The 72,089-nt window shown below is 35.9% G+C and overlaps 1 long non-coding RNA gene across 1 annotated transcript; it reads left to right on the plus strand.

Moving 5' to 3' along the window:
* The first annotated feature begins 34,565 nt into the window (after positions 1-34,565).
* Positions 34,566-49,429, plus strand: LOC149917566 (uncharacterized). The gene is made up of 3 exons (XR_016467580.1): positions 34,566-34,632; positions 41,575-41,764; positions 49,378-49,429. It is a non-coding gene; the product is annotated as an uncharacterized LOC149917566 (long non-coding RNA).
* The last annotated feature ends 22,660 nt before the right edge of the window (positions 49,430-72,089 follow it).

The raw sequence follows: 72,089 nt of genomic DNA on the forward strand, positions 1-72,089 counted from the left end.
TGGGAGTGGGGGGGGGGGGGGGGGCGGGAGAGGGGAAGGGGACGAGGTGGTGGGAAGCTGTTCTTAGAGCATTGGTAGGAGTAGAGAATGGAGGCAAATCTTACCTTGTCCTATTCCTATGAAGATTGTTGACAAAGTATTTCCAAGGGTCCTAGGTAGCCTATTTGCTTGAAGGGATATTTAATTCATATCTGACTAGACTTATGGACTGTGTTGTTGGCCATTGAAGAGGGATTATTTTATGGCTCAGCAAGAAAAATTCATTTCTGTTTAAAGCATTTTGTTAGCTGACTGTCTCTCCTCCATCTCCCTACTGCTGTTTCCAACTTGCAAATATTATTTTTTCTTTCAGCTGATGTCGCTGTTTGAAAGAAATGACTGCAGTCTTATCTGAAAGTTTTATGCAGATGCAAGCAAAATAGCTTTCTCATTTCTGCTAGGAATATCCCAAATAGTTACAATGAGCTGTTAGAATGGACTCTGTAATAACTTTCTGGAACTTAGGAAGTGCTATCCCCTCTTCTCTTTGGGGAATGACCAATTAAACAGCTGAAAACCTTTTTAGTCACCATGCAAATTTTGGAAGAGCTCTAGCATGGTCCCATGACCTCCCACTATATGGAACAAATCAGGAGCACATCTGGATCATATCTTCTCGTTTAATTTTGTATGCAAGGGATCCAGTTCAAACACCTGGAGATTGCTCTGCAGAGAGTGCTAACATGAGACCAGAGAAAGAGGGAGAGATTTGCTTCCATTAAACTGTTCCATATCTGAATTAAAAGCCAGGGGAGAGACACCTGTAGACACCCATGCATTAATTCACGTTGGGCAAAATCTGTTAGTACTTGGGATGTAGTTACAGTGCAAAATAAAATTAAAACTTGAAACTGAATGTTGAAGTGTTTAAATGCTAAATGGGTAGTCTAATGCTTAATTCTACTTCAGTTATCGCACAGTATTCTCTGCTTTGTTCATTTGTGTTGATATCTTCTGAGACTGATTCTCTCCTTGTTGCCAGTAAATGTCTAGTAATGCCACCTGTATGAGATACTTAAGATAGAACAGTATTTCAGAACATTTTCCATGATGAAATGCACCAGTTCTGTAGAAATCCCTTCATACAATCAGAAGTACTTCGTATTTTGGATGCTTCAGAAAGGAATGAAATCAGATTATTATTATATCAGCCAGAATGAGTTCAGATGCAAAAGGAATCAGTATCCAAAGATCCAGACTTCTCACTTTTGAGCTAGTCACTTTGGAGCTAATTCAGATAAACTACACAGATCACAGTGGCTTCCAAGGCTGAGTGAAAAACATGTACATTCACTTATATATCTGTGTAGGCACTCTATACAAAATAAATCACTAAGAAAAATTACTGTGGCTCAGAGAATCAGATAATATCTACTCAAAAAACACAGGAAAATATAAACATTGTCTTACTAAATTGAATCCTTTTTTCCTTTCTTAAAAATTACTTTAAATTTCTCTCCCTACATTTCAAAACTCAAAAAATCTTGCTCTATTGGCAAAATTTAAATTGACTTAATCTCAGCATAAATGTATTGTTAACACTGCAGCAAAAATCCTTTCAGATAATCATTTGAAATGGTGAAGAATGATTTAATGTCAACAAATTGAAGTTCCTTTCAAGTTGCTGTAGCTTTTATGAATCTGAATGAAGCATTTTTCAGGTCATTGAGACTTGTATCTGAAATTGTAATATACGTCCTCTTTCACTGTGACCTTTAAGGTTTTATTTGTTTGAGAGGTTGCTGTTCATAGCAGGAAAAAGTGGCAGGAGAAGATTTCTTCATGGCAGAATAAAAATGTGTTTACATAAAGGGGGGGAAAAAAAGCAATATCGAGTATAAACCTTCATTTATTTTAAAATGACAAGAAATAAGGAAAGTCTTCTCAAAGAGCCTTTGTGGAACTTGGATCACAACTTGTATCAGAACTCATTCACTTTTGGGTATAATTTCCTCATAATTCCCTCTAGGAATGCTATGGAGCAGATCATCTTGAAGGAGATCACACAGCATATGCAGGACAGCTGGGGGATCAGACCTAGCCAGCATGGGTTCATGAAAGGCGGGTCCTGCTTGACCAGCCTGATCTCCTTCTATGACCTAGTGACCCACGTGTTAGATGAGGGAAAGGCTGTTGATGCGGTCTACCCTGACTTCAGCAAAGCCTTTGACACTGTCTCCCACAGTATTCTCCTAGAGAAGAGGGAAATATTGGTGATAGATGAATGGCTGGACTAATGATCTTGTAAGGTCTTTTCCAACCTTGATGATTCTATGATTCTATGGTTTTATTTCATTAATATAAATTCGTAAAGCTGTGAGGCACAGGGTTGTTGGAACTGTAATTTTTTTTTTCCTTTTGTGGTGACAATACTAGCAGTTCCAATTTTTTAAGGGGCAACTTACATACTTAGGTTGCTTCAAAAGCAAAGTCTCCTATTTACTTGCATGGAAACTACAGCAGATACAAAGAGCACAATAATGTGGTTTGATATAGCAAATTCCCAGCTAAAAAAAAAAAAGCTATTTTTCAGCATGGCCACCATCATTAGCTATGCATTTTTGTGAGTGATGAGCAAGAGCTTGCATGACATTCTTGTAAAAATCTGCACCAGAGGAGGTGACCCACTGTTACGCAGCTGCTGTGATGGTGTCATTTCTAGGAAAATGTTGTCCATGCAGTCCATCTTTCATCAGCCCAAATAGATGGAAGTCAGAAGTCACCAAATCCAGACTATACAGTGAGCGTGGTAGGACTCAGTGCTCCACTGTCTTCAAACTGTTATTGTGCCTGATGTTATCATGTTGCTGGAGAAAGACTGTCTTCTTCTCTGGACTTCAGAAGTTTGAGCTTTCAGCTTAGTAAGCATCATGATGTAGCAGTCAGACTTGATGCTATGTCTGAGTTCCAGGAAATCCAGAGATTTCACCTCTTTCCTGTCCCAAACAATAGTGCACATCACTTTACCCACTGAGAGCTGAGACTTGAACGTTTTCTTCAGTGGAAGAATTCATGTGTCATCGTTCCATGCACTGTCATTTTGAATCTGGCTCATAGTAATAATACCCCATCTCATCACCAGTAATGATGTGATACAGGAAACTGTCACTTTCGGCCTTGTATTGGTTTAATGGATCATGACAAACTTCATACTGTGTTCTTTCTGGTCCTGTTTGAGTACTCATGGGATTCACCTGGTGCAAGCTTTGCAGTCAGTCTTGCCACCATCATTTCCAATGAATTGAAGCCAATTTTCAGCTTTGTACACAGCTCTCTTGTTGTTATCCAGCAATTTGTGTGAATGAGCTGATCGAGACATTCTTCATTTTGTGGTGTAACAGTTGTGCATGGCAACAACAACAACAAAATAATGAAGAAGGAAGAGTTAATAGAGTTAATATGGACTGCTCTGAGTTTAATCCTTATTTTGGCCAAGGAGGACTAGTGGTAACACCTGATGGTCATTCTATAACCACATTACATTCAAAGTGGGAATTACAGTGTTACTACGTGTCTTGATTTTCAGAGAAAAGCTGAGGGACTGAGATAAGAGATACACAGTTTCTTAGGAGAATTCTTCAGGCCTGTGATCCTGTGATACTGGTGGAGTTCAGGCATACGAAGCAGGGTTCAACTCTCAAGTGGAGCTCATTATCTATACTTGTTGATCTGGTCAATGATGTGCCAAGAAAGACTCAGAGGATGCAAACCTAATTCCCAGATCTGTCTTCGATTTTCTGCATTACTTTTTCTCCGATTTATTTCATTGATTACATTTAGAATGTAAATAATGATGCACAATCACCTGTGTTTTGAAGTCTTTATATTAAAATAAGCTCAATGATAATAAACAGATTTTGAATGTTGCGTTTCAGTTCCAGCCAGTATTTTTCTCAAGTTATATGTTTCAACATCCACCTGATATGAAAAGTCACTAACCACCTCCTCTGTTTTTAGGCTGAAATAGGCAACATGTGAAAGAGTATTTCAGTACAGCACATGTCAAAAGGAGGGTCATAAGCAGGAATGTCAGCAAATTTGCATTCATGCAAAATTATAACCGCTATGTGTGTCAAAAGCCACCATCTATTAAAGTCAGAACAAATAGAATTAGTGAGGTCACAGAGGGAAAAATAACGTGCAGCTCATAATTCAGCCCAAAATTCATATGAAAACAGGCAAGAAAGATTTATTATGGCTTTTCAAAAACTCATATGACAGCCCATTGGTGGTATTTTTAGTAAGGTAGAATTATATCTATTATCTATGAAAATCCACAAAACACAACTTTCAGTAAATGAGTTTCAAATACCTCACACTCAGCAGGAAAAGAATAACTTCAAAGTAGTTATTTAAAGTTACTGAAAACAGAGTGTGTGTGGATAAATACAACAAGATGATGTACATTTTTAATATTCCCTGTTCTACTCTTCGGTGCCTGTTTTAATTTATTAACTTAATTCAGCTATGTTCAATATCATATGAACTTTAAAAATATAGCTTGTACGTTTACAGACTACTGTAGTGTGTTTACAGCTTTCCTTACAAATTCCAGGAATATCTCAAATTACAATGACTTTATGGCAGTTCAGCTGTCTCTATCCCCACTCTTCTGTGAAATTTCCAACCATGTAACTCTACCATGTCTAAATTTTTAATGTCTTTTTTTCTGATGGAAAATCCCTTAGCGTTCTATTTGTTCCATTCATTGTGTAGAGCAATTTGTTAATGACCAAGTAACACACACACAAAAGTCTCCAATATGAAAGTAGAATGGATTTCAACTAATCTTAATATAAATGACAACATACCACTAGTGCTGTGACTTTTGGGGTTCGATTCTACACTGAGAAGTACAGAAAAGTGCATGGACTGGTGGTTCTCACTGAATTCAGAAATGATTCAGAAATATCAAGGGGTAACTATGAAATCAATATCCACTACAGTTAACATTCAGGTAAAGCAATTTCAGTTTCATCATTTCTATGGAGGTTTTATACAGAAATAGTGTTACTATTTAAAGGTACTATATAGAGACGTGTAAATGGATTAAAAGATTCATCTCTAGAGAAATTTAAACCCAGGTTGCAAACATTCAAAATATTCCGTAGAGGGAAGATGTACCACATATACAGGATTCAAATGTACTTTACCTTCACAGTGGGCAGCGCTACTTACCTTCATGTTCACACTTCATAAAATTCTCAAATGAAATGATGTTACATATATAGAGACTTAGGATGTATATGCAAACCCTGATTTAAATTATCCATTCATACATGAGAGTTCTTTCAAAAAATGTTGATTATGAATGAGAGATAGAATGAATAGAGATAGTGGGAGAATATACATAAGAACGAGGTATCACATCTGAAATTATTTCACCTATATTTTGTTACTCAAAAATTGTTCACAACCAGGGAGCCTACAGGGGTTTGTTATACTTGGTGTGTAAATTTTAAATTTAAATGTTCTGCATAACATAAATCTCCACATGTCATAACTCCTCTGCCCCTCCTGCCCTGCCTGTCTCTTCTAAAAAGCTTTTAGCTCACAATCATACTATTCCAGTTGTGCAGTTCATCCCAGATGTGCATTTCTGTGATAGCAGCTTGTCAGAATTTTTTAACTTCTCCATGGCTTCCAGCTCTTCTTGCTATTTCTCACGCTGTGTGCACTGGTATAGAGCCACTACACCTAGGCTATCAGCTTCATTACCTTATTTGACAAACCATCCTGAATTCCTAGGGGACAAATCTGAAATGCTGCTTCCTAAAGTTACAGTTTTCCTTGGTCCTTTTCTCTCACATCCTAAAGGTTATGGATATGATTCTGCTAGCTGAAAAGCAGGCTTACAGTGTCATAGTGCTACATATTTCATAGTTATTTGACTAATGAGATGTAGATTGGCTGCTACTACAACTTTGTATTTGCGCTGTTTCTTATTTCCTGGCTACTAAATATAAGGCATGTGACTTGTTATTGAAACAGAGACAAAGACTAACCACCAAGCTATAGTACCATGTTCCACATGCCTGTCCTCTCCCTGATGCATGACTCAGTTTCAACTGCAATATAAAGAATTAGTATATATTTCATTTCTTCATGGTTGATAATTGGAGATTTCCCTTATAAGCCGGAGAGATCTGGGATGTAGGAGACAGAAGTTCTGCTCCTTCTCTGAGAAGGCAGAGCTATTAGTCATGGTTGTCCCATATGGCTTAACCTATAGACCAAAATCAAGTAGGTAGCCCAGCCTTCTGGTCTACTCTTCTCTCATTCAAACTTGGTGGTGTCTTTACACCTACCAAATCAGGGATTGCAGGGATATCGTTCATTCTTAACCCATCAGATCATTACGTTACAGAATCAGAGTTGTGTCTTCTATAAAAAAAAGCAGTAGCAGAAACAGAGATGTCTTAATGTGTGTGAGCAGCGTCTCAAGGCCTAAAGTGGGCCAGGGTGAATGATTTGGGATGTCTCTATTTACTGAATGAAGACATATAAATTCCAGCAGCTTTGCTTTTTTGATCATTATGTATAATTTTGGATCTTTCCCTGAGTATCAGCTTTCTTTAATAGGAGGAGTCTTTCAACAAAAGCCTTCAGTTACAAAAGCTTCTAAAAGATATGGCTTTCTACATCTCACAGTGTTTCCAGTAGAATGAATAATATGAAGGTAAAATAATGAATAAATGTATAAAGCATTGTTTTGTAATTCTGTTTTGAAGTACTTTCGTTTTCTGTTTTTAAACCCGGAACCCACCCCAACCTTCTGAAATATTTCAATACTTTTTTTGTAATTGTGTATGGTTTCATTTTCTCTCTTTTCATTCTAAGTACTGGCTGAGAAATGAACAGCAGCAAATGTGAATGTCTTTAGAATGTATTAATCCTTGGGACATAGATTGCCCTTGTTACATCTGTATTACCGACATGATTCAAGCATAAGTGGAATCTGGCTTTTTATAATCATGTAGTATCAAACAGATGTCTTTTGGAAAAACATATGTGTTTCCTCCCTAACAAAACTATTAATTATCAGAATAGTATAGTCTATATTAATCCTCCACAGTCTTACAAATAATAAATGCCATGTATATGTCACATAAGACTTACTGTGGAATTTCCTAATATGTTATAATGTACTACAGAACGCATAACTTAGAATAACTGGAATAAGTACTGGCTCTTGTAAATTCAATAGCAAAACTTTTCCTCATTTCTGTGACTCAGAAGCCCTGGAATTTTCCAATTCATTTATCTGTTCTGGAACTTTAATTTGTTTTTAAAAATATGAAGGAAGGTGAAGAATCTTTTCTGAGATTCTTGACCTGCTTTGAGATTAGTTATTCTAGATGACAACAACTACTTGAGATCCCATTCTTGTTAGGAAACAGGGACTGTTTGGGGATTTCTTCACGATCCTCAGCTCTATATAGTAGATTAACAATTCTCAGAAAACATGAACATCAAACTTTTTATTTGTACATTAGTTTATGTGGAGAAGAATAATATTTCAGAACTTACTCATCCATAAAACACAGTTGTGGTTAGCTAGACGCTGTGAAAAATCTCAACAATTTAGCTCACAAAGAGAACGTTTTATGTACATCCCTTTGGCTGTGTTTGTGCATGTGTGAGTGTGTGTTTGTGTTTGCTTTCGGTTCGCTTGGATACCATAAGTTTAAAATTAGTAATGATTTTTTCATAAGTACTGTTCAAATCCCACTAAGGAGCTGCAAAGTATGTTGAATTAAACATATGGCAATTTCTTTGAAATTTGTTTTTTTTTTCTTTTTTTCTTTCTTTCTTTATTTTTTTGTTGTTGTTGTTCTCACTGTAATATTATCATCTCGTGAAAAAAAAAAATTGCTTCTTTGCTCTTTGCTTCTTTTTCTTTTCTTTCTTCTTTCTTCTTTTTCTTTCTTCTTTCCTTTTTTTTTTCTTTTTTTTTCTTTTTTTCTTTCTCCTTCTGTGGAAACAAAACAAATCTCTTGGCAAGGCAGCCTGTACTTACAGCCCTCTTCCTTCTCCTTTATGCAGTGTGATGTCACCACTTGGCACAGAGAAAGCCATTGTTTCAGTGAGCCTCCCATAAATGGCCTTTCTGTGCTCCTGATTTACATGGTAAGAAATCGGATGGGAATTGCTTGCTGTGGTGACTCCCACTTTCCTTTCAGTTAAACATCATTTCGTAGTAAATATCCACAGGATACATTGTTATTCATGGTACATCCTGTCTACTACCAAAGCACTCTTTTTCCGTTGTTTTTCTGGAACTCTCAATTTGAACGGTTTGCAAAATAAAGCTCTTCTTTTCTTCTCTCCTTTCTCCTCTCTCTCTTTCCAAACATTACAAATGTTGGCTCTGACATTTGAACATTTAAATCCTAGAACAAAGACAACTTGTTTCTTTATTTCAGAAGTAAACTCATAATGGTGGCATGATTCCAGAGTGCTGTACTCTTCCTTACAGAAGCATTTTTATGCTTCATGCTCTAGACAAGTTATGACAAAGTTATCCTATTTTGAAACTGGTCAGGATTTATTTATTTTTTAATGAAGTGTTCCCTTCTGGATTGAAAATCAAAACATACATATAAACAGCAACAACGAAAACAATAACAAAAATAATATTAGGGTTAAATCAGAAAGTGAAAGAGTTTTTGTGATTAAAGAACTGGACAAAACTTGTGGAAGACATTGAAGTCCAACAGATTTCTTCTAGGCTTCTGGTAAATATCACTTCTCCTTCCTTCCCTTCTTCCCTTCCTTTCCTTCCCTTCCTTCCCTTCTCCTTTCTGTTGATTCCAAGCTCTTAGGAACTGAGAGCTCTATTTGTGTACAAGAAGTACCACAGGGGACTTCAGCTGAGATCTCCATGAGCCACTGCAGTAAAATATAACCAGTAATAATTAAATCCATAGTCTCAAGAGTCTTGGATTTATTGGATGTTCAACTACGATCTGAATAATTTTCCTCTGACAGGATAAGCACAGTATAACCAGAGGTAAATTTTCCTCCAGCTTCCAAAATGTCAATATACCTCACTAGTGAGTTACATCATCTGAAGCTCTACTTAGATCTTTGGTTTTTATGGTTGTATGAAGATGCTTGAAGACGTGATTGCTTCTGTTTTGTTTTTTTTTTTAAATATGCCTATGATGAGCAGTTGCCATCTGCATTTGTTCAAATGTGATAGGCAGAATCCCTGGTTGCTGTAAGTCAATGTTACTCTGATTTGCATTGTATATGGTTTGGCTCTCTGCCTTTTAAATAAAAAGGGAGCTCAAATACTGTTGTTAGTACTGCTGTGAGCTATTTTTACTTAGTCAACCAAGAAAAAATATCACCACCCTAAATAAAGTGAATTTTAACAAGTCCTGAGTAGATACTCTGGGGCTGTGAAAAATCTGTTTCTTTTCAGTGAGCATCTGGAACCCCCAGTGGAGCTCTGGCCTTTTCCCATACACTTCTCTTCCAGCAATAACACTGGAGAGTGGCAGTTTCCCATCAGTTCTGCGGAGCAGAACTGTAACCTCAGGAAGAATCGTATAAACATCACTGCCAAGCAGCAGCTCCCAAGGAGAAGGGTGAAACTTCACGTGTTTAGTTCATGTGGAGAAAGGAATGTTGACCAAGTTCATCTGAATGTTTGGAAAAATATCATGGGCTTCATTAAAACGACTTTCTCCTTCTAAGAGCTTGACAGCCACTTTCTTTTTCATGACAAGCAACATTTTCCAACAATAAAATTGCCAAATTATGCTGCAGCAGACTTAAGGAAAGATTTATTAAGCAACTGGCTTATAATTAAACAGACAAAGGAAACATGTATTTTTTGACACACTTCACATTGTGAATAGTAGATAAGATTATAATTTGGGTTTTATCAGAGAGTAAGTGTGCCGAAATGCAGTGCCAATTTAATATTCAAAAGCTTATTTATTGTTGAAGATGATATCCTTTAGAATTGTTAAAATCCAGCTAACACAAGTAAATATTATTATTTAATTAAGAACTTCACAAAGGAAGAAATATTGGTGTGTGCAACAATATAGCTTCTAGCAGATAATGTGTGTTTCCAAGCAGGACCTCCAAAAGAATACAAATGAACTCATCTGGAACTTAGAGTTAATGAAAATATTAAGACAATGAGGCTAAAAGATAGGGAAACAGAAAATAAAGAAAGAAGGGGAGAGAGAACAGATACGGTAGAAAATGTTTTACATAGTATGGAAAATAAGTTACAAGGATTTGAAAACATCTGGAATACATTTCTGGAATGTCTCTGAAAAAGAAAACAAACCACAGGAGGAAAGTCAGACTAAGCGTTACTCAATTCCTTTCTTCCTTTCCTTTTTATAAAGGGGAATGCAAAAAAATGTTTGATGTTAATGGAAAAATTCCTTCCAGTATATGTGTTCTGCCTTCATAGACCTCAACTAAGTAAGCACAAGGCTAATTTTAAACATTTCAACAACTCCTTCACAACCAGTGGTATTATGCATGTATTAGAATTAGATGCATAAAAAAGCTTGGGTAAAAAACCCTTTCCAGTGATAATGATGAGCTTCGGACTAGGCTGGCTCTGTCTTGTCTCCAGTATTGTACACATTGAAAGTCACAGAACCAAAAATGGCATTTTTCAAGTCTACAAAAAAAGCTCTAGAAATATTCATATTGCCTTGAAGTCCAATGAAGTACTGTTGAATTCCAGGTTCAGCCTAAGTATGCAAAATGTATTAAGGGGAGAGAGACTATTTAAAAAAAGGTTTGAAAGACTGTAAAGCACCCCTGAAAACTGCAAACTTTTACTATGAACGGAGGAATCACTCAAAAGTAAAGATTTTCAGATTTGTGTATGTGATGTATACAAGAAGTGTAATGTATTTCATTTTATATATATGCTTTCTGTTCGTAAAAACTTTTACATTCTCTTTCTGAGACATGCATACATTCTTAAGAAAACGTAGAAATTCTGTCAAGGTTTTTTATCTGAAATATTGATTTAAATCTCCTTTATCTGTGTTACTCACACAGAGGTTGTGATTAGGATCATTAGAGCTGGTGTCATGAGAAAGGAATCAGTCTCAAAGTTTCTGAGGGTTTCCAAGCTGGAAACTTTGCAAGATAGTTTGAATTCTGGATATGAATCAATCTGATATATTCAAAAGAAAGTCAGTTTACTCTGAAAAGAAAGGGAAAAAAAAAAAAAAAAAGACAATATTCTAGAGAATTTTGGATCTTCTTACTTCCCAAACTCTTTTATTCCCAACTGCCTGTCCCTCACATAAATGCTTGGGGCTCTGCAGGCCTTGGAAATACTCCATTTACCTGCACCGAGGAAAGGTTATCTCTGCGGTCATACTCGCTAAGACTATATTCTGTTTTAGCCAACAGGAAAATTTACAGATCTGAAGCATAAATAACGTAACTGTGTAAAGAATGGGAATTATATTTCATCATCTGTGGCCTAACCCTGAGTACTGACACTTTTTGAAAAGAGATGTTTTTCAATGCATGTAAATTTTGTCTTCTTTCTCAGTAAGCTCCTTTCTTTTGCTATCCCATGCCTATCCCAAAATGTTTTTTCTTAGACTGTTAGATTATTCATCAAGATTTTGTGTTTGAAAATGTAAGGTCAAACTTAGTGTTATTGATGTATGATATGACATATATTGGACCCATGTATCAGTCCACTATGACAGGATTTTATATCAGATAGAGTTAACCACTCACAAATTGTATGCTTTATTTTGAAAGGTTTTCAGGCCCTGAAAGAAGGACTTAGGTTTATGTGGGTCCTCCATACGTAGAAAACTTCTGTGGTAGTGAAGAAGTCACTTTGATACAAAATCTGAGTAGCTGGAGTGTTCCTACAGAATAATGAAGATTATGTTTTCATTCCTTTTTCATTCTTTTTGTTGACAGCCAGAATGATGAAACAACAGTCTCTTTAGAAGGACTGAGGCTCACAAGCTAATTTATTGAGGTCTCAGACAACATGTAAAAGACAAGTCAGATTTTTCTGGCTCTAAAGAGACAAAAGACTTTGCTATCCTGTGGTTAGAGTTCTCACAGGAAAGTCTTAGTGCTCTAAAGATTGTTGTTGCCGTATATGTTAAACAAAGATTGTATAGGGGCTGCTCCAAAAGTAATACCCCCTATTATATTCTATGCCTATGATGCCAGAAGATGATGTTGGTGGTATGACAGAAGAGGTTGAACCTTCCCAGCAATATTCCATTACATTTTGTTGCCATGTGACAGATGGCAGCAGAGTTGTATTTTCATACATTGGTGTCTGATGTGGAAGTACATATGAGGCAAAGCTGTGGAACCAAATTCTTCCATGTGACATCCATTGATTCTTGCTGAATGTTTTTGAAGACCAAACAATAGATGTGAGGTGATGGGTGGTGTGTTTTAGCAGTGGTGACAGTAATAGTAGGTCACCTACTGTGCAGTTGTTGCAGATCTTTATGAATGCAGCATGTAGGCTCCTGTACATTACTGGCAAAAATGCATAGCTAATGGTGGAAACTATTGAAAAATAATGTTTTGTAGATGAACATTTGCTCTAACAAATCCTGTTATCGAGCTCTTTGTATCTATTATAGTTTCCATGAAAATAAATCAGAGGAATTTCTTTTGGAACTACCAACATACGAAAATAGTAAGGAAACATTTTGTGGTAAGCTATAATGCAAATAAAAATCTTTCTTATATGATATTTATTAACATCTTTTTCTAGGTCATTAGAATAAAAGCTGTTAGTGTAACATACACTTTCTATGAAATCTTATCTTGAAAATAGATCAGTATATATGCTAATATCTAGAAATAACAATGTATTATTTTAATTAAATATTTTCCTGCTGAAATAATCAATATGAATTCTACATAGTATCTGAGCCTAGATGTAACAAATAACTGCAATGTCATTTAATTTTATAATTCCAATTATAGTCATTTTCAGTTAGGACTTTGGTAAAGAGTCTTTAAAGGAAAGAAGTAGACAAAGTAGTATGCTTAGAAGACTTCATCTTAAAAAGCAAATCTAATTTGCATTATTGACAGACAGAGAAAACTGCAAAAGGTTTAATGGAGTTTAATGAGCAAGTCTTGTGATTACACCATATTCCCAATAGGTTGTTTCTATTATCTCAGTATTATAGAAATCCTTAGTAGATGTGTGGGAGAGTTTTCCTTCTATTGACACAGTCCCTCTAACTTTTTTCATCCAGTGCCTTTCTATTTCCTTTAGACGAAATAACAGTTTCTCAGCTTTCCTTCTGTTTGCTTACTCTCTGCTTCCTGCTTCAAACTACAAAACCTGATTGCAATGAGCAAGAAATTCTCTTTGTCATATATATATATATATATGTGTGTGTGTGTGTGTGTGTATTTTGCTATGTTGCAGTAATTGCACGATGAGCATGAAATATCAGGAGAATTAGGAAAGGAGGATATTAAACAAAGAGTAACCATAGATGGCAAAATTGTGGCTCTCTGATACTAATGTTCCCATCCTTTCTATGCATTAACAGTATTTCTTTTTCTGTACCTGCTACAGAATAACTAATTATGTGTTGCCATTAAATCAGTACTGAAACAATCTTTATGTCAGTTTACAATCAGTTAGGACAAATCCAGAATTTTGCTCATGTAGTTTTTGGCAAGCAATTCAGAAGAACTACTTCATCTTACAAAAAGTTGATCAATAGGTCAGTTCTGTGATAGAATCATAGAATGGTCTGGATTGGAAGGGACCTTTAAGATCATCTAGTTCCTACTCCCTGCTATAGGCAGGTACACCTCCCACTAGACCAGATTGCACAAAGCCCCATCCAGCCTGGCAAATCTACCCTCTTCCAATTTAAAACCATTTCCCCTAGTCCTATCACTACATACACTTATAAAATGTTTTCCCCATCTTTCCTGTAGCCTCCCTTCTGGTGCTGGGAAGCCTCTATATGGTCTCCCTGAAGCCTTTTTTTCTCCAGGCTGAAAAACCTCAACTCTCTCAGCCTGTCCTCTTAGGGGAGATGTTCCATGACCTTCCCCCTTGGTTACATATTATTTCTGCTACTGACACATATGTATGCAGAGGATTTCTATTTCTGTTGCCTTCATTTCCATTTTTTTTCATAAAAATCATACAGTTCAAATAGCATGTTTAGATGTATATCTGTGATGAACCTTAAGTTTATAAAATTAATATAAATGTACATAATGTACACCCACTGTACCTTCAATCACCAAAATAGAGAAGAACAGAATAGTACATCACTCTGTAAACAGTATTTCTGTGGGAAAAAAATGGCTTTTGAAGGGAATAGTGACTTCAGAAACATTTATTTATGTGGTAACACTTTGTTTTGTTTTGCTGTTTGATTTTTTTGTTTTCCCCTGAAATCTGCAAGTTCTGATAAACTAAATGATTTATTTATTTTTATTATGAAACAATTCAGAAATGCCACCATAGTTCTTTAGGGAACTGTAATGGTGTCAAGTGTCTATCTCCTTCTCTGAAATGTTCACTATAGCAGTATCTACTAACAATAGTTTCTCGGTAAAAGGAAAGTACTGATATATTTTAGAATATATATATATATATATATATATATATATATATATATATAAATTCAAAACCTCATTTAATTGAAAATGAAGATGCAGACACATTGTGAGTATCATGCAAATTGGTAATAATTCTGTAATATTACTGACAGTTTGTATTAGGCTGATAAGAAATTTTATATTAGAAATCTATCACTGAGACAATCTGAAGTCTTGTAACTTTTCCTTATTTGTAGGATTCATTTTGCTCAGTCATCCAGGTTTTACAATTATACAAAAAGCCTCAGCTCACCTTGATTTTCATAGGAGCAACCTCCTCGTATTGGAGAGAGAGCTGAGCCAACATCCTCTTGTATAATTGAATGTTTCCACAAACATTACAGCAAAAATTAGTGACATAAGCAGTGTTGAGTTATTAAAATCTTTGTCCTTACTGTCAGTTAAGCAACTTCTGCATCAAAATCCAATCTATGAGTTTGGCATCTTATTACTGGTGATGAATCATTTCCTTCTGCATTGGTTACTTTGACTGACCCTTGAAAAGGCAACTCATGTAGAAAATGTTCAGTATCTACATTATTTCTCAACAGGCAATATAGATTTGTTGATTGTCAGTCACAGATTCACTTATGCAGAACTAAGGAAAAAAGCACAGAGGCAGAAATTCTGTTGGCTGTTTAATTTCTTACTATTCCAGCCCTTTAAGTTGTTATTTATGAAGTGATAGAATTTAGTAGGACAATCTGAGCTAAAACATGCAATTCATTTTTATCCAGATTTCTTTATAACTTTATTCATTTTGAGGAAATTGCAGGAAGCACAAAATAATTCCCTTAGAAATGAAGTAGCTGACACTTTACATTTATTACAGCTGTGAAGCCTTCAAGGTAGATCACAGAATCACAGAATCACAGAATTGCCAGGGTTGGAAGGGACCTCAAGGATCATGAATCTCCAACCCCCCTGCCACATGCAGGGCCACCACCATTCCACCTAATGCTAGACCAGACTGCCCAGGGCCCCATCCAATCTGGCTTTGAACACCTCCAGGGACGGGGCATCCACAACCTCCCTGGGCAGCCTGTTCCAGTACCTCACCACTCTCTCCGTAAAGAATTTCCCCCTGACATCCAACCTAAATCTCCCTTCCCTCAGCTTAAAACCATTTCCCCTTGTCCTGCTGTCACTCACCCTTTCAAAGAGTTGATTCCCCTCCTCTTTGTAGGCTCCCTTTAGGTACTGAAAGGCTGCAATGAGGTCACCCCGCAGCCTTCTTTTCTCCAGGCTGAACAAGCCCAGCTCCCTCAGCCTGTCCTCATAGGGGAGGTGCTCCAGTCCCCTGATCATCTTTGTGGCCCTCCTCTGGACCCTCTCCAACAGCTCCCTGTCTTTCTTGTACTGGGGGCTCCAGACCTGGACGCAGTATTCCAGATGGGGCCTCACAAGAGCAGAGTAGAGGGGAACAATCACCTCTCTGTCCCTGCTGGCCACCCCTCTTCTGATGGAGCCCAGGATTACACCTCTTTTTCTAACTTTAATAAAAAGGGTAATTGCAGTTATATGTATTTAGTAGCTAAGTGTTAAGGTCGCATACTATAATTTAGAATAGAAGAAAAAAAGTAGTAATGGTGAGATGGGAAGATGGGTGACTGTGAAGATTAGTTGTACTTGAGAAGCTTGAGAAGAATGTTCTAATTCTCTCATTTCCCAGATGAATGTTTTTGCGGATTGTCAAAGAACAAGCAAGTAAATTAGTCTTGAAGATTATTTCAGATACAGTTTAAAAGGGTTATTGAAATAATCTGAGATATTACAGTGGCATTTGGGAAAGCTGCCACATTCTACCACAGACTCGCTGATTAGGTGACCAAACAAGTTCAGGTTGCGACAGCTTGAAGCCTGCAAGTGTTAATGTTGAGTGTGCGAAAATAAATTCCCTTCCAGAAGAATTTTTGTAGGAAGATCCTTGAATTTGAATATTAACTTTCCTTCCAAATTGTTAGATATTGATTAGCCCTTAGCAGGAATTGCTGTTTCTCAAAACATTGAGCTAGACATCAATCACTATAATCTTCAAGATGAACAACAAATGGAATCTACAGGGTTTTTGTTTATACCCAGGGCATTAATCAACATCCTCTGAAAGAAAGTTGTAGTCCACTACTGCATGCTCTATGTTTATTTGGGGATCTACAGGATTTATAGATGTGTGAAAGTCTTCTACCCTGAAGGGAATGGTCTGATTAAGAGTATTTACTACAGCTGGTAAATAAATCACAGAATCACAGAAATCATAGGAACACCAAGGTTGGAAAAGACCTACAAGATCATCCAGTCCATCTGCCTATCAGCAGTTCTAACTAAACCATATCCCTGAACAAAAATCCAAATGTTCCTTGAACACATCCAGTGTCAGTGACTCCACCACCTCTCTGGTCAGCCCATTCCAGTACCTGACCACTCTTTCAGAGAAGTAATATTTCCTAACATCCAGCCGAAATCTCCCCTGGTGCAGCTTTGAAGCCATTCCCCCTAGTCCTATCACCAGTTACACAAGGGAAGAGGCTGACCCCCAACTCATTAAGCCTCCCTTCAGGTAGTTACAGAGAGCAATAAGGTCTCCCCTGAGCCTCCTCTTCTCCAGACCGAACAATCCCAGCTCCTTCAGCTGTTCCTTATAAGGCCTGTGCTCCAGACCCCACACCAGCTTTACTGACCTTCTTTGAACCTGCTCCAGGACCTCAGTGTCTTTCTTGCAGTGAAGGATCCAAAACTGGACACAGTACTCGAGGTGTGGCCTCAGCAGTGCTGAGAATAGGGAGACAATCACTTCCCTGTTCCTGCTGGCAACACCATTTCTGATGCAAGCCAGGATGCCATTGGCCTTCTTGGCCACCTGGGCACACTGCTGGCTCATATTCAACCGAGCATGAATCAATACTCCTGGGTCCATTTCCTCTACACAGTCTTCCAGCCACTCTGCCCCAAACCTGTATCATTGCCTGGGGTTATTGTGCCCAAAGTGCAGGACCTGGCATTTGGCCTTGTTGAACCTCATCCCATTGGCTTCAGCCCAGCTATTCAGCCTGTCCAGATCCCTCTGTACGGCCTTACTACCCCCAGGCAGATCGACACTTCCAGTCTACTTGGTATCATCTGCAAACTTACTGAGGGTGCACTCAATACCCTCATCCAGGTCATCAATAAAGATACTGGAGAGGCTCCAGCACCAACCCCTGGGGAACGTCACTCGTGACCAGCCACCAGCTGGATTTAGCTCCATTCACTACTATTCTCTGATCCCCGTCTTCCAGCCACCTCCTTATTCAACCTGTCCAAGGCAAGGGCTGCCAGCTTCTACAGGAGAATACTGTGGGAAACAGTGTCAAAGGCCTTGCTGAAGTCTAAATAGACTACATCAACAGCCTTTCCCTCATCTTCCAGACTGGTCACTTGATCATAGAAGGAGATCAAGTTGGTCATGTAGGAACCCATGCTGGCTAAGCCTGATTCCCCAGTTGTCCCGCACATGCTGCTTGATCTCCCTCAAAACAATCTGCTCCATAACCTTCCCTGGCACTGAGGTCAGGCTAACAAGCCTGTAGTTCCCTGGACCCTCCTTACAAAACTTCTTGTAGATGGGAGTTACACTGGCAAGTCTCCAGTCTTCTGGGACCTCACCAGTCAACAAGGAGCACTAATAGGTAATGGAAAGCAGCTCAACTATCACTTCCGCCAGTTCCCTCAGCACTTTTGAGTGAATCTCATCCAACCCCATGGACTTATGACAGTCCAGTTGGAGTAGTAGGTCTCTGACTGTGTCCTCCTGAATCATGGGGGGTTTAGTCTGCTCCCCAGCCGAGACTACCAGGTCAGAGAGTGGAGTACCCTGAGGATAACTGGTCTGACCTTTAAAGACAGACGTAAAGAAGGCATTCAGAACCTCTGCCTTTTCCTTATCCTCAGTGGTCGTGTTACAGTAAAGAATGGAGATTCTCCTTAGTCCTCCTCTACTGATGTATTTGTAAAATAGTTTCTTGTTTCTTTTTAGCCCAGTGGCCAGGTTGAGTTCAAGCTGGCTTTTGCCTTTCTGATTTTCTTACTACACATCTTAACAACTTCTCTGTACTCTTTCTGAGTCGCCCGTCCCTTCTTCCACAGGAGGTAGATTCACTTTTTCTCCCAGAGCCTCAAAAATAGCTCCCTATTCATCCACACTGGTCTTCTTCCCCGCTGGGTCATTTTGCAGCTCAGGGGGACAGCCAGCTCCTGGGCCTTTAAGACTTCCTTCTTGAAGAGCGACCAGCCATCTTGGACCCCTTTACTCTCTAAGACTGAAACCCAGGAGACTTCCCATACTAGTCTTCTGAACAATTCAAAGTCCACCCTCCGGAAGCCCAAGGTAGCAGTTTTGCTGTTCCCCCTCCTGGCTCCACCAAGAATTGAGAACTCTACCATTTCATGGTCACAAATAATATAAAAAATAAAAAAATATAAAAAAAAATAAACTGCTCTTTTAGCAAATGCTTTTGATGCTGAATATGCAAAATTCTTAATGGTCCTAAGGTATTCATTACTGAAAGTAGTGTGTGAGCCTTTTGCTTAAATATTATTATACTGCATAAAGTCCAGTGGGACTCCTCTACGTTAGAGAAACACGTAACTTTCTGTAGAGATGTAGAGATCTTCTTTCCTCTGTAAAGGATAAGCCCCAGAAGCAGTGGATATATTCACTGTGACTTACTCTGAAAAGGAACTGGCATCCTCTTCTGCAGGCACTGCAACTATTTAAAAAACGGAGGGTATAAATACACTCATGCTCTCAAACACTTTCTTCTTTCCACAATAAGTCAGAAGAAAAATAAGTAGTATTCATTCCTAGCACACATTAAAATGATTCTCAGAGAAAAATAATGGACAAACTTCTCAGTGAATGTAATGAATTTACTTATCACAGATTTATCTACAATGAAATTGCATTTTTTTTTCTTCATTTTAATGAAACCGTGACAAGTTCTTTCGTTACTGTGGTAACAAGTAAAGCTTTCTCAGAAATACTTTATAGGACATTTATATATATATATATGTTAGACATGTATGTATGGGTTTGTTTGTACAGATTTTATATAAATCATGAAAAATTATTTGGAACTTCCAGTAGGAAACTGAGTATTAAGGAGAGAGATTTCTTCAAGGCTGCATCATCTGAGAGTCTTGCAAACTATTTTGGGTCTATCTGATATCTCTAGATATCAGGATACTTACATACTCATATTTACGTTTTTCTAAATTACTGTATTTCATATGTTTTTATGATTCATAAATTAAATTTATTTCATGTAAAATGTGAATGTGAAACATCATTTAACACAGTCCTTTCTCTTTGCATTTCCAAAAAAATTTCAATTATATTTTGGTAAGCTCAGGTAGGTAAAATCACCACCACAAATGAAAAATATTATATGTCAGTAGGAATCTGTATATTTACAGCCTTATGGATTGTAGAAACATTGTGACCTAGCTGTAGAAGACATTTAGTGAGTTAAGAACCTAAGGAAAACATTCTGATTTACTGAAATTGCCATTTATTTAGACATCTAACAAAATTATTAAAGAATTTAGAAGGCGGTCTTTAATAGACAAGTTGATTTTATAGCTTATTTTCTGTTCTCCTGTTTTCATTGTCCTGTAAAAATCACAGGATTAGATATATATTAGTGATTCAACTCAAAGCACAATTCAATAAAGTGGACCGTATGTATCATAGAGGTCTTAAATTCATATGATTTCTACAAGTGCCAGTCAGTTTTACTGCAATTTACAGTACATTTGGCTGTTTTTATTTTGTGGTATGTGTCTCTTTATTGTAAAGTGTTGCTGCAAACTGCACTAACTAAATTTTTAATCACCTGTTTATGTAGTCCAGCAGAATTTGTGTCCCTTTATATGTATATCATTTGTTTTCTTGCTTTTGTATTCTTTCTACCAAACACATTGCTTATGTCAATTTTCCCAAGGCAGCTTTGGGTCATAATCAGAGCTTTATCAACTGAGTTAATGTTTTCAATACAGTAAAGGAATTTGATTGCTTAGAAACTTCTTTGCTTGCACTCCAAAATGCTTTATGAAATCTTAAATAGTGTCAGAGTTAAAAATTGTGCTTGTTTGTTTGCATTTCCCCCCACAGAAGTACCATAGTCTTTTCAGTGAGCAAATGGAGAAGAGAGCGCAGTTCCCCCAGTTCTTATTAGCCACAGGATATGTGTGTTTCCATGTCACGTGTCACAACCCTAGGAAATATTTTATAACCCCCCTTACACTACATTAGGATCAATTTTGCATCTGTTATGAACAAATAATTGCAGCAAATGTATTTCACTTCTAATGATCATTTATTTAACTGTAGCTGGTACAGAAAACTGATAAGATAGCTTGGCCCTGATTTCAGCAGCTTATAACCTTATGAAATAAAAAAGGAGATTGATCACATTAGTTTTCTGCTAAAGACTGCATTTGTTGTGACATAAAAAGAAAAATACTTGCTTGGTTCACAGAAGCGAGTATTTCCATTAAGGAAAAAGACATTTTACTGATGTAAAGAAAAGATTTTTAGAAATGAAATTTTGCTGCAAGGCCCCTGTAGGGTGAGAATAGAAAATAGGCTAGTAGGTTACTTATCTTGCAGAGACTAGGTGGCAACTGAATGGCTGAAAGGAATCAACCCTTTGAACCTCCAAGGTCTCAGGAAGTGTATGCTTAAAATAAAAAATATTTTCTTCACCAGACAATATAGAATTCAGTCTACCAACAATTTCACTGAGCACTGATAATCTTTCTTCTATGGAATATTATCTCAGAAATAATATTTCTCTCACTGTTTTTTTTGGTTTTTTTTTTTTTTAATTTATTTATTAAGTATATCCACTTATTTACTTGAAACTAAGATTATCCAAAATTAAATCTTTACCATATTCTGTGTTACATAAACTCTTATTGAGCAATTATAGTGGGCAGACAGTTGAAGAGGTGAACAAAGCACCATTAAGAAGTGAAAGAGAAAAGCATTAATGAACTAGTACTGAAAACAGGAAAGAAAAGCATTAGATGTAAGTAATCTGCAATATAATGTTTGAAAGAGTTGATTGATTCCCTATAAAATGAGATGCCAGGATATCTTAATAAGAGAAGGTAAGGCTAATAACTATTTTTCAATTTGTTTATGTTACAAGTAACAGCCAGAAAAAGGCAGAAAAAAATCTGAAAAATCTACAAAAAATACTTAAATTAATATTATTAAATATGGATTTTAACTTCAATCCCACTGCCAAAGAATCTCTATTTGTAGCTAATCATAAACTAATGAGGGACGTTCTGAGAAACTGAAGTCCAGGTCTGACATTTATTTTTACATAATGTTATGTATACAGTATCACTGTATCTTGGTGGTTGTAAGGTTCTTCTGAATGACAGCACCAGACCTAAAGTCATTTCTAAAAACAAAAACAAAAAAAAAAAAACACCCAAACTTCATAGCTGGAATAATTAGGGTTAGGAAAGAACACATTGACAATAAGAGAACAACCAGGGAGAGATTAATTTACCCCACTGCTAGCATCAAAACCCCTTTTTTTTATGTTCAGTGTGGGGTTCAGAGTCCACCTCATCTTATCTGGTGAGATGGGCCTGGCAGTGGGTGGCTGAGAGATCCTGGAAGGGGATGGTGACCCTGAGCCACATGTCTCTTATGAGGGCCTGGCTGTGTGATGACAGCACACAAGCCTGGGGTGTTGCCTGTGTATATTTTTTTAAAAATTATGTTCAACTCACAGCTAATAATTAGAACATTCTATTGCTTCTAAGATGATAAGAATGTTGAAAGATGATAGTGTCAGTTTGGAAAAAATACAATTTGCTCAGTACTTTCCTTCAGCCGTTTCTTTTCCAAGTTCTCGGAAGAAAAATCTCAGCAATTTGCTTTCCCTTTTAACATCAATAACCTGACTCAGAGGAAGACTTCATTTAAATAGTTTCCTGTTGTCTGCAAACAAAACAAAGGAAGATGAGAATACAGCTAAGGAAAAAGAAAAGGGGATTATTTAGTGTTGGCTTGGAAATGCTGACTGTATTTAGATACTCGAGAGAGGCTCCTCTAACCCAGCAGGCTGACACCATGACTTACTGCCATGCTGCTGTTCACATGAGCCAGCCTCAGGCTCAGCCCAATTGACACAGCAGGCTCCAAATAAACCATAACCATCTCCCACGCAGCACTTTCCTTTCAGCTTGAGTTACCTGAAAAGCAGTGCTTGTGGGCTTGCTTCATCTTTTTCTGTAAAGCATGTGTGTGGACAGTCAAATCTCTTTCTAATAGTTAAGCCATGACTCAAAATCCAGGTTATCTGAGCTGGTGCTTCTTGGGAAGTACAAATCTGACACTGGCTGCAAAAATAGCTTTATTAAGCAAAGTGGTCTTTCAGTCTTGGAAGGAACAGGATTTTACAAAACATTTTAATTGTTTATGTGTAAGCAGATTACATGCATTTTACCCTATTTTATGCATCTAAGAGAACAGTGCTTCAGAGGTGACACTTCAAGGCTGAAACTCTTGGTTTATGCTGTTCAGGTATAGGGATGATTGGATTGTTTCTTTTTTTCCAAGGAAAAGGAGATCCAAGGGGGGGGGGGGGGGGGGGGGAGTGGGGGGGAGGGGAACTGAAATGGATTCACACTTTATTTGATGACTTGTGAACTACAAAGTCAGGTTATCTAGTATATAAAAAGTATCTCATTAGATTGTGGGTTAACATTTCCTTCCTGATTAAGAAAAGCCCTTGTTTGATTTTAATAATATGGTTATATCATAAAAAAAATAGTGAAATCATAAAAATATTACAATTATGTACATAAAATATTATATAAAAATAACTATGCTTAGTTTTTTTCCTAGAATAATTAGTAATGATAAGTAATCCTCGGTTGTCAGTGTAATATAACTATGGTATTATGGGAATAAGCAATGGTGTGATTTTGAAGATAATGACTTCTACTACATATATGAGCGTTATTTTAATTAATTAAATTATGTATTTAAGAAATACTCCATCAATAACTATGTAAGTGAGCAGAAGTAACTTTTATAGATTTTTCTATTGTATTGTTTTTGAACACAATACTGTATGCATTTGTCAGGCCAGAGAAAGAGATATTTGATTTCAACAGAAAAGAATGTTAACTGCTTCTTAATTCCTATTTAAGCAAGTCTGTGTCTTTTTGTAATATTAGTATTTGTAGCTAAAGAGAAATAAGCTTAGAAAGGGTGACGTGTTAATTGGACCCTCTCTAATTGTAATTTGTTATGTCAGTACAGTAATGCAGTATTTATCTGTACAGTTTTTTTGTTTGTTTGGTTGGTTGGTTGGTTTTCTTTTTTTTTCTCTTTTTCTTTTTTATCCTGTTTTTACTCATCCATTTATAGCTGGGAAATAAGCAAGAAAGTCTTTTACCACAGAGGGCTCTATGATCCTTACCCATGGTATGCAAGGAAATAATACTCCAGGTCCAGCTTCAGATGCTTGTACTATCAGTGCCTCCTTGCTGTCAGTGCCACATGATACATACTGGCACTGAGCAGCTGTTCTGCTAGAGATCAGCGCGATGGGTGTGGGCTGACTGGCAAAGCCAAACTACAACCTCAGTAACACAATGTAACTGGGAGCAGAAAGTCTGCAGAAAAACACGCTTGCTACCTTGGCTACCTTTTCACCATATAGATTCTGGCAAAACTCAATGCAGTTAACTTTAGCTGGAAATATATATTAAAATAAAAACTATTTCTCATTGAGTTGATTGATTTATAACTGCTGGTTGAAGGGCATCTGTCAGTCATTATCTCTATAATGTTCTTATTTACTGTGTAAAGTGACTGATTCTGGAAAAGGGAAAGCTTGCGTGTCCTCTGAATGCAGACACAGTCCAGATCAACTGAACTGTCACAGTCAGAGTTTGGCCTGATTTATATCATTCAGCATGATTTTAGACTGGGAATTTCTCAAGATTAGGGTTGTAATGTTTGCATGCACTAAGATCTGTAGAAAATTGTTTGATTCCCAAGTTCAGACATAAATTGACATTGGGATGGAGACAGAGATGTGGGGGCTGTTATTTCTAGGATTATTTTTCAAGTCATCTGAAAATAGTATAAATTTGAGCATCAATAGCAAATTTTTCTGAAATCTCAGAAAAAAATCTCTTTGGAAAATTTAGCACTTAAACCACCATTTTAAGAATCTCACAAAGCTTTTCAGCTGTGAAGTCCTGTTGAATTCTTGGAGACTGAAAAAGCAGGGTAGATAAGCTACAGCAGGATATGGATACACATTATATTCATTCTATACAAAGTGGGTAAGAATGATTTAGTTGTTTCAGATATAGTCTCTGACAGAACTTCACCAAATCGTTGATCTAAAGATCACTGCTTCTACAGAAATACTGTCCTATGATTTTGGAAAAAATGTTTTCAGAATCTATGATTAAAATTAAAATAATGCCACTCTCATCACAGCATTCTCTAAGCACGTACTCAAGGTCAATTCAGATGAGACAATCTACCGGTGAATCACATTTTTTCTGCACTGCCCAGGTAAGGCATGCTGGCTTTATTTCCAACTTTTCCTACAAAATAATTCTTTGTATGATACAAGTGGGGATAATAATTTATTGTTGGGATTTGTTTTATTAAATCTGAGATAGGTACCATGGATTTCTTCTATAGTCAACAGAGATTTAGGAAATATGGTCAATAAAAATTAAAGGCTAAATCAACCTTACCATAAGGTAGATAACTACACTAGGTAAGATGAATTGCTCCCTAAAAAAGAAATGCATATTTCTCTGTATTGATTATATGAATTACCAAAGGAGAAGCAAAGCTATAGAAGTGTGTATACTATAATTCTCTAGTTATCTGGCATGAATATCATTCAGCATCAGAAATGTAACATATCCGTATGCTTCTGAACTGTAGAATTTTTTTTTCTCTCTGGTTCTAGGAATATTCTGTTAGAATTGAGTACTTTTGAGATCAAAAGTTCTCTTAAATTTCACACTCAGAGATTGGACCCTCTTGTAGAATTTTGTCAAGGTTGAAATATTCTTGTCATGTCATCAAACATTTCTGCAAAATCACTTAATTTTTTTTTCTGTAATTCATTAAATTTTGCAAAATTTTCCTCTAAGACTTAGTGTAAGTAAAATATACCAGTTTATATTTATTGTCATTAGTATAAACTTCAGATCATAAAATACATGTGCATTATTTTCTGAGCTTACTACGTGTTTGTGTTTTTTTGTTTGTTTGTTTGTTTTTTTGTTTTTTTTTAATTAATTGGGGAATATATGCACATAACTATACATAGATAAATAGAAATAGATAATAATAAGAGAGACTCTAATTGTGTGCTATCCGGAGACAAAACCTATGCATATTATATATGTATGTATAGTTATATAAATACTGCTGGTCCAGTTATTATTTAAATAACAACAAGAACGCTATAGGATACAAGAGCAGTAATTGCGGTGAATTGGTAGTATCCACCACAGGAGTATTAAATAAAAAGAAATACTAAACTTTAGGTGAGTTTATTGAAAAGAGTTACCAAAAATAAAAGAAGGTAAGCTTTGGAGTTACAGTCAATTTATCAGTCTATGAGAAAGCAGAACAAAGGGATCAGAAAATGTATGTTTAAAGGATGATGATTCAGAGCTCATAAGGGAATATGTTATTGCAGTATGAGTAAAAGGTCCGTGGGAAATATTTTCCTTGGGAGACCAGGAAATGTCTGAAAAAACTAAGCCATAGGGTTCATTAAAGAGAAATGTTTCCCTGGGATGGTACTCCTTTTAAAGAAGGGAAGAGGAATCTATTAAGTTAGGAATGGACAGAAAGATCAGGGGAAATTAATGAGCTGGAAGAGAGTATTTTACAGTTGTAGTAATGCTCAGACCTGTGGGCTACTCTGAAATAGGATTCTGTTTTCCTGAAAACCAGTAATAACTTGATGCAGCTGCTCATTAGATAGTGTGGATACCAAAGGAGAAATTGAAATCCTGGATGTGTAAGATTAGCTTTTTCTTCTGTTTCTTCAATTTATTTTCCATATGGTATACTGTTTCCCGATTATGTTTTATTTATACAAAGCTAAGCCCTTTACCCTTCCAACTCCATTAACCTCAGAAGAACCACGTCAGAAATGACTATGGACTATTGACTAGAGCATCTTATTTATTATTGACTTTTGTCTTTAGGATGATCTGACTGACATAAATTATTGTAGCAGATGTGTATTATAATTTGCAATGGTGTATTTTATTCATTTGAATCCACATAGCTGTTCTTCCACAGTATCCATTTGTAATGCCACGTATTGCGATCTTTGAATTTCTTCAGTATTAAATAGCAGGAATTTGGTGGAGCAGCCAAGAACTGAAGAGGATTAACACTCAGTCCTTTCTCACTTAAATATCTTGGTGTTTTCATCTTTTCCTAGGTCAGCAGCGGGAATGAATTCGGTCACCTTATCCTGGTACATATTTACAAAAACTACAGAAATGCCATAGAATTTGATGCAGTTATCAATCTTACTTCAAAAAATGACTGCAATTGCAATGATAGAAATATTGTGGAGCTGAATTGAGATTCTTTGTAAGGTTATGTCAAATAATTAACAGTGAGCTCTGCTACATTTATTTTTTTTTATTTTTTTTTTCCCCTTCAAGTTCTGAATTTCTGCATCATAAATATTAAGCAAATATTACAAGTGTAAAGAACTTGTCAGAATGTTGTGGAAAGGACACATATAATTACATGTAATTGTTACTTTTGAATGCTACAAAGGTTTTAATAGCTTTACTTGAAGAACATGAAAATAGCCACTCTGTTTAGATATTTTATAAACTGAAGAATAAGGACCTATTCTCAGGTGCTGTGTTGGGCAGTATGTGCATTTGCATGCTCATGGTGTGGAATTACACTGACCAGAAACAAGACTGTCTTGGCAAGGTATGCTTTTGTGTACAGTCATATATGGCTTCTCTACACAGTCAAATAAGCAATATTTCTGGAGTAGAAAGAAGCATCCTGACAGATGTTGAGAGGCAGTAGAGGGAGGCAGCTGCTGTGCCTTTTGCTGACTTCCTGGTAGAATGTTCTACTGGTCTGGCCTAGCCCTTATTTACAGATGGGAAACATGAGAAGTTTGGAGAAATGCAGAATCACAGGGGTTGGAAGGACCTCTATACATCACCAAGTCCAAAGTCCTGCTAAAGCAGATTCTTTAGGTTGTAAAGGAAGTGCCCAGGAGGGTTTTGAATATCTCCACAGAAGGAGAATCCACAGTGTCTCTGGGCACCATGTTCCTCAAAGTAAAGAAGTTTTTCCTCATGTTTGTATGGAACTTCCTAAGTTCCAGTTTGTGCCCATTGCACATTGTTTTGCTGCTGGGCAGTACTGAAAAGAGTCTGGCACCTTCCACTGGACTCTTAACCATAAAATATGCATTGATAATATACCCTCTCAGTCTTCACAGTGAACAGACACTGGTCTGTAAGCTGTTTCTCGTAATGGAGATTGTCCAATTGCCCCTCATCATCTTTGTGTCACTTTGCTGAATTCTCTAGAAGTTCTCTGCTTTTCTTGAGCTGGGGAGTCCAGAACTGGATAAAGTACTCCAGAATTGGCCTCAGCAGGGCTGAGTGGAGGGAGAGGATCATCTCTCTCCACCTTCTGGTGGACATATCCCAGGATATCATTAGCCTTCTTGTCCACAGGGACACACTGCTGGCTCATGGCCAATCGGTTGTCTACCAGGGTACCCAGATTCTCCACAGAGCTACTTTCCAGCATGTCAGCCCCAAGCTTGTACTGATGCATGTGGTTAATCCTAGCAAGATAATGTGCTGCTCAAGAACTCACTGACTCATACTCAGTGTTGAATTAATTTGTCCATCCTGTTGCCAATCTTGTGGAGATGTTTCCAATGCATTGATGCTCAGGACCATTGGGATATATCCTGGATCCCTGTGCATTACAAAAGCATGGAATAATTACCACTCAATCTATGTGATGAAGTGTTTTTGACAGATGGCCAAGGTGAAATTCTGAACAATATGTTTTTTTGGCTTGGTGTGAACAGCACCAGTTTAATTCTTCTGACTCCTCTCTCCCTAAAGCATTAAGAACCTAGGAGGGAAAAGCAAACAAGCAAAATAACAAACAAACAAAAATCTTTAATTAATTTTTATTTCATAAAAACTTAAAAGTATTTCATTTTATTGAATATGCTTTTATATTTCTCACTCCCCTCCTATTTCTTTTAATTAACTTTAATCAAACTATCTTCTAAATCATATAGAATTTATATCAGATATATTTTTGTATTTCCTCCAGTGTTTTTTCCTCTTTGTTTCCACCCATCTTCTATCTGCTAATCAAGGTGGAAATCACAGATATTTTTTATTACACAAAAACTGCAACTTGAGTGGCCCAGCAGCTTGAAGCATTATGCTGTATTCTACACAAGAGGATCAAATATATCTCTCCCTCAGAAGCCTTCAGCGTACTTGAAACACAAGTCTTTCTGAAGGGATAATACCTATAATATCTTTTGATAGCTTTGCTCAGATACCACTAGATTTCCTCCCTTTCCCATATAACTTATCAGTCTCACAGGACACATAAATATGCATAAGAAATTTATTACTACTTCACAGTGTATTAAAGCAAATATTCTCTTATACTGAAAATCTTTCTTACACAAAAGATCCAACAGAATTTTCACACTTAATCTTTCCGAATAGGGTTTAAATGATTAGATGTTCTATGCTATTCCTTTGCCTGGAAATGGCCCATCTTGTAGTTAGTCAGTGTTATATTGCACAGTACACTTACAGTACGCATAGATATAGAACATGCGTATATCATTAAGAGTGTATTTGGACCTATGTTATAGATATTGCCAAACTGATGGGGCAGGAGGTGGAAAGGAGCAAACACATCACTCTTAAAGCAATTAGAAAGAAAAAGTTTTGTCAACAGTTTATGGGCTAGTTTAGCCCTGTTCCATGACTAGTGGGGTGGAGGGATTTTGTGAATCCGCACCTCCAGAAAAGGGAAAACAGGGGACCTTAAAATAATAGAAAAACCAGTGGCAACAATCTGAGGAGAAACAAACTAATTTACAAAATATGGTATCGGAATGCAAGATAACACACTATAATACAATACAATTAGAACTTGAGCTAATAAATCAAATATAATGAGATTGTCCAAAAGGTGGTTAGGCTTCACCATAACACTGAGGTGAGATGTGCAGTCAGGTTGAGCAGCAGGGAGGGGAGCCTGACAAAGAAGAGCACATCAAATGATCTTGCCAGGGATTATATCTCCTCTCTGACTGCAAAGCCTCCTGGGGTATGTCATTCTTCTTCTCTTCCAGACAGGTACCAAGAACTGGAGCATTAACAGTTTAACTCCCAGTGCACTACATGATGTTATGATGTGGAATACTAATAACCAAAAATCATAACACCATGACAAGTTTATTGGATCTTAGATACCTTGTACATGTAAGGCAGTCTGCCACACAGTACTATCTTAATGTGATAAGGAATAGGCGACACTGGGTGATAAGGAACACAAACACTAGTTTTGGAAGATGGAAGAGTGGCTTTTTCCTGGTAGCAACATTAAAGAAGCCTGGAAGTTTGAAACAAACAGGTTGTTATACCTGTGTGAACCTTGGGCAAAACATTGTTCAAAGTTGCTTTCAGTGTGCCTGTTTTCTTCTTAAGAAAGAAGCAGCAGCAACAACAACAAAAATAAGAATAGAGATTAATATTAAACGTTTTAAAGTTGAACCTAAATCTTCTCTCTTTTAATTTAATGCCATTCCTCCTTGTCCTATCACTATCAGATAGTGTAAAATGTTGATTCCCCTCCTGTTTGTATGCTCCCTTCAAGTACCAGGAGGCCACAATGAGGTCTCCCCAGAGCCTTCTCTTCTCCAAGCTAAATAAGCCCAGCTCCCTCAACAAATCTTCATAGGAGAAGTATTTCAGCCTTTTGAATATTTCTGTGGCCCTCCTCTGGACCTGCTCCAACAACTCCACATCCTTCTTGTACTGGGGGCCCCAGGCTTAGACACTGTACTCCAGATGGGGCCACACAAGAGCAGAGTAGACAGGGATAATCACCTCTCCCACCCCATGCCACTCCTCTTTTTATGCAGTCCAAGATACACTTGGCCTTCTAGATTGCAAGAACACACTCCTGGCTCATGTCCAGCTTTTTGTCCATCGGATTCCCACAGTTCTCCACAGGGCTGCTCTCAATGAGTTCTTCTTCCACTCTGTATTCATATCTGGGATTGCCTCAACTTAAGTGCATCACCTTACACTTGTTCTTCTTAAAGCTCATTAGATTTTCATGTGCCCACTTTTTTAACATGTCCTTGTCCTTCTGGATAGCGTCCCTCCATTCTATTGTACCAACTGCACCACTCAGTTTGGTGTCCTTTGCAAACTCGTTGAAGGTGCACTCAATCCCACTGTCTATGATGCTGAAGAGCACTAATTCCAAGAGTATGCCTTTCACATGGTTTAGCATTCTTTCTGTTCCTGTGTGGGCACTTGTGGGATTCCAATGTTGTCACCATTGTTTCCTAAGCTGATATTCAGCTCTGTACACAGTTCTCTGAACATAATCCACCACTTCACGTGGATGAGCTGACCAAAACTGTCTTCATTTCGTTGTGTAATAGCTGTGCATGGCTGTCCAGAACATGGCTTGTCTTTCACATCAGTATCCCCACTATTGAAACACACCACTCACTGCCTCACTGTGCTCACATCCACTGTTTGGTCTCCATAAACTTTCAGCAAGCAACAATGAATGCCAGTGGGAAACATTTTTTTTTTATTTTTTTTTTTCTGCATAGAGGAATTATGCTTCACAGCTTTGCCTTGTATGCACTTTCACGTCAGATACCATTTTATCAGACTGTCCTTCTGCTGCCATCTGTCACATGGCAACAAAATGTAATGGAATATTGGTGGGAAGGTTGAGCCTCTACTGCCATATCACCACCATCTACCTCTGACACTGTGAGCCAAGAAAATAAAATAGGAGGTATTATTTCGAGGTAGGTAGGTAAATATACAAATAAATAAAATCAGACAAATTATTCACAGTATTGGAAAATTACATAAATTTAGAACCATTCCAAGAAGTTGCATATTCTACTACTTTCTATGCTTACAAAAGCATTAACAGTCTTTCTAAAATAATGACTAATAAAATCGTAGAATCGTGGAATAATGGAATTACAGAATAGATTAATAGAATATCCTGTGTTGATGACAGCTGATAAGGATCTTCAAGTCTAACTCCTGGCACCACACAGAACCACCCAAAATTCAAATCCAGTGTCTGAGAGCATTGCCCAAGCACTCTTTCAACTCTGGAGGGCTTGGGGATGTGCCCACTGCCCTAGGGATCATGTTCCAGTGCTCAACCTCCATCTGGTGATGAATCTTCTCCTACTATCCACCTTCACCCTCCCCCAGTACAGGTCCATGCTGTTCCCTCAGGTTCTCTTGCTGTCATCAAAGAGAAGATATTAGCTAGTGGGTGAGCATGACAGAGCAGTCACAGAAAGTGAAAAGGGTCCTTTGCTCAGGTGTTGTCCTCTTGCTCTGCCCTCACCCTTTGCATCAGGCTACCTATAGTTCCCTTCTCCTCCTCCACCTTCTTGCAGACTCCTGCTGCCCTGCCTGGAGCCAAGAAAGCATTCTCAAAGGAAATGCTACTATCCATATATAAATAGCATACTCACCTCACAGGTGAAGTGATTACAAAATCTCCTCTCACCATGAAAATCTATTAAATCAGTAATCTATACAGCTGTGAGAAAATTGTTCTTTGGGGGAAAACCCTGTCATGTTAACTTTCTCCCCTTGTTCCTGTAGGGCAGGGGCAAGATTCCTTGCTGTCTTTCACAGGATTTGAAGCTTTTCTTGTGCAGGGTAGAAAGCTAAAGCTGAAATCCTGGGTTAATCCCGTTATCTGCTACATGGCCTAATGCACACTTTGCAGAATTCACCTTCAAGCCTTCCCTTTACAGGAACAATTTCTAAGGCTTTAAATTGGAAGGATAATATCAACTCTTGTATCCCTCCTCCTCTTCTGAATTCCGCTTTGTTTTAAGGCCCACTATCTGAACCTAGAAATTCTGTTAAAATAAACTTTTCAAATAAGATATTTGTTACATTGTATTAATGTTACATTGTTACATTGTATAAGATATTGAGACAAAAGCAGAAGAAAACTAAGGAATAATTTTATCCTTAAATCCTCAAACAATTTTGCTCCAATAAAAATTCCATCCAGATAGGTACTTCACTGATTTCTAGTGATAATTCTTATGTGAACCAGAACTCATGTTTCTTTTGCCATGTGTGCCTCCCACTGATGTCTGTGTAAAAAACATGTGAAAGTGGAGCAGAAGTTTGGTAACTGAAGGGTTAACTAGCTGAAGTGTCCACTAGAGCTCTGTTATTGTTGGAAGGAAGTCGGTTGTATACTTTAGTGGAGAGCAGATTTCTAACTATTTTTAAGCTCCGAAGTGCTACAAATCAGAGCTTACTTCCTTTATATAGTCAATGGAGAAATACCAACTCCCAAATTAGATTTTCTGGGTTAAGTTTGAAGAACCCTACCTCTCAAGAGCAAGACAATTTTGATATTTCCCCGTCTCTTTTCTTCCATTAGAGAATGACATAAGCTTGACTTGGACTGAACACAAAAAGCATAGCTTTTGTGAGCATTGAAAATATGTACAGAAGTTAAATTTGTTTTCTATCTTCAAAGTGAGTGGTGCATCACTGCATGGCCAACAAAACCATTCTTTGTAGAGCATTGAAAATTATCCTACCTTTTCTCTTCCTGAGAAGGGTGGGCAAGTAACTATTACTGCAAAGTGCCTAAAATCTTCAAAAATAGAGTAAACATGGAGAGAAAGCTAAAATAAATTTATTGCCATTGTTCCTTCCACTAAAAGAACCAAAACTCTTAACCGAGCACTGCTGTGTGCAGCCAGAAAGGCCACTGGACCAGCATGGTGGAGGAGAACTGGAAGAAGAAATGCATGCTGTAATAGCAATGGACAGGTATATGAGAGATTTTTGAACTGGGAAAAATGTCTCTAAAACTTGGCACTTGATGCTGCTTGTTCCTGGGTTGAAGTCCAGCAGAGTGAGAGCAAATGAAACTGCTGCTGTTAGTTACACAGTGTTCCTACTCTCAAATTCACAAGAAACAAAATACACTAGGGAGACATTAATAACTCCCATTCAGACACTTGCCAAACAAGAGAGTATGATGATTTCATGTTTAGTGCAATCTAAGTGGTCTTAAAAAATAGAAGTGAAAGTCAGATTCACACATAATACAAAAAGAACTAAAGATCAGAAAATCTACTGAAAAATAAGAATTTACTGTCTGTGGCATTCTTAGTGCAAGTGTGAACTCATATTATTGATCTAGATAAATAAGACTCAAGTCATGTGAAAAGAGCCCTAAAATTGAAATAAAAATAAAGAGAATAGCTTAGAGATGTACAATCATGGAAAATCATACATTAAAAATCTAATAGCAGGGAAGGTAACTTTTGTGCATGTGTGTTCAACTTCTTGGAGACTGAGTGTCACCACTCTGGACTACATTTTCCTTTTATCAAGCAGAGTTTGTTGAAATTATTAATAATAACTTTATATACTAAAAATCTAGTTCAATAAATTATGGAAATTAATTTATTTTATTTAATATTTTTAGACATCTACGGTATAGAAGTCTACACCATGGTCAGCTCATTTCAGCTTCTCTATAGAGTCACTGGAACTAGCTCTGGGATACAGACCACCAAATCAAAGCTAGACGTTTGCTTCATGGTGAGTTTTCTCTGTGAGGTCAGGTGAATTCTACTCAAGGTGTCTGTCTTTCAAAAACAGATTTCTCTTTTAATAAGTGTTTTCAAATGAATATATTTATACTTAGATTTTCTGTTTAAATGATCTGAACATAAAATTTCCTGAGGCATTTACAAGAGATAACAGGATAAATCCTAACCTTTCAGTACTCATAACTCAACTCTGTCTGTAATTACTGATCTTACAAAAGCCATATCAAATTTCATAGTGTTGTTTTAATTTTGATAGTATCAGGAATTTTGTCATGAATAATTTGGTCTGCAAAGCACTTTATTGTTTTCTTTATTTATTTTTTTTTTAATCTCTGCACCAATGATAATTAAAAAAATTAGTATGTAAAATATATTGCAATGTATATTATTCATCGAAATCTAAATAAAACCCACTTTGCTTGTTCAATTTCTCATATGGTTGTACCTCTCCCATATGAATCTAAGAAACAATAATATTTAGAGATTAGTGTGCAAATGAATAGAAGTGAAATGTCATGGAGGGCAGTAAAAACAATACAGAAAAGGAATTGTTCTGATAGGGAAAATAAAGTAAAATAAAATGCCCAAAATGCACTGAGGCCTTTGCCATTACTTAACACCAGGACAGGATCCAACTGGCTCACTTCTTCTTAATCCCTTTTCCCTCTGACATGAGTGATCTGCTTTAGACTGGTAGTTCTCTATTCTCAGTTCGGATGGCTTCACGTGTACCAGACATGTGGTCTGTACAGTAGTTATCAAGTAAATTGTGGGTATGTTGGTTTGGATTGAAATGCTGAATGTGTGAGTCAGCTATGACAGGAATTTTCAGAGTCATGTTCAGACAGACAGCTCGAGTTCCAGGGAAACAAATGAACCAACAAAACAACAACAAACAAATAACATCAACAGCTCCCTTCATTTTGTAAATACATGCTTTCTTTCTTGTTAGTAGGTCACTCTTGATGTGTTAGTAAAAGATTTGTCCCCTCTTACCAGTTGTGAACAGTGTGTCCCAGGGTTTATTAGAGTGGTGCCAGCCTCACAGATGCAAAGTCAGTTGCTGACTTACAGCTGCTTTCAGGCTCATCACATACACACACACATATATATATATCCCATACACATGTTTACCTAAAACAATTGTAATTTTCATCAAGAAAAACAAAGTAACCATAGAAATCGTGACCAGAAAACTATGTGAGGAAGGGAAAATTAAACTTTGGTATACAATGGTGTTCATATTTGAAAGAGGGAACAGCGGTGATATTATCTTTGAAGTCTGTAGTGAGGCCACTCACACCTGGACAGAGAGATGAAGCTTGAAGCACAAACTTGGAGCAAATTGCACCATGACAGCTTCACACAAAGATGCAGCTTGTATGTTTGGAAGCATGGAAAAGAAACATGCTGTGTCTTGAAAGGTAAGCATTTGAAAGCCCAGCCAGTGTAGTCTTGATTCATTTTAGATAGGTTTGTGGGTAAAAGGGCCAAACTGTTTCTAGAAACTGGTTCATGTATTTGCAGTTTGACATCCATAGGTTAACACTGTGGTGCACATCACTTTCCACACTGATGTTTCTCTCATCCAGACTCCTGGATCTTCTTTTGTGCTCATTGCAGCTTTGCCTTTTATGGAATAAAATAAAAAGAGACTATTTTAGCTTTACTGGTAATAAATGAGCTATTGTTTGCTCTAGAAATCATGCAGAGTCCCAGCAATTGAAATGGTCTATTTTCTCACTAACATGGTGTCCATAGTCTGTCTGCATTATGTACTGCTGCTCTGGAAAGGTATAATGTCACTGTCATGGTGAATACTATAGTAAATATCACTCTAAACAGCATTAAGTCATCACCAAGTAGATGTTTCCCACTATGAATGTAACCAAATGAGATTTACTATATCTGGGCAGAGTATATAAATTATGTCAGTTGTCTAATATTGATAAGATGAAAAATGGTTTAAACACAAGGCTGCTTTCTACTGTTTTCTCCTGGCTTGACAAATTTCCACCTGCAGTGTTTATTCTCAGTGATTTCTGCGTTGTTCCATACAAAGCTGTGTGTATGTGGAATATCTTGAGTGGAAGGGACAGGAGAGCTGTTGCAGACTTACTGCAGATAGCCAATGCCTTTCAAAAACATATTGCTTTTTCTGGAATTGGATTTGTCTGGGGATAAATTGTCTGATGGGATAAATTATTTAAAGTTTAATTGTTTGGTTACAATTATGAATAAAGCCAGCAATTTCCCTACATTGGTTAAGACCTGTGGCCCTCTACTGCAGTCCTTCATTTCTAAAAGGAGTGAATAGAAGGTTATTTAGAAATGTAGAGAGCTGAGTAACTACAAGCTAGCCCACTCACAGATAAATATTTTTCTAGTGTAAGTGTTTGAGGGCTGAACTGAAATAGATTCTTTCACCTAAGTGACTGGATGGCTGAAGGGAAAGAGTCCAGGGTACTCCTAAGAAACTCAACAATGGATAAAGAGCTGGGAAGTAATTCCAGCTAAATTCCCATGGTGCAAAATACTCAACTGTATGGTTTATATTTAACCACATATTTCTTATCGGTTTCTTCTCAACTAATACTAACTTTTTTTTCTGCTGAAACATCTGCTGCTTTTAAATTACAGGTGGTACTCAGCTGCCAAAAAGAAAACAGATATTTTTGTCACCGTAACTCTCTCAGGGTATTTAGCCAGTGAGATTATCTTCAAGCTACCTTAGGATCTTCTATAACTAATAAATATTAGTCACTGTAAGGTATATTCTCTTTCCCTATGTCTCTCCCCATTGCATTTTGCGATTGTAATGCTTTGCTCAAGGAGAGGCAAAGTAATTGTTGTTGTTGACTACATCAAACAACATCACAAATAAAGGAAGAATGGATTCCAGACTTCAGTGAAACACTTTAAATGCAAAACTGATTCAAACTAATTATCAGTATCTCCAAACTACCACCATATACTTCAAATGATAACTGCAACAGCACAATTAATAGCTCAAAGATAAAAACAGAAATGACGAGTACAAAAATCTAATGAAAAATATTTGAATGAATTGCAGACATTTTCCTCCACTGTAATAATGAAATCTAATGTAGTCTGTGAGTATCATATAATTGTTCATACATGTTTCTAAGGGTCCTTCATATAGATGTGGAGCTCTCACACTGACTCATCCTCCCATCAAACAGATGGATCATTTCACTTCCAAGAGTTTAAGAAAATGAGACTGTCTCTTAGAACCAGATGGAAGTGAAGGCAGAAACAATAGCAGAGGAGAAAAGTTTATATTCTTTGTACTTTTTTTTTTCTTTTTAAGTCAGCATAAATGAATAATGAAAGGAAAAGATGAAGAGTCTCATCAGGAGAGATGAGACTTTTCTCAAGACGAGAAAACCTTTTCCTTCAGTTACAAGGCTGCTCTCAGATACACCTACCTTTGCTTCCTTGGACAAGCTTTCTCTTACCTGCAGTTTGTTCAGCTGGTGAAATTTCTTACTTTCCCTCAAGAGAAGATTTGCATGGAGATTTTATGCATAAAAAGCCTGAGTAAATTCACAGCAAAAAAAAAATATAATTAGCAGACTTTCTGCCATACTAAGTCTTCATGATCTTATTTCTCCATGTGGTAACTTGATATCTACTCAGCTATTTCTGCTCCCACTGCAAAATTTTTTTTAATAACATATATGCGCTGGACTATGAAAAGACATTCTTCAATACTTGACTAAAGCCCTGGGATAAAAGAGCTCTGTTAGGCATTTTATAGTGCTATTAAGAAGAACAATGAATTACAGCATAACTCTTTGTTTGGAAATATTTCTTTACAGAGAAAATTAGAGATAGAAAATTATTAAGAATAATGATATAAGGAGTGTAAGATGATTTCCTAATTCCTAGAGATACCCAGCAGACCCTCTCATTACTTAGTAATATGACCTTATTTAAACATTATTTCTCAGTGAAAAAATATTTTAACATATATTAATCACAGAAATATTTTTTGTCTGTTGACTTTTCAACATATTTTTTTTTTACATAATCTGGTCTCTACAAACTTTGCAATGAGTGGAGCCATGTTCTATAACTTTCTTGGAAAATAAAACTTGATGGAATATTTAATTAGAGTCTTTCTCTATAATGGATGCCCAAGAGTAACATCTGGCAAATATAAAAATAAGGGAGATTACAACCCACTAATTTTATGAAATTCCATTGGCGTTAAGCCTTATAGAAGTACTAGCTTCAGACTTCAAGGATAATGAATAAAATGAAGAAATTATTCGTTTTTAAGTAGAAAAAAATTTTGTAATGAAGATATCTTTTAAGTTCCAAGATTATTATGGAGAAGGAAAATGTTTTCACGTTCAGAGCTGAAAAATGCTGCTTAAAAAGCAATATTATTTTAAGAAATTCAGGTACTGGCCAAGTGCAAGCCCTCTGGACAGACATTTGCCAGCATATTATAAAGAACTAGATATAAAATTTGTCTTAGACCAATTAACAAATATTTTAGCTAAAAAGACATTGGTAAGAGAGTATGCTTTCGAAGAACAGCTCTTGAGGGAAAGAATGCCCATCAGACAGATTCCAATCTCCCCTGTTCAAGTTATTTTGAACCAGATTCCTGCTTTCTGTGGCTTGTAATAAGAAAAATGCTCAGAATATAGTTTTCTGGTTCTGTGATTTCATCTACCCCTCCACTTTGAAAATAAACTATAAATGACTTTGTTATGTTGTATTAAATATGTTATAGAGAGTTTGTGTAATTAAATCCAATTCATGTTATTATGAAGTAAATCTAAGATATAATAGAAATACTGTATAGGACTTGACCAGCTATTATTTACAACTTTCTTTGTGTTTTTTTTTTTGTTTGTTTGTTTGTTTTTGTTTTTGTTTTGTTTTGTTTTGTTTTTATCTTGTACACCTTGTATTTGCACTGTTTTATGAGACTTAAACTTATTGAAACCATTGAAAATGTATCCACTAGTACCAATATCCTATTACAAATTCTTTTAAAATTTAAGTGCTTTCAGAAATATTAATATTACCCTATTAATCGTTAAATACGTCAATCACCACCATTTCTGCAAACTAAAGCATAAATCTCAGAGAACTGCAAGCGTGGCAGACAGAAGAACTAACAATAATCAATAAACAGCCTGTCACCCAGGATTCTCTAAACATTTCTAATTAATTCTGTTCAGAAAATACTGAACAACAGAAATGGAGAAAAAAAAGACTATTTACATCTCAACCAGAAAGCCCCTCATTAGACCTTTTTAATTGTCAATAATGCTGATTTTAAATTGCTTTTAATTGACAGTTAAGTACTTGTCTAAGTCTTGTCTACTTTAATTGCTTTATTTTATTTTGGTTTAAAAAGATAAATAATTTCAAACTTCTCTTATGAAACAAATAAGTAATAATTGTAATTCATGACCAAAACTGTTAACAAGATAATATCAAACAATTCCTCCTTAAGGGAATTCTCAGCGATGGAAAATATATAGCCAGACATAATATCTGCCACAAGCCCTAAAATGTTCCATCTAAATCTATACCACTAATCAATTCATGATCTTGTTTTCCACCTGTCACTTTCATTTTGTATAGTTTTGTCCAGGTTTTAGGTCAGATAACTGAGAAATCTTACTGAAACAACAAATTTACCCTATTTTTAATGCTTGAAAGAGAAAGTTTCTCTTTATAAAATTTTGCTCTCTTTTAAAAATTTTATAAAATTTTTTTTGAGGAAGAACAAAGTAGAGAAGCAATAGTATTAGATGAACACTTCAACTTTTTCACTACATGTCTGAAAAATACCTTGAATTAACCTATTTGAAATTTTCTCTCGTTAGTAGGGACAGAAGGAAATTGCATAAATGTTGCTTTGAGCCTAAAATGATATAATATACTGTACAAAATAGACCATTTGTATCTTTTTTTTTTTTTTTCCTTCAAACTCTTGAATCACTGCATCTCATTTCTTATCTACTCACATTTAAGTTTAATCTAATATCTTGCCAGACAGCTGTCACTTCTTATAGCTACTTTCAGAAAGCTGTGTGTGTACTGGGCACAAGCATGCTGTGATTTATAGCAGCAGCAGCCTGTTGGTGGAATTCATTTAAATCATTTAACTGACCTTGCATTACTTAAAAGGAAGGGCTCACATTCAACCTTGTTCCCCAGAAGTCCATATTGTCTTCATAGAAAATAGAAGTCTCTAGAAAGTGATTTCTCTAGTACCAAATTGAGTATTATTTACCTGGGAGAGGGAGTGAATCTCTCTTTTTCCTTCAGCTTTTATGAGAATACAGATAATTGTCCAAAACAGTCATGTTAATCTTATGTATCTAAAGACTGATGGAGGTTTTTCTTGCTCAGATGACTGGGACTATATACTAACTGCTGTGAGTGAGAAATGAATTTTACTGGGAATTTTTAGGTGAATGTCTCAATTCAGAACCTAACTGAAATGTGTTAAAAATAAGATTTCACCACGGGCATTTGGAAGAGAGTAAAGTCACCTTTGGCTTTAGAAAGATGGTGACAGCAAAAAGAGAGTAGAGCAGAGCTTCTATAGAGCATGGGGGAATTTTTTTTCCCTCTTTGTAAATTGAAGTAGCAATGTATCTCAGGAGGCTCTTCCATCTTCTTGATTGATGAGGTAAAAAAATGTTTCAGCTGTATTGATCTCATTTATCTGCCATATTTGATGATGTGGTGCAGAGGAACAGTGATAAGAGAACAACAAAGAGTGAAGAAGGAGCAGTAATGAAGGCAGAAGTGCATGTACGCTGATTATACGCTCTTCCTTGTTTCAAAGTATGGTCCAAAGAGAGAAACAAAATTTGCTATCTAGGAGTTGGGTGCAAGGCATTTATCAACCCATCCTCTGCTTAATCTGCAGGTTCAGTACTGATTGTGTGCAATGCATGTGAAGCACCTGCACCAAGTCATGGAGCTGATTACAAATGTGCTGACTTCAGAGGTTTTGGGACAGTTTCAGAGTTGAAGTCACTCCTTTATGTTTCTGCAATGTTCAGAAGAGCAAGGAGGGAGCTGTGAGTCCTGCACAATGAATTCCTGGTACACAGCAGGTAGGTGGGTCCTAGTTAATTATTTCTGTTTTGTCTTGACACGCTAAAACACTCTGCTACAAGTTCTGCCTTCCCCTTTCCCCATCCTTTCAAAAAATCTACAACTGCTCTTTATTTGGAAGGCTCAGAGATGGTATTTCAGTGGTGATTACTACCCAGTGGTTGTACGTGACAACTTGTAGCCTACTATTATTCTCAATTTATGTCTATCACCAATACTTTATGACTGCATCTGCACTTACTGTCAGCTGAACAATATTTAATTGCTTGATATATAAGTTCTGTCGCATCAACAAACACACAACCTCAGGCTCTATTATGCTTCCAGTGATCTTCTTTCTTCATTATTTGTTCTGCTGCTGGAAATCAGAGTTTACTATAATATGTTCAGTGCTCATGAACAATAAAATCATAAGGTGGTGTTAACCAGAACAAATTCTTGGCTGGAGCATAAGTTACTTAAGAGAAAGCAATTAACTTCATTTCTCCTTAAGGAGACATCTTGTTCTTTTGTATAGAAAAACTATATTTTCTTGGCCTATGCAGATCCTCCCTCGTCATTTTAGAGTTCTAGTGGAGATGAAAGATCTACATTTAAAAATGTATTAGTATCAATTTAAAAAGTTCTGGAAGGTGCCAAAGTTTAAATAATTGCGCTTATGTTAAAATTTCCAGAACTATGAGTGTATTGGCAGTTGTATTCATTGGCTTGTCTTCAGACTTAAAACTAGAATATGTATTTATGAAGCTGAGCTTTATGCACAGCTTAAGCAGTATGTGGAAAACATAGCTTTTACGAGCTATTTATTGTAAATAAGAGGAAAGAGCTCTTCAAGACATTTTCTAATCCAATGACTAACTGTTGTATTACAGGAAATAAGAAATGATTCACAAAACAATTTAAAAATATAGAAACTCTACTCATACACTCAAGAAATCAAATGATAATAATAACAGTTGTAGCTGAAATGCTAAGTCACATCTTGAAGCATTGATTGAGTACCTAGTGGGAAGGCAACCCGAGGGAGCTAGGTGCATGCAATGCACCTGAGTGACTGGAAAGGATGCAGCCAGGACCTATCACTTCCTAGATCTCATTTAAGGGTTGGCAGTGGAGGGAAGGCTACCCACTGAAGATCCTTGTGTATTTGAGGCCTTCTACGCAGCTTCTTTCCTTTGTTTCTGTGCCCATGGCTGTTGTATTTGAACAAATCCTGGCAAATCCTTCCTCGTAGCCTGGAACTCTGCTACTTTGTTATCATTGTTGCACTTTCCATCATATTACAGTATTGCGAATATAAAATAATAAACAAAGATGAATTTTAGCTCTTTTCAGTTGTAAATGAAGGTGTATATGAAACAAATATATAAGATGTTCTTTAGATTCTTTACTTTGGAATATGTGACATGACTCTTAATTGGCTTTCAGAATATTTGCATCATAATTTGACTGAATGATGGCACCAGTATATTACCTCTTACCGTCCTGTAAATATCTTTGTAATTCCCAAGAGACAACCTTTTTTTTTTTTTTTATCTCCAGTGAATTTCAAGAATTCTCACAGCGTTCTGTGTCAGTAATTCACTGTTTTCTAACATACATTATCTATAACTCTCACTGCAATTTGAGCCCATTATTTTTTATTCTATGTCTCTCAGACACTGAGAACAGGCTATATCCTTTTCTCTTTACAACAGTTATACTGAGCACAAGATGCAAGTTAGTCATGTGGCTAAAAATGCCAGCTTGCTAGAAAGTAATTACAAATCCTGTTCTTGCATCTCATAAGCCTTGTACTAGCATTTGTTTTAGTGGAGATGATAGAAAATGGAAGGCTTGGATTCTGATTAACCATTCATTCAAATAGGCACAGTTCAGGTTTCACTGGAAAGAAGTGAAAACTGAAAATTACTCATTTAAAACTTTCTTAGGAACACGAATGAATTGCCTTGGGCTATATTCTTATGCATGTGTATATATTAAAATATTTTTATTTCAAGTAACTCCCTCCTATCTCTAATTGTGTCCTGTAGATTTTTATGTCAGGTAGTTACTTCCCTAGAATCTTAAAAAATTGTCAGGTTTTGTCTAAAAATATACTTATTTTTTAGAAACCTTACTTGTTACTGCAAAATTAATCAGCAATATCAAGGAAGTAATTTTAATGATGATTGCTATTTTAATGGGAGCATATTTTTAGCTAAATCTGAAATGCAAAAAGGCTTTATGGTTTGGTGAAACTTTAAGTGAGTACAAAACTGTAATACATCTACCAAGCATAGATATCTATTATCTTAGTTCAAATTACTAAGGTATTTATAGAACAGACCAGCAAGTGGCAGTACATGTTGCATATAAATCATGAATGATAAGACTAAAATTTTTCAAATGAAACTAAATAGACAGTCAAACAACCTTTAATGTACAGTCTTACTAATTTTAGCTGCCTTGCTAAGAATTGTAAAAGCTTCATTCCGTATGACCTTATTTTCCTGGAAGGAGTAAGCATTCCACATTTTAGGAATGGTAGGAAAAAAAAACTCTCCTGTAACTGGTGGGATGCATTTGTGCCTCTGTTAATCAAAATGTATGTACTCTAACATTAGCTGAGATTGGAAGATGAAATTTTCCAGAGACTGTAGTGTTATAAATTACCATGACTCATAAGATATTCCAATAAATAATCCCTGTCTAAGGTTAGCATATTGTAATGGATGCAGAATGCTTACTCCAACAGTCTTTGATCTCAGTATCTCTTATGTGAACTCTACTTTATGAAGTTTATTTTCATAGTTGAAATGTTAGGTGAAATCATAATATTTACTACTACAGATTTGTTCAAAGCTTGTGTAATATATTGCTAGGCAACATTCAGTGAGGGGAAAAAAGAAAAAAAAAGTTGTCTTCAGTCAGTCAGTTAGTTAAGAGAACAAATAATAAATATGTGTTTTTAGATAATATCCTCCTGAAAGCCCTAGTTGTATGGATATGTGTTATTAATGGAAGTATGCTTTTCTTCTCCAGAAATATTTAGATGAATGTAGCTTGTGATTATAATGACTGACAACCTTTGACATAAAAATAATCTTCATACCCTAAAGGCAGAAGTAAGAAAAAATAACACAGGGAACCCTTGGTATCTTGAAAGAACAGATCATCTCTGCCTCATGGATGACACCGTCATAGGTGAAGGAGGTACATTTCTCCTGGGGCCCTTTTAACTCATTCCCTTCTAGTTTAGGATATCAGAGTTCTAAGGACTGCTGATTTTGAATCTGAATGTTGGCATGTGCTTATATCATGTTGTTCACAATATAGCTGTCACATTGAGGACAGCATAGAAATTATCTTTTTCTTGTATTCTTCCTGGAATTGAAGGTTATCGTGGCACAGCTTGATTCCTTCATAAAATAAGGCAGTCCAAGCATCGCATGAGACACTTTTTTTGTGAAATGTAATTGAGTTGACTGAGGAAATATGGACTACATTGTCTCAAATTTCAGAAGATGCACTTTTAGATTCCCAGAAGCAGTATGCTATATAATTCTTTTGTACAGTGATCCAGAACCAGGAATATATTCAGGTGCAGTAGGTCTAGGATTCAGACAATGTTCTGAATGTTGTGTTTTATTCCTCTTTTTTTTCTGTGTTTCATCCTGTTTAAAGAGTTCTCTCTGTCTCTCCTAACAGTGTTCTACTTTGTTTGGAATTATTTTTGAGAAAGCAGAAAGACAGACCATGACTTTTCCTCACATAAATGAAAATCATTAGGCTGAAAGGGTCATCCTTTATTTTCTGAATAAACGTATCCTATTCAAAGTGAAATATACCCAAAGGGAGGAACAAGGAAACACGCACCTGAATATGTATAAGACTACTGACTATACATGTTTTCTCTGTGCACTTAGTGAAGTACACTTTTTCTGTGCTCTTAGATGTAAATGTCTGTTTGAAGCTCTTGGAAGAATGTTTTAAAAGCTAAATAATGGGAGTGGGATTTGGGAGAAATTTTGCATGTTGATTTCAAATGGGAAAAGCTGCTCTTCTCATCCCATAGTTAGGAAATTCTTCTTTGTATTGACCATGATGCAAACCTTTTCCACAAAGTTCTTACTTAGCCATTGATTCCCAGCCTCTGCTATTCTATAGGGTTCTATTGCTCCAGATATGGAACCTGTGTTGTTTGGTTTTTTTTTCTTATCACCTCTTCTCCAGTTTATTTTGGATCAGTACCCAAGTGTATCAAGATTCTTCAGACTGAGTATCTGTTGTCATTTGATGAGATTTATTGGTCACAGGGCTGTATCTGATCAACACCATAAAAGCTGGGGGGAAGAGAGAGAAGGCTTTCTTGAGCCTTATTTTATAATACATCCCTCAGAAGAAAGAGATAAAATTACTTTCATTTGACTCATTTTTCCATTTTATCATATAAGCTTTTTAATAGGCTGTTACACAAAAGGTTGACAGCATTATGAAATTAAGTACATTTAGAGTATTCCTAGCGGTATAAGTGTCTCAAAGATTTTATTTAAGATCCCACAGAAGTAAAACACAGATACCTAGATGATCAGGCCATGAATACATTGAAACATTATTTGTTTGCAGGGATATTTATATCCATATTTCATCTTCATTTCCTTTCAGATGCTAAAGAGGATCTGAAAGGTTAAGGCTCTATCTGGTTATGCTTTCTGAATGTGGTTCACTGAATATGATCTCAGTTGCAATTTTGTTGCTTAAATCCTATGTTAGATTTTTGGCTAGGAGCCTTCTCTAATTCAAATTTAGTGATATATAAACCATTACTTTTTCCTGAGGCTGCACAGACATACACCTATTCCTACTGAGAGCTTCGGCTAAAAGATAACATCTAGTCTGCAATGACTATATTTAATAGGTTAGAAAATGTCAATGTAAATAAGACTCAGACAAAACTAATACAACACTTCTTAGGGGCTTATCATAGCCCTACCTACCTACAGAACACTGAATAATCAGTTACCATGGCTGAAACGTCATAGTGGGGATTCCAGTCTTTCAGAAGGAAAGATTTACAGCGCCACATAAATTCTTTTTCTTACTATAACAAAGGTAAGGGAATCCCCTGAGTGTGTGGTAGCTGGTAATATTTATTTGGAGATATTTCACAGTTAGTATATCCAGGTGTGCTTTCTGATTCAAAGCTGAGGTCAATAAATGTGATGGAAAATATTAGCAGAATCTTGGCTGGATTCTTTCAATGACTTTAGGTATCTGAATAAGACTTTCCTACTGGTACAATATCTTCTTTGTTCTCCTTCCCCCAGCTTTTACACACCCTCTAATTACATGGCAGAGGGAGATTAAAAGAGAACATATCCTGCAGTTATTTTCCTCTGAAACAATGATGAAACATTGAGAAAATAATAATAATGTGGCAAAGAGTGAAGGAGTAGAACAACTACATGATAAAAGATTATTTTATCTGCTAATATTCCTTCCACAAGAAAAAAAAGGGTCATAGGCTAAAATGCATCAAACCAACATGTCAAATTAGGAAAAAAATACAAAAGTTCAGAATGAACAATAAATAATATACATAACATATACAGAAATTAAAATTTGTTAGAAATGACAAAGTTATATGATTACATTTAGTTCCCTTTTTCTTTTTTTCCCCCCTTTTTATTAAAACAAAATATGTCTTTATTTTCAAGGTTGAGTTCTCCCATCACTGTAAGTTTAACAAGCAACAAAAATGTTAAGCTGGGGGAGCTTTAATGAATGAATCAGCAACAATTCATTACTATATCAGGAAATAAAAGAAACCATGTATACAACACAAATACCATCAGACCCCAAAGAACAGCTCCTGGATCCTATGCTGGGTGCTGCTCTCATTCTCTCTGTAGTCAGTAACTGTTACGCGAGCTATCAACAATTCATAATCAGAAACTTTTTCATCACATATATTCAGGGGAAAAAAAAATTCAATGTAAAATTCCAGTAAACTGTACTGCAAGTTTCATGGATCAAATAAAAACCAGACAAAAATGTCATTTAGGTCAGTACTTAACAGATATGGTACAGTTTGTGGTCTGTGTTGTTTTCTACTGAAAGAAAAAGAAGAGACCTGAGAAAAGTAAATTGCTGAAGGGTAGGAAAAATGTTATGTTGAGCTTCTAAATGTAGAAATCTTTTTATTTTTTCTCCACCTTTTTTAATAAAAAATATTACTATCTGTAAGAACTATCCAGATATTTTTGTCATGGAGTCTTGTTGACCTTTTCCATTATATTGAACATCCCATTCCAAATCTGAAATATCAGAAATATGTCCTTATTTATATCTAATACAAACAGGAGGGGAAAAAAGCACAAATAAATAATCACTACACCCATATAATTTAAAATAATTCATTATTAACATATATAATTCCCTGAATAGCAACATATTAATTTTATGACTACTGCTAGATTATTTCTCACTCTTTTCCTCTCCAGAACAGTTCTACTTCATAGTTATAACTGTTTGTGAGAATAAAGATGCATTGAAGTGACATATTATTGTTACCTGTTCACTTATATATATATTTTTTTTGTTTTGCATTGCTGTTGTTGTGGAAGTGTGCTATGAGGCGAAAATGAACGTGACAGAAAGGAAGAGCAGGAAGGAATAAAAGAATGAATTTACGAGGAGGCTCTCATGAGAGCTTCAGAAAAAAAGCCTTTTTTGACAAGCTAATCATTTGAAAGGTTGTTTTCCCCATATTTTCTTTTATTATTATTATTGTTATTGGTTGGTTTATTCATATAATATTGATTCATGTTCAGATTTATGAATAACACCACTGGAGCAAATGGAACAGAATTGATGCTGAAAACTATTTGAAAGAAATAATTTCAGAAATAAATATAAATGTTAAAACTTCATAATTGAAATTTGACTTTTTACAATCTTCAATTTTAATAAGCATCAAATCCTTCTTCTGATTGTTTAGAGTCATCAAAACATTTCATTCTCAGTTCTGCACAAATAAGGTGGATATATATGACATAATTTTTAAAATTAATTTAGATTAATAATTAGTAATTAATTTTGGAAAATGTATCTCCTGGTAGGATCTTAATGAAGAAGGATAGGAATTAAATCAATATTGTTTGTCTTTTTCAGGGTTCCTACACATTTGTTTGTTTGTTTGTTTGTTTGTTTATGTATGTAGTTGGTAGCAATGAGGCTGCTCTACAAGCACTGTTTGAGAAATCCAATGACCTTTCTCTATGAACACTGGATAACACTGAAAAAAAATACCTCTTGGCTTAACATACCAGAAAACGTATTTTGTTTGCTTTTGAAAGATGGATATTCTTATTTCAGAGGTATTTTATAAGCCTTATTGTTATCCAGAAAAAGCATGCACATGCAACAGTGAAAACCACCCACCTATGTGTCAAAGAGGGCATACTCTTTTATTGTACACTTCTACAGCATTTTCAAGAAGAAACTCCACAGTAAAAAACTACCCAAGCTGTACTTGAAGAGGTTATTGATTCTAGATTTATGAGTTTTAGAGTCTTATTGCTGACAAACACACCCCATCTGTGACCACAGCTGTTGTCTTTACTCCCAGGGGACAAAAGAAGAGGAATTGCAGCAACATAAGTAACATCTGGAAAGGCATGAGATTTCCTGCTTATAGACCTAAATAGCTATGCCAGCTCCTCTCTCAGCCTTCAGCTGAGATACAGTGTTTGGTGTCTCTAAGTTATTGTTTGCCAAAGTGATATATAAATTGTATTTGTTTGTGTTTATAGGCATGTCTATATATTTAAGTATTTAGAGAGCTATGATTTTTCAAATCTAGAAGGCAAAATGAATACTACAGGTATGTAGTAGGAAATTACAGTTTTTAATGTTACTATTCCTTTCTCTCAGGTTTGTAAAATAATAGAAAATCGTATTTACATAACTAATGGAAAAAAAAAAAAGTGGAATATACAAGTGTAAGTAAGTTAAATATCTTTCATAATAAAAACACAATTCACTTTAAAAATGAACAAAAAATTAAGACGGCAGCACATATGAGCTATAAAATGTTGCATTTGATGGAGAATAACTATGAGGTCACTGATTCAAGTTAAGACATTATGAGAAAAACTTAAAAAAATAGTAAGAGAAAAGATGAATTAATAGGGCACATAGCTAACATAACATATATATAACACAACATATTTCAGGTATATGAAGAATAAGAAGTCAAAGATTGAGAAGCTAGTGCTTCTAAGAGACAGAACAAAATAATTTATTAAAGAGAATGTTCAGTTGAGACAAAGATCAGTAATTTTCCTCAGTGTCTGCATGAAAGATAGAGAGATGGTACCAGAAGCCAGAAAATTATTTTCAGAACAAGGAAGAAGACATACTATTGTTGAGAGACATTCACATTTCTGGAAATTATTGTTGTACAGGTGAGTGGTATCTTTTTCAGAAAACTATAGAAAAATACATAAATGCAGCTTTTACCAAGCAGGAACACAAAGATTCATGAATGAAACAGGGCCCAACTGAATTTGAAAAACATTGTGCCATGTTTAAAAAGTCAGATTATGAAGTACATCAAAATGCAATGCTTCATTAATTATAAACAGATTTTTGCCTCTATGTATTCCAAATGAATTGGAAATTATATTTACTTGCATATATTTGGTGTCTACAAATCTTTCCACCCTTTTAAGCATTAATTTCTGTGAATACTGTAAATGTGTTTTGTCAGTAGGCAATAGAAATCAAACAGAAAAAGGTCCTGGCAAAGTCAAAGGTATTTTCTTAAATAAATCCCATTTCAGATGCTAGCATATAGTAGGGAAGAAAGGTTCCTCCAGTAGAGGAACTGAAGCAGACATAAATGTTTTTGGTTGTTGTTTTTTTGTTTTGTTTTGTTTTTGTTTTGTTCTGTTTTGTTTTTATATTTGGCTCTGGAAGTACTACGATAACCCAGAGGTGTAACTTATTCTGATATTTGAAGACTTCTGAACATATAGTGTCTGCTAGTTGGATTTTTTGTGTGCAGTATGAGCATCTAGAATTTCTGCAGACATTGTAGTGACATCTTCCATTTATCTGGAATGTTACTTAAGACAACATACAAGCTTTTAGAAAACCTGCACTAAATTTATGTAGGAAAACAAGAACTAGAAACTAAAGACATGCATGATCAAGTACTTGAAAGCTTGTCTCGGATCTTATTCCCACAGATACAAACACGGTTGTTCAAACTGAACATGCATGTCAAACACATACTTGCTGAAAAGCCAATAAAAGTATTTTGATACTTGGAAAATATAGTAAAAAGATCATAATGATATACTGGCAATTTGTTATGGAAATGCAAACAAGCAGATTGAATGGAATGTGAATGGGGCTATTGTCTCTACTTGGAAAAATACGATACAAAAAATTATGTGATTCTGTGGAAATAAATACTGAAATAATTACAAAAAATTAATCAAGTTAATCATAACTATTTGGAATAGAGCAGTAATTGAAGCCCATTTTAAACTAGTGCAACACAGTAGCAATTCAGTCCCCCTTTCTGCATTCACTTTGTCTGTTGCAAACTTCCATTAATGTCAGTGCAAGCTTAAACACTTCAGTCAGTATGTTACTAGTGAAATATTTCTGAGAACAGCAAACTAGTTTAGTTGAGGTGACCACTGAAAAGCCCTCATATCACCTCTCATTTTTTCACTCTATAGACCAGTATCATGTGAATACCAAGTCATCCATAAACTGAAAAAAAAAATTATGAAAAGAGGAACAGGGAAATCAATAAAAGTGTAAGAAAGCAATAAAAATCAAAATTGCTTAGAAAAAGAAAGACTGGGGAGATATATTAAATACCTTAAGCACATCAATAAAGTGAAAGATATACTTCAAAATAGAATGAGAATTTAATATAAATCAAATGAGAAACATATTTCAAAATACAGATTTGAAAACTAAAGGCATTTCTAAAATTTCTGCCAGGCCTCTGAAATTGGGACCAACTAAAATTTCTGCAGCTTTAACCCATTCAAAATACATTTTGTTTCTTTTTTGAGGAATGTTTTTTGTTTTGGTCTTGAAGCTTTTGTTTGCCTATTTGTTCTTATTGTTTTGCTTTTTAACATTTGGATTTTTTTGCAAGAATTGTATCTGTAAAAATTGACATAAAAAAATAAAAGCTGTGTTTTGTCTGTAATCTCATATTGACAAAATCTGGGGCTTTAGATGCATGAGAGCAGTGCACTTAAATTGTTAGGCACTATGGAAGTTAACAGAAAAGTTTTGATTTTTCAGTGCTGCAATAGAAGCACAATGGATGGTAATACCAGACTGTCTGGATAATCTTTAAGGGTTTTTGTTGTTGTTTTTTTTTTGTTTGTTTGTTTGTTTGTTTGTTTTTTGGGTAGCAAAGATCCCAGTTTAAAGGTACAGATCTTATAAATAAGCTTGCATGTCCTCATTTCTGAAGTATCTATTGAGGCAGAGGATGGTGGTGCATTTTAGCATTTCTAAATGATGTAAATGTTACTGAACTTGGAACAAAAGTCATGTAGGAAGACCTGTGATTTTGTGGATGAGATAATTAGATTTGGTCAGGGCCACCTGGATGAGGTTTGGAAGAATTCAGAGCATTTCTAGAGTAGACTATAGAAGAGTCAAAAAAAAGAGCAAACAAGGCCAACTTCTCTACAGGCGATGTGAACTGCCAAATAATCCCACCAGTCTACAGTGAAGACTCAAAGTATTTCTGTGTCCAAGATACTTTGTTTAAAACAATAAGTAGAGGCATCTAGCACAAGTGCAGGTATAGAGATCAGTGTGACAGCAGGGTGGGTAGAAGGAAAACATGCTCAGATTGGCCAAAAGTCTAGATTATCCATCTAGATTATCCATCTGTTGTCTCTTCTTTTAAAGTGCTGAGCCTGAAACTGAGCTCAACTAGGTAAAATTAATTAGAGTGCCACTAGCAAATAGTTGAGGCACATTTTTTTTTCTCCATGAAAGTTACTGTATTCCAAATCATTATCAGGATGGACTGAAACACCAGTGGGATTTATGCATTTCACAAAAGCCAGGATTGGCAAAATAGTCTGTTTTATTTTTCTGTATCAGCTAAGGTATTATATGAAATCAGTGCAGAGAGAACTGATTTTGAAGGGATTTGGATCAAAATCAATTTTAAAATATACATATACATAATTTTGAACAGCAAAACAAGACAATTTTTTGAATTATTAGAAAATACACAAGAGTTGATGGAGAGAAACAAATTATAAATTCTATAAGTACAATCTTTCTGTATTAAGATGAGCTAAGTGACAAAATATGATGCCTTCAATTTGGCATTATGAGATTTCATAGCTGTGTGTTTGGTTGGTTGTTTTGCAGCTGTTCTTTTTAAAAGGACAGAAATGGAAGTCTAAGATATAAGCCAAGAAGAAATCCTTTAAATTATTATGTAAAAAACCTCAGAAATCACAAACAAAACAGTTATGTACTCCTATTACATTCTGCATTTTCAAATAAGACATACTGCTTGTCTCCCTTTTTGCTTACCAGAAAGCAGTTGAAAAACTTCCTCGTTCTGGTGCAGTAGCGAATAATCTATGTTCATAGAGAGAACATAGCTATGAGGCCATATGAAATCTTGTGTGACCCAGGGCGACAGGAAGAAAAATGGCAGTGTTCCTACAGAGTACTTCATGTTTGTTATTATCCAGTAAGACTGGTGAATTCTGCTCTGAATGGATGTGGAATCTGTAGCACAAGATACCAGAATAGAAATGATTTATAATTTATTTGTACCAGAAGGTTCAAGTGAAAAAAGGAATTTTTTAAACCAGAACCTGGTTAAATATTAAATCATACTAAGTACCAGTAATACTGGAGAAGTATTAAATTTTGTTCTAGAAGCAAGCAAAAGAAACCCTACAATCTCCTAATCAAAGAAGGGTATGAGTACAAAGCTACAGTTACCAGGGTCACAGAACATTTAATTGTACAGAACTCCAAAAAGTTTAAATGTGAACAGAGTACATGTAGTGTATATTTGAAATGAACAAATACAATTATATTTTGAATTCATATCCTGCAAAATTCTCAGTAGTACAAAATAGTCCTCCAAAGACATAAAGACAGACACACAAAAATAGCTCATTTATAATTCAATGTGATGCACAAAAAAAAAAAGAACATCATAACACATATTGTTTAAAAAGAAAGAAAAACAAAAAGCAGTTAAGGCAATATTCACAAAGGTGGGTTGTGTCAATGTCTTTCTAAAAGTGAGTGATGACTTGCTGATAGCAAATTCTAAGGCAGTTGTCTGTCCTCTAGAAAAGGAATATTTGGAATTATCAATTTCCTTCTGGAATTATTTTTTTTTCTCAGATTAAGTACATAAGTGTAAATATGGAGACTCTCATACAGTACTTGGTCGTATCACTTGGGAACTAAAACTCTACAGGTCTATGAAAAATAGGAAATGCCACCACACAAAAGTGATTTGATGTTGGAAACTGATTTCCATTTCCCCTCTGAACAGAAAGCCCATAGGCAGTGAGTCTACGTGCAGCAAATGAAGAGGATTTCTCAATAAAATGCCATAGAGGTATATGTAACATATATGTTGTATTTGAGAAACAACTCATCTATTTTAAAATAAATGCCTAAAACAGATCAAGTTATAACCAAATTGACTACAAACCCAGTTTGCAATGTAGTCATCTGCATGTAGGTGTGTAAAGTTGGCTATGATTTTTAGGCTAGAAGAATTCTTGGCAGAACTACCTTTTTATTCCTCAACTTTACACCTTCAGTAAGTGATGACATATGCGATAAGATTCTCATTTTTTTTCTTCTCTTGAATTCATTTTTAAATAAAAGCTGGACATGGGTCAATTCTATTTATCATGAATGCACACAAAGTTGTGGCAGTTACATTTTTTTCTAAAAAGAGGAGCGCTGTAGGAAAGCTTGCTAGTATTGCCTACTCAAATGGATTATTCCGAAGCAGTTATTTGGCTTCTCTTTTCTGTCACCTTAACAAGAGAGTCTCTGTAATGTGTTGTTATTCCATATCCCAATGCGTTGGATATGACAAGTTTTCTCAGAGTACTCTCCAATCACTACAAGCTCGGATTCTGCCAGCCCTCAGAGTTTATACAAATGATGTCTGCTCTGGGTATCAAAACTGGACGTCAGTCATGCAGCAGTCAAAATCTGAACTGTACACTATGACAGAGGGAAAGGAGACATAGCCATCCATAATATTTCTCAGTACTAATCCTGATGGTAATGTATTTTAAAGCTAAAAAGTCTTTGTCTTCACCCTCATGGAGAGTGCAGTTTGGGTCTCATAAGCTCTGTGTTGCAGACAAGTGTATGTATATATATATGTGTGTGTGTGTGTATGTATGTATGTATGTATGTATATACATATGTCTTCTGAATTTACATCTTTGATAATTCTGTGTGAAATACAAACAATGTTAATGTAGGCTTTGTCCATATTTACAATATTCCACAGCAAATGAGCTTTTTAAGTTAGAAAGGATGTTTTAATGAATTTGGCAGTGAAGTGAGGACTCTGTCATATTTGAAAATTTGTGGCTATCAGATGAATTCCTCAGTGATATAAAAAGGGAAATATCACTCCCATTTTTAAGATGGTAATAAAGGAAGATCTTGAGGAAACAGAGTCTAATGAGCCTTATGTCTGTGACTAGGAAGGTCATGGAGCAGATCTTTCTGGAAGCAATCTTAAGCTCTTCCGAGAAAAGGAAATAGCATGTCTTTACCAAGGGCAAATCACACCTAGCTCATCTGATGGCCATCTAAAATGGAGTGATGTGGACAAAGGAAGGGCAACTTACGTTGTCTGCCTGGACTAGTGCAAGGCCTTTGACGTAGCCTCACACCATACCCTTAGCTCTAAATAGGAAAGATATGGGTTCAAAGCCTGGACTATTTGTCAAATAAAGAGTTGTTTGGAAGGTCACAGACAGAGGGTTGTGGTTAGTGGTGACCTTGCAGTATGTAGAGAGGAGCTTATAAGCAGAAGAGAGACTAAAATTTTTGTGGTCAGATAGTGATAAGACAAGGGGAATTGGCTCTAAATTAGGAGAGGGCATATTTAATTTAGATGTTAGGAATAATTTTTTTTCATTCAGAGATTGATGAGGCACTTGAACAAGCTGCCCAGAGAAGTTGTACATACTCCATGTCTGGAGGCATTATGATATATATTTCTTCAAAATTAAGATATTTCCCTGCTTCACAGGAGGACTGTCAACAGGGTATGATCATGACAATCATAGTAACCCAGTAACTCTTAATTTCAGAGTTCTGTTTGTAAAATTAATACCACTACTGTTGCTTCTTTTATTGTTATTTTTATGAGAGTTTCATTTTGGCTAGCATTTCTTACCTGAGCAATAGTTTTTAAAGCTTGATAGTCCAATTATTAAGACCATAGTCTGCTTTCAGCCATGATTAGTGTTGAAAATGTTTTGTTTAATTTCATGAATCTAAAATGTTGATGTGGGTAATATATATGTACAGAATTATTCTATTGCAATTAATTTGATCTAAAATAATATGATTGGCAGATTTTCCTACAAGATCAATATTAAACACACCTGCTACCTGAATTTTCTCTAATAATCTGTGATTTTAACTGGTCCCATTTATTGCAGACATATCATTTCCCAAGAAATTTGGCCCATAGTTTTGGTTCTGGACTGTATTGCCCAGATTCTGTCTTGCAAACCTTTCTAAATGAGCATAGCTGAATGATCAATCCTTTTAAGATCAGAGCAAACACTTCTTAATGGGGTGACTGGGAGAAAAAAGTACTAGAGCCTAGGATCTGTAAAAGCATATTAAGTGATGCTTAGTAGATAGGTATGTGAATTGACACATACAGACATTTAAAGATGGAGTTGTGGAGCTTGAATTATTCAGTATAGAGGAATAGCTGACACTACTAACGTTATAAAAGAAAGAAGGTGAATATGTGAAGGAATAACTTATCTTTACTGGAAAACTGGAGAAACTGAAGTAGTGATAAAAGAGGGAGAAAGTAGGAGAAAAATCAGATGAAGGTGAAGAAGAAAGGAAAGTGCAACAGTCAAGTTTAAAGCTAGAGAATATCAGATATTTTTTGAAGATATTAGCAGTTAGATGAGAATAAAACAGGGAAAATTCACTAAATAAGCACACTGAAAAACCTTCCCGTGATTATATGATAGCACTAATTTAATGTGAATAATTCTTTTTAGTTATCACAGAATCATAGAATCACCTAGGTTGGAAAAGACCTACAAGAACATCCAGTCCAACCATCACCAATAGTTCTCACTAAACCATGTCCCTCAACACAACTTCCAAGCGTTCCTTGAACACTTCCAGGGTTGGTGACTCCACCACCTCTCAGGGCAGCCCATTCCAGTGCCTGACCACTCTTTCAGAGAAGTAGTATTTCCTAACAACCAGCCGAAATCTCCTCTGGTGCAGCTTGAAGCCATTCCCTCTAGTCCTATCACCGGTTACACAAGGGAAGAGGCTGACCCCCAACTCATTACAGCCTCCCTTCAGGTAGTTACAGAGAGCAATAAGGTCTCCCCTGAGCCTCCTCTTCTCCAGACTGAACAATCCCAGCTCCTTCAGCCACTCCTCATAAGGCCTGTGCTCCAGACCCCACTTTGTTGCCCTTCTTTGAACCTGCTCCAGGACCTCAAAGTCTTTCTTGCAGTGAGGGATCCAAAGCTGGACACAGTACTCGAGGTGCGGCCTCAGCAGTGCTGAGAATAGGGAGACAATCACTTCCCTGTTCCTGCTGGCAACACCATTTCTGATGCAAGCCAGGATGCCATTGGCCTTCTTGGCCACCTGGGCACACTGCTGGCTCATATTCAACTGAGCATGAATCAATACTCCTGGGTCCATTTCCTCTACACAGTCTTCCAACCACTCTGCCCCAATGGTTATGGTTAGTAGTGAAATTTTGCTTTCTTTGGAAAAAATAGATTACAATTACAATGTAATTGAACCATACCCTGGAGTCTAACCCACTCTGCCTTGCTACTCATATAGACTTTTATTTTATTCCCAAGGTGCTACTGGAAAAGCACATACTTTAGTTTGGAAGTTTGCAAAAGGAAAATCATGGACCAGGACAGATGAGGGGCTCTGCACAAAGCTCCATGCCTTCGGTAGTCAGTGAGGATATTTAAAGAATTAATGATGTTTGATGCACTCCAGTGCTTTTCAAAGCCAAATCAAATTGATCTTTAGAAGAATCCTTATGAACCAAGAAGAATTTATTTTGAGACACCATGATCACAAGAAAATGAATGAAAGTCCTCTCATTTTTCCCTCTCATGCGTTTCAATATCAGAACACACTCATTGGAAATGGCTCTGGTCTGCACTGCATCTCTTTGTCCTCTCCATGCAGAAGGAATATGTTAAGAAGACTTAGAAGAATCAGTTTCACTTTTTATTTGTGTCTGCTTCTCATAGAGAAGTAATGACCTTGTCTTCTCTCTTGTAGATCAGTTTAGAGCCAAGGCCATCAGCTGTACATTTGTGTTTTCCTTTCATGCAGCCATTGGATTTCCTGTGTTATGTTACAATGTACCAGAGAGTTCCTCTAGCAAGCTACTAAGAAGTATACCATGGAATAAAGTTTAGTTCAAAATAACCCTATTCTTTGATTCCTCATCTCTGTTCCAGGTGTTTTTCTATAACTGATTTAGTGATAGAATAAAATATTCCTGCAGGAAATGGCCTGTGCTGATCCAAACAATCAAATGAATGTCCTTTCAGCAGAAATTGCAGATGCAGCTGTCAGGATAAAATGCTTGCTGAAGTAACATTTCTCAAATATATAAGATGATTTAAATGCATTCTTCTCTGTCATTCATATTTGCCTTTAACTTCTTGGGAAGAAAGCAAATGACAATGTATTTTCTAGTATTTATTTATTAAATCACTGGCATTGAGTAAGGTTTTTTTCCAAGGACACAAAAATTTCATGTTACTTCACAGGCGTGTAACTAAGATGCATAAAACAGCAACTATGAATGGAACATGGTTTTCCTCCTTGACAGTTTTAGAAAACACTAGTAGGAAAAAAATGGTGTTTTTTTTTTTTTTTTTTTTTTTCCTAAGCACTCTCTCTCTTCTATTTTTAAAGCTTTTTTCTTTTTTTTTTCTCTCTCCCCCCCAACCCTTTCTTACCTTTTCCTTTTTTTTTTTTTTCTTCCTATTTTTTCTTATTTGTTCCTATTTTTTTTCCTTTTCCTTCTCTTGGCACCCTTCCTCTTCCCTTTCCACTTCTTTCCTTTCTCTCTTTCTTCCTTCACCAAATTTCCTTCATGGAAAAAGACAAGCAGGTAAAACAAACACAGCCCACACTGTGATGTCCTTACGATTTTCTAGAAGGCTGACAAGTGAGCTTGAGACTATAACCATTCAGCTGCTGAAAAGCCCGATGGAAGTAAACCCAGGAGGCCATATCTTTGAGTGTATGTTGTGTGGAGCCACCTTCTCACACAACAGAAAATTGTGTATCCTGCATGAAAAGGGGGAAAATAATCTGTTTGGTGGAACACTATGGAAACACAGATACATTGTCACTGCCAACTACAGAAGACAGTACAGTTTGTGATGATGACTCATTTTGACTGAAGCAGAGGCTTTTAAATGATGTTGATGAAGTAAAATATATATATAAAAAAGAAGTGCTTTCAAAATGATCTAAGAAAATATAATATGCCAATTTCACAGCACTGAGAAATGTATAGTTTATTTTGAGTTTGGAGTGAATTGAGGTCACAGAAATTAGAAAAAGTTATGCTGCTTAGAACATGTTACTATCAATTACATTTTATTCACAATTCTAAACTTCAAGGAATTTACCCATTCCAAGATTCTGTTTGGAGAAGTCTTTTTTTACCTGTGATATCTTCAAATAGAAACAGTGTGAAAAGGGACATTGCACGGATGCAGGTATAAATGCAAGTGAACTTCATTTAGAGATCTGCTTTGTCCTTTTCTCTAAATAACCTTTTTCCAAACTGTCAAGATTATAAGGGTACAAATGATGTGCCTGCACTCTCCCAGTTGCACAACATGCAGTCTTTAAAATATAGCTTAATCTCTGACAGTTACTGGATTAATGTTTGCACATATAATTGCAGAATGATTCTTCTTGAAATACTTAAACTAATGTGGGATTTATAAGTTGCATATAGCTTGCCAGAAACCACAATTTCTTTAACATCTTTCCTGACTTACAAGAAAAAAATAAAAGGACTGATTAAATACAGCAGTGTTCCTTATAGAAGAGGTTATTGGATTCATTGTAAACTCTTTTTATTAAGGCAGTTCTGTTGTGTGGCATATGATCTAAGGAAATGGTATTTCATTATGGAAAATAGAGCAATATATCTTTGTTTTACAGGCTATAGTCTTTCTATTTCCGCTTTTTTTTTCCTCCATGGTGTTATCATGTTTTATTTACTGTAACACCTTAGTCACAAGGGGAAAGAGAGTATTGAAATCCATTGGGATCTGACCATTTAAGAGTTGGCAATGCAAGGCAGCATGAACATAGGTCTTTATAAAGTTCTTTAACACAAAAAAGCTGATAACAGATTGGATAAAAACTCCACCACTAAAAAACATATTGGCCAGTGGTGGGTCTGTTTGTTTGCTCTCTTTAATAGAAGTGCAAACATCCTGAAAAATATTGTTATGTACCTTGCAACTGTGTACACTGTACATTTTATTATTCAGACCTTTTGGCTGGTAACTAGAAACAGATGGGACTCCTAGAAAATAAATATTTAACCCATCAGGCCAGTAGCTAATATTTGAGCTCATATTTAGTGAAAGTATAATGGCAGTTATGCTATTGATAGTTGTATGAAACTTATGCCTACAACATTTCTACCCAGCCTTCAATTTTCACAAATGTGCCCTTTGCAGTTAAGTTTTCTTACGTTGATGACCTCAAATATAATCTTTATAGAAGGTTAGAAGAGAACGAAAAATCTTTTCAGCTCTTTTTTAGAAATGTCAAGTTGGAAAAAATATGCTCTCTTTTTGCTATTTCTTTTCTTTCTGTATTTCTCAGAAATTACTCTCTTTAAATTAAAAATTAAATGAATAAGAAGTGCTCTCTATGAAGTGGAACTTTTTCTAGCTAGAAAAAAAACAGCAATTTAAAGGTATAATTAAGTAATAAATTTCTAAATCATGCTGAGCAACTCAGTAGGTATGTAGAAAAATACAAGTGTGTTATCAAGGCCAGATAATGTAAAGAACCCATTGCAGAGTCATCCGTTTACATACTAAACTAAGCTGAGTACAGAGGCCTAACTTCCACTCATTTATGAATATTATATTGCATTTCCTCCTTTGCAACAAAGCCTAGAAGGTTTGTACACTGTTAAGATTTTGCATTTTTGATGGAGAAATTGTGAGCAGCTTATTAAATACCTTATAGAAATTGTTTGAAGACATTTTTTCATATGGCATAGGCCTCTAAATTGGAATGGAGCTCTCACATAGGTCACATGTGAGGATAGGAATGATAGCAGTCAAGGAATGTAGGAGTACAAAAAGAATTGTACTTTTTCAACAAAAAGTGGTCACTGAGTTCTTTAGTGGTCATTACTTCTTTCCTAACATATATGTCAAAAGGTGAGTAAAATTGGCTAGAGCATTCACTAAGAAACACCTTATATGTTCTCCCAAATATGAGGGTTATCCATGTAGTGCAATGACCAGTCTTTCTGTCTTCCAAAGAGTAGCTGTGTCTAAATGCCTTATTGTAAGGCAGTAGAAATCCCTTACGTTTCTTTTTTGGAGTACATCTTGTATTCTTCTACAATGTTGCCACAGCACTGGGTTCATTGTGAGATTAAGACTTCCAGTGTTTCAAACAGTATAATAAAAAAAAAAATTGTTTACTCAAAGGAACTTCAAAACTTCTTATCATACAAGTTTGACAATGAAACTTTATGTGATGCAAATGCTGTAGACATAGAAATCCCATTTAAAAGTCAAACTTTGATTACTTGTCTGCAATGGGTCAAAGTGTGGGAGGTATCAAGGACTCAGTCTTTTCTGTTGATCGCATGGAGTTTGCTAGCTGTATTTAATATTATCATACTCTACTGTTTGCAGTGCAATCTTGGGCAGTTTTGGAGGCCAGAACAGGGCTACTCTTATGATATCTATTAGGAAAACATAAAATATAAAGCATCCCCATCTTCTAAAAGTAAGGTGCATTGGCTGGGGAATAGCTTTGCTGAGCATACTTTTCCTTCTTCAGTTTTCCTTAAAATAAACTCATAAGCTTAGAAATCATGCCTTACGTTTTCCTGCCTCATTCATGTTTAGAATTATTTAATCCACACGTAATCACAGCACTTGCATATACATTTTACAGTGCAGTCATTTGTTCCCCAGCTCTTTTGTTTACCGATTAGTGGAAACCTGAATATTTTACTTTAAAAAGCATAATACAATTGACACAAAGAATGATGGAATTTCTGACATTTCTGTGGTTATGTGGATGAAATGAGTGTACAAGCATAGCAAAGGATTAGGTGCAGAAATCTAGCAGTCTACATCAGCAGTAAATCCAAAATATAGTTGTCTATACCTTATCTTTTGAAGTGATGAAACATGTAGCATGGCAATTAAATTATTAGTCTTTTTCCAAGGGAAAAATAAAGTGGGGAAAAAAAAAAAGAAGAAACCATTGAAATCTAAATCCTCACTACTTAATACTGCTACAGAGGACTGAAAAAATAAAATCCTCCTTCTTATTGAAATCTATAAATCGGCATTTATGTCAGTAATAATGGAATATACTGTCTTTATCTCACTTACAGCATATTATTCCTGGTTCTCCTGGGATATATTTCACTGTCAATTCACATTAGGCCATTAAAACAAAAATAACTTTGTAAAGTTTTAATGGAAAGTATTTTTTATTGTTGTTTCTCTGGCTAATATAAAATGAAGAGTCTTGCTTTTCAACTTGGTTTGGCATTTCTCTTCACTGATTGATATTCTGTGCCATATAACCAGCTAGATACACAAAGGGTTCAATTCTCTTGTGTCTTTTTGTGATAGTGTCACATCTATGAACTGTTTCTGACCTGTCAGGTTTTCTGTTTCTCTTCTCATCAGCATCTCAGTTCCTCTTGTCTCAAAAGGTATCTCAATAACACCAGTTATTTAAACATTATAGAAAAATAGATCTAAAGGCTAGACTCTGATGATTGGAATTAAGGTTTTTCTTGAAATCAGTGTTATGTATTTCTATACATCATTGCTGCTATAGAAAATTGCTGAGTGAGGTAAAATAGCTTAAAGATTTTGCTGTGATCTCAGAATGTTTTGAAAGATTTTAGGTAGCATTCTCATCAGGCATTTTGAATTGTCATCATTCTGTTATTTATTTTAGCAGCCATTTAAGTCTCATAAATATAGTCAACAGGACATGATTCATGAATTTAAGGCTCATAAATTAATGTAATTTATCTTTTGACATCTTTGCAGGATATCTGTTTCTTTAAATCACTGCAACATATTTAATTTACTGTATATTTTCCCCTGTTTTTTACAAAGAACCACTGTGAAGGGCTTGAGGAATATGTGAATGAATAAATTAACACAAACAACTTGCTTGTGGGAAAATTAGCTTTTTTTTCTTGCTGAGGATAATATAATCTATATCCTTCCTAGATAATCCCATACATAAGAAGTACATCCTAAATCTACTCTCTATAGTACTGTTCCAAATTTTAAATGGAAATAAGCAATTGATTTTTATGTTTGTAATTTTTTGGTCTCATGAATTGCTTTAGAGAAAATTTATTGTGCTGTATGTGAAATGAAGCTTGCCTTACCAATATAGTAAAAGTCAACCTGGTTAAATTATTCATTGTCAAAACATCTAGTTGCAAATGTAGCCCTTTTTGTATTAATTAATCATAGACACAAAAGTCCTAATTTGTAAAATATATCAAGTTGTCCTAATTCCCTATTTTGTTATACTAGTTTAGGGGGATGCACTAAAATAGAGAAATCCATGTACTGTAGCAGAGTATTAAATAATTGTTAAAATTAAAATTATCACTATTGTTCATTAGAACTTAGTAATTAATGCTTACTGGACTCCTTTCTTTGAAAGCTGCTTAATAGTAATGCCTGCAAGCTGTGGCCTTTGGTTAGAACAGCTTTTCATTTTTTTCTCCTAGTGTTTTTTTTCACCCTATGGATGCTGTTTGATATGAGACGTTTTAAAGTTAGAAGGTAGCTATTAGGTCCATTGCATTTTCTTCACAGAAACCTGTGTGGGCCTGTTTTTAGGTTTTATACAGAGAGAGAATCTGTTCTTTACTCTCTGCTGTCTGTTTCATATATAAACTCAGCAGTTGTACCTCATATGCTTAGCTGTCAACACTTCAGGGAAATATTCAGTAGATCAAATTATGTCCATACCCTAGCATACATGTTAAACAAAGATTAACTCTGCATCAGTTTTATTTTCAGAAACACGAACTTTTTCCTCTCTTGTACCTATTATTATTACAAACTTAAAATGAAATCTAGTTAAATTCAAGAAACTTAATATCACAGTAGGTATTAGAAATTAAGTGGAATGAATTCTTTTTAATTTGTTGACTTTTCCATAAGTATCACTTAGGAATCAGCAAGTATTTAGATGGTATCAGTCAGCTGATTTTGACTTAAGCCTGATCTTTCTTTTGTTGATGTTGCAACAAATTTTTCAATAGTAATTACATGAAGTACAACCAATCAATCAGCTCATTTTTTTACCCTTTTGAGATATTGGGAATGTGCTCTGCAGCATCTTCTCATGTGTCACTTGCTTGGTGTAGAAAAAGACTATGGACCTTTAGCTCCCACCTCCCTCCTTAGGCATTACTAGCTTTTCAACTGGATTGTCTTCTACACTGAGACTTTACTGCATTGTCAGGTTTCATATTCATTTGAGGACAGGAATATCAACAACATCTCTGCCAGTATTTTTCAAGAGTAAAGAATTTATTTTGGTAGGTAGATGGAAAATGGATTCTCAACTGTACTGTTAGAGCAAAAATGCCTGAGGGTAATTTGCAATCTAACAGTTGTTTAATACAACAGCAAAAATTTGAACTTCTATTGTTTTCTTTAGAGTATCAACTGTTCAAACAGCTAAGAAAATGTACTGTTACATCTAAATATAGAGGGCGTAAGTACACATTAGACACATACTTTGAATTACTGATAGGTTGGGCTTTGAAGAGCTGAGAACAAAGAAATACACTGAGAAATCATTTGAGTCCTGTTCAATGTACATTACCCGCACTTGATCCTAAGGATTTATAGTTGCATTCTTCAGTTTATTGGAGTATTTGGCATTGCTCCTAATTTATGAGTGATACTCCCACAAAAACCTTGAGAGTCTTGCTTTTATACAGTAAGGTTAGTCAATAATTCATGAAAAGGATTATTTCTTACAAAAGCATATTATTTTTTTCCTGGGACTCAACTTTTAAACCCACAATATATGGGATTAGAGTTTAACTAAGCCAATATAAAAATGTATAGCTTTTTAATGCTCTATTTTAATACTATCTTTGTAATTAAAATACCCCATAATGACATAAATCAATATTTTGAAAGTGCAGAGCCTAAATCAAGATATTTAAACAGAAGTAGTTCATTTTTCAGAAGTATTGAGCATTTAGAGTTTAACAACATGAGAAGTCAGTGCTCAGCACTGCTGTAATGAATACTGGTAAATTCAAAGAAGAGCCTATTCCTCAGCATCCAGAAGCAAAATTAAATTCAAGGACTCTCCCCAGAGAAAGAAGCTTCTTGCAAGTCTCGCAGAGGACTTTTCAGCCAGCTGTTTGAGTAGCCAACTCCAAATTCCCTGCTGTTTTTTCCCTCACAGATTTAGGGAATCTCCTGGCTAATGATGGCATCTTTCTTCATTTAGATCCATCAGTGATGAACATTTTTGTTTCCTAAGCCTGTTTATCTTTACCAAAAATGAAAAAAAAAAAAAACAACAAACCCACAAGCAAAATCAAAACAAACAAAATAAGTAGCCTGCCTGCCACATGTTCTTTACTAATTCAGTGTGCTCTAATTGTTGATAAAAGGAAGAAACAAAGTTGAGGTAGTATTTTAAATTGTGTTGCACTTCACATACATATTCCATCTGCCTTGGAACAGGAATTTGAACCCAAGTTTCAGATGTACCAGGCTAACAATTTAATCTGCAGAGTATGAACTATTTGAGACTTCTGAAATGTCTCCTGTTGGATTTTTTCCACAACATTTAAAAGATTAGATATTCAATGGTATAAAAAATGTCTTCTTGCTAATAACTTACATTACAGCTAATAACATTACAGAGTCACATACTTTGTCTGTCTTCTGGCTACCACTCTTGCTCTTTCCCCTAATTTTGACATACTTATTAATTCATTTATTTATTACTTATTAATTCATACCAGTGCAAATTCAAGTGGAATTCAAAGAAAGAAGAATTGCGTTCTGGAATTATTTTCTAGAGTAAGTAAAAAGACAGGTTTTTTTAGTGGTATATTTCATGTAATTGACACATGTGAATTTAGTCACTAAGGAAGAATAAAAGCGAAAGATATAACCTGTAACATTTTTTTTGCACATACAGGCACACCAAGGTACTGCAGCAAAAGTTCAGAACAGAAAATTTGAGATTTCTACTGGAAAAAAAATATATTTATTTTGTACAGATTTTCTAGGACACAGACTTCCCTGATTTGAATTAGAAGAAAATGTATTATGATCCACTGCTATTTACATAAGAGATGAGAGTACTTGGAAAACTGCAAGAATCTTTTAATTAAATATTTGTAATTTCTAGCTCAAGAAATTGTATAGGATCAAAATATTATTACTTGACAATGTTAGCAATTTTTTGCAAAGAGTTACCCAGCTGAGTCTGCATTTGACTTTGAGTATGTTTACTTAGATTAAGTTAGGAATTTCTTAATATAAGACGTATAAATCTATAGCATTCTATGTAAGATAGAGTTTTTTTATTAGTTTCACATGGAGATTATTTATTCTGAAAATTTCTTAGCCTAGGAATTACTATATAGAGGACAGTTACTTGATAGAAACTTTTAAATTCTCTGGACTATTTTCCCTTCATCATTACCTAGTAATGTTGCCATCTAGTTAAGTAGTGGCCCATATTCTAAAATGTCCTTTGCTTCAATAAACTGTCATCTTTCTTATTTGTTCTAGGTTATTTTTACATTAATCAGAAGTGTCATCCTAACTCTGCCACAAATAAATTTTTTAAATCTTCTGACACTTCCCCACCCCAACACCCCCACTTCCAGCTGTTTGTCTTTTTTTTCTGAAACTAGAATTATTACTAATCTTATGGAGAAAGATGGTAAAGGTGAAAAGTTTTCCAGATCCAGGTGCTTACGCGACTCCATCAACTCCATCCTGATGGCCAGGAACAGAGAATGAAGCCTCATAGTGATAGCTGGAAAAATCTGTGTAGAGGTCAGGGAAGAACTGCTCCATGAGAGAATATGTTGCCACAGTTCTGATGTCATGTGTGAGTTACTTTATCATTTAATTCTACTTGTACTATATTATGCCATGTTTCCACTGACTTTGATGTCTGATTGGCACCTATTAATCAAAGCTGTGAACATACTTTCCATTTGAACACCTCAAACTTAAGATCATTAACACTAACATGAAATAATATTGTAGATGACTCTAAAATAGTACATCAGTTTTGAAAATGCAGCATCTTTGACTCAGCAACATATCTCAAATATTCATAACAGCATTCCTCAAACCAATTCCTAAACATGAAGTTAATATATGAGAGATATTTATCTCACTTTTAAATTTAGTTATGTAAATGTTAGTTTTCTAAGTCTAAATCTCTTAGTTTTCACTGCAGTCAGTGGAAAAGAAATTGAGCTCCAGTGTGCTACAGATGACAGTATAAGGTAGGTATATGAATTGTTTTGATAGTTCTGAAGGCAACTTATGACTTATTAAAATTAGTGAGAAGAGTGTATGCTTTTGAATCTATGCCCTCATGTCATCTCTTCAATATAGAAATTTATAGCCATTGCAGTTCTGACCAATGCAAAGACAATTATATTAAAATCCAAGATGCTGTTTATTTCATTCTGAGTAAATCAAATGTATAATGGCCTAAAAGTAGCTATATCTCTCCATTAATGAGAAAGGGATGTTGGAGCAACCTAGGGAACCTAGGTGAGAAGCTTCCCATACAGTGTAAACCAATATACATTGATACTGCACAGCAAATTTTCTCTAAAACCTTGTTCAAATCCTAAATATCTGGAATTCTCCCTAACTCTTCTACTTATCTCAAAGGTGGATCATTCCTTTTGTTATGTTCAGCCTGGATAGGATAATTAACTCAGATGTAGGAGATCTGGTGTCTAATTGTGTCTGGGCTCAAATGCTGGAAAGGCTAATATTTAAACATATTTTTCACTTTTAATTTGTAAGGATTCCAGGTGAGAACTTTGAGGATAAAAACATAGCACCTGAATATTCCATCTTGTGCTTAAGATCAAGGTTCCTACTCAATTTATTTTTCAGTTAAATATCATTAGTATAGTGAGTGATCAACATTTTGTACAGGGTACAGAAGAATAATATTCAATATTTTATACAAACACTTCTCAGATAATACTAAGCTCTTCAAAGTGATCTACAGCTAGAGAAAATATGATGCCCAGGGACATAATTTGCAATTGCCAAAAGTACATTTAGAATATTCTAAAAGCAGACAGAGGTCTGTTTTTTTAAAGACACTGATCATATTTGGGAGAAGTATTAAATGACAGTACCCAGCTCTTTCTTTCAGGCAGTGACTTCTGACCTTATAGAATTTCTGCTAAGGATATCTTTTTGTGCAAGGTTGGAAAGCAAAGATGCGTGAGTAATATATGTGAATTTTTACAAGTGCAATGACTTTCTATCTTAGTGGTGGTAGTTCTGATAGATATTTTAACTAGCACACTGACGGGAAACAGGAAACAGACATGCTACGGATGAGCTACAAGACCACTGAAGTAATTTAAAAGAATAAAGACTGTCAAAAGCAATAACATGAATGCACTGATCTCTATTACAGGTGTCACAAGGCAGGCAAAAGAGATAGTGGGACAAATACCCAGAATAAACAACTTATGGCTCCACATCAGGAGAAAACAACCATTATGTCAGCCTTCCAAATATCCAGTAGGTTTGCAAGGCTGACCAGCCAAATTAACAAGAACAATAGTGAGCTGATATATATCAGAGTGTTCTGTTACTTGCGCTGAATCTACATATTTCATTTTGTTTTTGTTGTGCTGGAGCTTCATAAAAATCTTTTTTTTTTTTTTTTTTTTTTAATTATTCTCACAAAAACTAAGAAAAAAAAAAACAGTGATGATTGAGCATGAGAATTCACAATGTTGAAACCCTCCAAAAATCACCAGTATTATTTAAGTTAAATTCTAATGAAATTGTAATATTTTGTAAGTTATTAATTTGTATTAGCTTAATTTTCTCCTTTTTTTTTTTTTTTTTTTTTTTTCCCCCTTTGCATTTGGGAAGTCTTCAATGGGAAAAAAAATAAAAGAAATAGAAGAAAAGAAGAAATTAAAACAGAAGTTTGGGGATATGATCATTCTAGAAACAAGGATAAAAACAACTAAACACAATAACTAAAGCATGCAACTGACAAATGTGGAAAACCATAACATGCCACAAAAGTTCCTCACAGTGCAAAAGAAGACTTACATACCCACACCCCATTAATTTTTGGTGAGAACTGGATAACTAACTCTTCTTGCTGCCTTTGAAAATGCTCCTATAATCAATCTTGAAAGAATTTCCAGCCCTCTGAAAGTTTTCCTATAAAAATAAATGTACCTTGTACTAATTTCTTGCATTGTCATTGCAATTAGTGCTTATACTTGAAAAGTTTTTCCTATTCTGATCTATCTTGCAATAAATTCATTAATTAAACTCATTCTTAAGGAATCACTCTCTAGTACTTAAATTTTACTCCAGGGTTAAATACAAAGTCCACACATAGCTGGTGTAGAAAATAAATGCTTAGTGTAACTTTATACTTGACTGTCAAAAATGGCAATTAAAGAAAGGAACAAGAGATTCCAAAATTCCTGAGTAATCTAGCTACCATTAACCTATTACTAGGCCTTTTTTATAGTATTATCCTGAGAAGAAAATTTTTATTGAATGGAAAAAAACTTTTTCTTTTCAATTGTCTTACTTACTTCCTAATAAGTAATCAAGGAACATATTGCAATAAGTAATTTAACAGAAACTGGCCTTGATACAATATCTGTCTGATATTTCCCTCACTCATAAGTGAAATCAAACCTGTTTGACCAAATTAATTGAAATTCCATGTAGACATTCTTATGGTCTACATATTGGAATAATGGTCATAATATGAATGGTCATAGAGTTGAATATTCCTCAAATACTCTCACAGCATTATCAGGACAATCAGTTGATTTGGTTAATTATAATACTTTCTCTGTGCAATGTAGTTCACAGATTACAGCAACAAATCACAGAATCGCAGAATCACAGAATGGCGAGGTTTGGAAGGGACCTCAAGGATCATGAATCTCCAACCCCCCTGCCACATGCAGGGCCACCAACCTCCCCATTTAATACCAGACCAGGCTGCCCAAGGCCCCATCCAATCTGGCCTTGAACACTTCCAGGCATAGGGCATCCACAACCTCTCTGGGCAGCCTGTTCCAGTACCTCACCACTCTCTCTGTAAAGAATTTCCCCTTGATGTCCAACCTAAATCTCCCCTCCCTCAGCTTAAAACCGTTCCCCTCATCCTGCATTATCAACCCTTTCAAAGAGTTGATTCCCCTCCCCTCTGTAGGCTCCCTTTAGGCATTGAAATGCTGCAATGAGGTCACCCCGCAGCCTTCTTTTCTCCAGGCTGAACAAGCCCAGCTCCCTCAGCCTGTCTTCATAGGGGAGGTGCTCCAGTCCCCTGATCATCTTTGTGGCCCTCCTCTGGACCCTCTCCAACAGCTCCCTGCCTTTTCTGTACTGGGGGCTCCATACTTGGACACAGTACTCCAGATGGGGCCTCACAAGAGCAGAGTAGAGGGGAACAATCACTTCCCCGTCCCTGCTGGCCACCCCTGTTTTGATGGAGCCCAGGATACCATTTGCCTTCTGAGCTGCAAGGGCACACTACTAGCTCATATTAAGTTTTTCATTTGTCAAGACCCCCAGGTCCTTCTCCAGAGGGCTGCTCTCAAGGACTGCTCCTTCCAGTCTGTAGGGATGCCTGGGATTCCTCCGGCCCAAGTGCAAAAGTCTGCACTTTGTCGTGTTGAACCTCATCAGGCCCACCTTTCTAGGCTTTCAAGTTCCCTCTGAATGGCATCCCTTTCTTCAACTGTGTCAACCACACCAGTCAGCTTGGTGTCATCAACAAACTTGCTGAGAGTGCACTCAATTCTGTCATCGATGTCATTGATAAAGATGTTAAAGAGCACCGGTCCCAAGACAGACCCCTGGGGGACACCACTCATTACTGGCCTCCACCTGGACATAGAGCCATTGATGACCACCCTCTGTCTGCGTCCTTTCAACCAGTTTCTTATCCATCAAGTGGTCCACCCATCAAATCTACATCCCTTCAATTTGGTGATATGGATGTGGTGGGGGACCATGTTAAAGGCCTTGCTCAAGTCCAGGTAAATGACATCGGTCGCCTTTCCCTTGTCCACCGATGCCGTCACTCCATCATAAAAGGCCACCAGATTGGTCAAGCATGACCTTCCTCTGGTGAAGCTGTGCTGGCTGTCACGTATCACACGCCCTTTCCTCATGTGATCAAGCATGTCATCCAGGATGATCTGTTCCATGATCTTCCCAGGCACAGAGGTGAGACTCACCAGCCTGTAATTCCCGGGGTCCTCCTTGCTCCCTTTCTTGTAAATGGGAGTGACGTGACCCTTCCTCCAGTCATCCAAGACCTCACCTGACAGTCACAACTTTTCAAATATGATGGATAGCAGCTCAGCAACCACCTCAGCCAGCTCCTTCAGAACCCTGGGATGCACGCCATCTGGCCCCATAGACTTGTACACATTCAGTCTCATAAGGTGGTCTCGGACCTGCTCTGTCCTCACAGCGGGGGGAA

The sequence above is a fragment of the Phasianus colchicus genome, chromosome 6, assembly GCF_987193195.1.
Source record: "Phasianus colchicus chromosome 6, bPhaCol1.hap1.1, whole genome shotgun sequence".
In the NCBI taxonomy this organism is placed as follows: Eukaryota; Metazoa; Chordata; class Aves; order Galliformes; family Phasianidae; genus Phasianus; species Phasianus colchicus.